Genomic DNA, 72,089 nt, shown 5'->3' on the forward strand with positions numbered 1-72,089 from the left:
TTGATCAATTTATGAGCTGCAAGTCCTCAGATGTAAACTATAATTACTAAGGAAGTGCCCTAATATAAACACTTCTGTTATTATTACTTCTGTTGGCATATATAAGGGACTCAACATCTATCCAATTTATATGGTACGTACTGTGTAGTCGTGCAATATCATGTAATCCTAATTCCAGGTTTAGCCCGGCTGAAGGACATGCTTGCCCAAATCTAGGGTTTTCTTGGAACAACACAAATCCAAGGGACCACAGTCCACAGTTTTAGTCGCTTTACCTTCTATGGTTTGTCGTTAATAAAACCCCATCCTGTCTTGGCCGTGCTGACATTTTGTATAGTCAAATGTGCTTGGATCATATTCCCACAGGTTAGGATGTCGAAAAAATTAAGGTCTTTTGGAAGTTTTGTGCAGAGATTCTTGCTATATATGTGGGGCTAAAATTAGCTAGCTAGAGAGAGATGAGCAGAAGCTTAATTGGGAAAAAACAAATGAGGATTTCTAGGGTTTCTGACATATCAGCCAGCTCTACATTATACAACAGTAGTACTCATGTCTTGTTGTTTTCTTCAAAATGATCATAAAAGAGGACAGAATTGATAGGAAGCTTTAACCCAGAACATGATGAAATTGAACAAATTGATCAACTTTATTTCCGTACGTAGTACTTATACATGACTGGGGTTGAACTTTATAGATAAATATGATCTATAATATTCCAATTCCTCTTATATATGATCTGTTACAATGACACTAGGGCTACATATATTGTTGCTTAATTAAATTGCTGATCAGTAGACACATGATGTAAGTAATAGTGATAATTAATAAAAGTTAATGAATAATTAACGTAAACGCACGCACTTGATGCCGGCCATTAGCCAATTACCGGTTTAAAGTGATGAGAGATGAGCACATGTAGCTCATAAGTTCTCCATGTGACATCTAGCAGGTCCATCGGAGCTAGTGACACAAAAGTACACAACCGCATATGATCTTGAGGACACGTGCGTTCTGGATCCAGATTCCAGATCAGTCGAGTTGGTGCATTTTGCACAAAGCCAAGCGAATTACATTTTGGCTGGCACCCTATATATATATATACATAGATCCCAATATTTGCTAATTAAAGAGTACGTTGCATTCCACACAGTAGTTTCATGTTGCATATGTATACCAGTTAATGGCTTCCAATCACGTAGGTGCATGATCACATGAAACTTATATCTGGTACTGTTATGATGATGTACTACTGTAATGAAGGTTCGGCACCAATATCTGCATCGATCGGCCGGTAATGGCTTCAGGTAATTGCAGGCCGGATGGATGGGTGAGATTTCCTGAACTAGGGTCTCTGGAGTCTGAATGCAACATATTTAGCCCAGTTAGCTAGAGCACTTGTAGTAGTTAACTAGCCAAAGTTAAAATCTAGCTAAACTTTGGCCAGTGAGTTCAAAATACATCAAGTATCAAACTAGCTAAATCAACAATAATTTTATTGCTGGTTATTTGGGCGGGCCAAATATGGCTAGTGAATCCGACAGGCTATTTATTTTTTAATTACCAATTATTTATTACAAATGTTAATTTTTAGCATTGAATTTCTTTTCTCTTTGCTCTCTCTCTCTCTCTCTCTCTCTCTCTCTCTCTCTCTCTCTCTCTCTCTCTCTCTCTCTCTCTCTCTCTCTCTCTCTCTCTCTCTCTCTCTCCTCTATTATTATACATGTATTAAAAGACGACTCAACAAGTTTGGCCCTTTTATTAAAGATCCAAAACAGGGAACCCAAGCTAGGCTGCCATTTTTAGCTTTGGTTTTTTATGTCTATTTTTTTGCTTTAGTGACCGAAAACATTTAATTGGAGAGCAAACTCTACTTCATTTACGCGAATTGTTTGGACCAGCTTGTACTCCACGATCTCATCCCAAATCAAAATCTAAACTGTTGTCTTTTTTTTTTTTTTTTTTTTCACTTGATTGACAAAATCTATAATGTCCATCTGATAAAACTTTTTTTTTTTTGCACTTGTAAGTTGTTGTGTGTATGTTAATTTGTGCAATTTTTTTAAAAAGAATAAATATCCCAATTACTATAAGAATAAAAATAATAAAAATAAAGAACAAAAATAATTTTTAATGAAAGAGAGATCAATTAATTAGAGATTAGTTTATTATTTGGTATTTATGAAAAATGGCTAGCTATAATGAGAAGTGCATTCTTGTAATGGACCCCTTTTGCAGACTCATTCAAGAGTCACTCTCCAAGAAATAGAAGATGAAAGAGAGAAAGATGAGAAACAGAGAGACGAGAAAGTAAATTGTATAAATTTTCTTATGCCTTCCTCTGCATTTCAGTTCATTTTTATAGTTGAAAACCATTATACAAATGGTAGCGTTTCACTCCCTAATATTCTTGAGACTCATACGACATCGTCCCACTTAAGTCACTTCCTCACAAAATAAAACAACCCCGTGCTATTAAATCCCCTCTAAACTACAACTCGTATTACATGCTTATTAAAAAAACCTTCTGTCATTTAGCCCTACAAAACATACACAGTGCATCAACTACACCAGAGCCCCTTCAACACCTTAACAATAGTATCTTACATACTCCTCCCCTTCAAAGCACCTTGCCCACAAGGTGAGGAAATTTTTCCCTGAGCTTCTAGTATGATTCCCAAGTAGCTTCTTCTGGTGCAGCACCCAACCATTGAACCAACACCTCCACAATAGCTTTGTTTCTTAACCTTTCTAATCCTGCACTGTAAAATCTACTGTGGTTAAGGCTCAAGTTCCCCTTGTACATCAACTGGTGGCAAGGTAGACAAATGAGAGATACGTTGCCTCAATTTCTTCTTTAAGGACACATGAAAAATAGGATTCAAACGAGATTGAGGTAGCAAATCCAATCTGTATGCAACCTAACCAATTCTGCTTGCAACTTGGAATGGACCAAAAAACTTTGGTAACAACTTCATATTCCTTTGAAGGGCTAAAGAACTCTGTCTATGAGGCAGGAGCCTTAAATAGACCTAGTCACCCACCATGAACTCCCTTCCAGTATGCCTTTTGTCAAAGAATAGTTTCATTCTTTCCTGAGCCAACATCAAGTTATTCTTCACTACTGCTAGCACCTCCTCTCTTGTTCATCCACATCCTAGTTCTGAGAAAAACCAAGAATGTAATGCTGCAACTTCACAGGAGGGACACCATATATTGCTTCATATGGTGTCATTTTAGTTGAGGCATGACAGGTGGTATTGTACGTACCACCATTCAGCAAATGGTAACCAACCAATCAAACCAACCCTGTGGTTTGTCACTTGAGAAAGATCTCAAGTGTTCCAAGCATTTGTTTACTGTCTCAGTCTGACCATCAATTTGAGGATGGTAAGCTAAGGAGTAAGACAAATTTACTCCTTGTAACTTGAAGAATTCCTTCCAAAAGGAATTTGTAAAAATGGCCCCTCGATCAAAAACTGCTGGGCATCCCATGCAATTTACAGATATTGTTCAAGAATAATGTAGCAATTGTGGCTGCTGTAAAGGGATGCTTCAAGGCTAAGAAGTGTGCATACTTCGATAGCCTATCAACTACTATCATGACTACAGAAAATCCCTTGATAGAGGCATCCCTCAACAAAATCTATAGACACATCAGTCCATATTTGTTGAGAAATGGGTAAAGGTTGTAATAAACCTGGTGGCATTATATTCTCCCCTTTATTTTTTAACAAACCTCTTCACCTCAAGCTTAAGACCAGGCTAATAAAAATCAGTTCTGACCCTATGTAAAGATTTATAAAATCCTGAATGTCCAACTAATAGACTAGCATGAACATAGTATAAAATTTTCAACTTCAAATATGAACAATTAGAAATATAAATTCTTCCCTTCTTAAAAAGGATGCCTTGCCTCAAAACTAAATTTGAAGAGGATTGACCCTGCTGCATTTTTACTATCTTCTACTTCACAACAAGATCTTTGTCATAAGCTTTTCGAATATCTTCTAGCCATGTAGGATTAGGGACTGTAATTGCATTCAGGGACATAGGATCATCAATCTCATCCCTTCTTGATAAAGTATCAGCTACTTTATTATCCATTCTCTTTTTGTATTCAATTGTAAACTCATATCCCAAAAGCTTAAAGAGCCACCTTTGTTGAGCAGTCGTGCCAACCTTTTGCTCAAGTAGATATTTCAAACAATGGTTGTCTGTTCTTACCACAAAAGTGCCACCAAGAGTATAAGTCCTCTATTTTTTAACTACAAGTACTAAGGCTAAAAACTCCTTCTTGTATGTAGACAACCATAGATTTTTCCCTTTCAATGCTTGACTCAAGAAAACCAAGGGTCTTTGGTCTTGCATCAATATAGCTTCAACTCCATTTGCACAAGCATCACACTCAATTATGAAAGCCATTGTGAAGTCTGGTAATGCCAAAACAGGTGGGCTTATGATAGCTGCTTTCAATTCTTCAAATGCTTTCGTAGCTTTTGAATTTCATAGAAAGGAATCTTTCTTCAATAATGTTGTCAATGGTGCTGCTATAAGACCATAGGCTTTAATGACTTCCTTTAATAACCAGTCAGCCCCTCAAAACCTTCACATTCTTTGGTATAGGCCAACTGATCATGAGACCTTCAACATTTCAAGGTCTCATGAATGATGTATTTAGGCCTTTTGTAAGGAAATTTATAATTGTTTTCTTTGATGATATCCTTGTATATAGTAAGGGTATAGAATCTCATTGTGTACATTTAGCCACTGTGTTAGCAACATTAGAACATAAAAGGCTTTATGCAAAAAGATCCAAAGGTCGCTTTGCTTGTGAGACCAAAGGGCATTACAAGAAATTCATAATACCCTTCATGTGTTCTAAATGTAGTTTTAGGAATGTCATCCTCCCTCATTCTAATTTGTTGATAGCCAAATTGAAGATCAAGCTTAGAAATTGTTACACCAAACAATTCATCAATTAATTCATCTATAACAGGGATAGGGTACTTATCTTTAATTGTGTCTTCATTTAAAACCCTATAGTCAATGTACATCCTCCAAGAACCATCCCCTTTCTTCACTAAAAACACTAGAGATGAAAAAGGAGACTGACTTGGTCTTATTACACCAGATTGCAGTAGCTCCTTAACAATCTTTTCGATCTCAGTCTTCTAGTAATAAGGGTATTTGTATGGGCTAACACTCACAGGCACAGCTCCTTGCTTGAAATTAATTTGATGATCATGAGATCTTTGAAGAGGTAAGCAAGTTGGCTCCTCAAAAACACTGCTAAACCTGCTTAATAGTTTTATTATTCTCTCAGGTTCTTTAACAACACCTTCTTGAGGTTGTACAGAAATCATGTGTAAGAACATACTTCGATGTTCTAATCCAACTAAATTGGAAATTTCACCATCTTTAATCAAGGGACTACAAGGAGAGGATAACCCTTGTAAAGACACAACTTTCCCTTGAATATTAAACTGCATTTGTAGCTTTTGAAAGTCCTAAAGAATGGATCCTAGGGACATTAACCACTGCTCCCTTAAAATAACATCACATTCTCCTAGCTCCAAAGTACAAGAATATGATACAAATGTAGTTCCCTGAATTTGAATTCCTACTACAGTACATAGTCCTTCACTGCTAACCATATCTTCATTAGCAATTTTGACTTGCATAGGATTGGACCTTTGTAAACACAACCCAGAATTAATTGCTACCATGGTATCTACAAAATTATGAATCCTCCTACTATCAATAAGTATCACAACTTTTTTCTTCCCCAACTGTCCAATAACCCTCATGGTTTGAGAACTTGATGTACCCAACATTACTTGAATGGAAATTGAGGCCACCTAAGCAACAAGTTGCTTTTCTTGAGGTTGCCTTTCTTCTTGTAACTTCTCAGTTTCTTCTACTAATTCACACGGCTCCATTTGTGATAAATCCATTCCCTCAAGCACATAAAATCTTGGTTTGACACACTTGTGCCCTTGGTGATATTTTTCCTCACAAAAATAGCAAAGACCCTTCTTCATCCTTTCTTGCATTTGACTGTCTGAAATCCTTTGATAAGGTGTTTTAGCAATAACCTGTCCCTTAGGAGGAGTCCCCAAAATAGAAGGAACTTGCATTGATTTTTGTACACCAGCTCCTGAATCATAAGGACTATATTTCCAAGCTTTTCTTGTACTATAAACGTTCTGTTCTTGAATCTTGGCCAACCCAAATGCATCATTCAAATTCTTGGGATTAAACATCTTTACAGCAAACCTCACTTCATCTTTCAAGCCACTAATAAAGCAACTCAACTTGTTTTGTTCAAAAATTCCCTTGAGCCTATTATAATTCAAATCAAATTCTGTTTTGTAAGTCACCAAAGTACCCAATTGCTTTAACCTTTTGAATGATTCCATTGAATCATCATAAATAGACAATCCAAACTCCACTTGTAATGCTTGAGTAAAGTCATCCCAAGAATAGAAAAGACCTGCTTTTGTGGAATTTTGGAACCAAACTAAAGCTTCTTCTTCCATATAAAAAGACACCAAAAAAAAAAATCTGTCCCGGTGGCACTTGATGATACAAGAAATATTGGTTTACCTTAAACACCCAAGAGATAGGATTCCCTCCAGAAAATCTTGGAAACTCTATCTTAATGTTCTTAAAGATCCCCCTATCCACTAGTTCACGATAATGCCCTCCATCACTAGCTTCATTTTCTTCAAGATTCTGAGTTTCTTGATGATGTCTAGTTCCATGATTATTGCCCACAGAAGTATTCAACGAAATCCTTGAAATTTGCTACACCATCTCAGTAAACTTCCTTTCTTGATTCTCCCTATCCACATGAGCACTTTCTTGTTGCTGAATCAAAACGGATATAGTGTCTTCTAACTATTTTTGCTACCTTTGTTGCTGCTATCGTAACTGATTCACTGAATCAAGAACTTGCACATATGAACTCGTACCCTCTGCCATGTTACAAGCTCTGAATACCAAATGTAGTGGACCCCTTCTGAAGACTCATTCGACAGAGTCACTCTCCAAGAAATAGTAAATTGTATAAACTTTTTGATGCCTTCCTCTTCATTTCAGTTCATTTTTATAGTCGAAAACTATTACAAATGGTAGCGTTTCACCCTCTAATATTCTTCAAACTCATACGACATCGTCCCACTTAAGTCACTTCCTCACAATATAAAACGACGTCATGCTATTAAATCCTCTCTAAACTACAACTCGTATTACATTCTTATTTAAAAAACCTTCATTTAGCCCTACAATACATACGCATTGCATCAACTACACCAAAGCCCCTTCAACACCTTCACAACATCTTACAATTCTCTAACTAAATTTTGGGCAAAATATAGCCACTTCACTGCTAATGCTCTTAATTTGACAAATATTTGTGATCTGGAGAATCTTGTGACCAAGCTAAAATAGCAATACCGGTAGCCCTTATTATATATCAGCTAGAAATTGTCCCAAATATTATTCACCATGTCATTCATCCTGCAACGTAAAAAACTGAGGCTATCCTCCTTAAATGGTCAATGATCGGTAGATAATTAAGCTACGATAAATCAGAAGAGGTGATCAAGCTCAATATGATCTTGGCTTTCAGGCATACTTGAACTCATCCTTTATACTTGGTTCATCTTTATATGCACAATTAATTTTCACTCAAAGGAAGCAGTACCTGGCATGGCTTGGTGTGAGAGAGATTGTTGAATTATGGAAAAATTGAGTCCAAGAAGTCATTGCTTGAGTTGGTATGATCTATAGTAATTGCCTCCAATATTACGGACACCCTAACACATAAGCATTTCTCATAATTAACCTTGTGGCCTGACTGATCAATTAGTTAATATAGGAATATATTGATTGGACTATATATATATATATGAAGAAACTATGCGGTTGATATAGAATCGAAAGAGATTTTCGCATAAATTAACCAGCTCATGAGCACTGGTTCATATAGGAATGGCGATGGTTCATAAATGTTAGACACGAAAATCAAATAAGCTCCAATATCATTTGTCTCATCTTAACTTACTTGATTCATATTTGAATTGTAATATTGTATTTGAATTATCAATCTCTCGGTGATGTTTGAATTCTTTTACTTATCATCAACCATACTCAAGTGTAGTTACTCTATATATATATATGAGAAAATCACTCACAGGCATGATATGCTTTTGACTGCTTTCATTCTTTGATTTTCTAAATATTTTATGGTATTAAAGCCATTAAGCTCCCTGCTTATTTTCTTTATTTTCTTATAATTTATTGCCATGTCTGTCATCTCTGTTTCTACTCTCCATATGCCCAATATCTCCCTCATTTCCATTAAGCTTGATGGAAATAACTAATTATATATGGTTGTCTTAGTTTCTTCCTATTTTGAGGAGTCATGATCTTCTTGGTAGTATTGTTGATGGGTTTGAGGCATGTCCTCCTCAAATTATTAGTGATTATGTAGGCAAAGGTTCTTTGAATCCCACCTTTGTTGCTTGGCATTGTAAAGATCATTATCTCCTCAGTTGGCTTAATGCCACACTGACTCGAGGTGTCCTCTTAGCTGTTCATGGTTCGAACACCTCTCAGCAAGTTTGGGATTTCTTGGCTACCAGATTTGTTTCATGTTCTCATTCTTGAATTACTCAGCTTAAGAGACAACTTCAAAACCTACACCAGGAAATGATGTCCTGTGGTATCTATCTTCAACAAGCCAAGTCTTTGGCTGATCCATTAGCTGTTGTGGGGAAACCAGTTGACGAGGAAGATCTTATTTCCTTTATTCTTAGTGGTCTTGCTCCTGCCTATAACTCTTTTGTCACCTCATTCACATTAACCTCGTGAGTCTCATTTCACTTTTGTTGACCTTCAAGCTAAAATTCTCAACTTCAAAATTTTACTCGAGAACCAAAGTCAGTCCTCTAGTGTTCATTCAAACATCCCTTATGCTCCAACAAGCTTTCCTTCAACTTCAAATCTAAAAATAAGCATAACCAACAAGGTACCTCTGAATGGGAAAATTCTTCCTTTGCTTAGATATTGAATACTAGCTCCAACTCTCAATATTGATCTGGACCTTTCTCAAGGAAATTATTCTCCTTTCCACACCACTCTAGTTTCTTGTTAGATTTGTGTTAAGAGTACTCACCAAGCTCTTGATTGATTTCATTGCATAGACTACTCCTACTAAGGAAGACACCCTCTTGCTTAGTTAGTTGCAATGGTTGCTCACCTAATGAACTCTTACTCGTCTTAGGAAAACCAACCCTGGTGGTGGTGGTGTTGTCAGCACATCACTACCAAATTAGAGAACATGCAGATTCAACAACCTTACCAAGGAAACGATGGTGGTGTTGTTGGCAATGGATCTGATCGTACCATTTCCAATACTTTTTTTCATATAAGTAAAAGAGATTTTATTGAGCTATGTAATCAGGCAAAGCTCGAGTACATAGGGAATATACAAGAAAGAGCCTAATTACAAATTACATGCTATGGAAAGTAACATAAAAGTCATTACAACTCATTCCATTCAATACAATAGAAGAAGCCCAAAGCAACAATGTATGAAGAAAAATGCCCTAAAGACATCCAAAGAGCATTCCCTATTGTCAAAACAATGATCATTTCTTTCGTTCCATGTGCACCACGTTAAGCATAGAGGCACCATCTTCCAAATAGCTGCAATGTGATGATTACCCTATATCCCTATCCAACATGAAAATCAGTCTATCACCCTCCTAGGCATTACCCATGCAAGAGAGAGCCTAGTGAAGATTTCATAATATAAAGTCTTGACTACTTCGCAATGAAAAAATAGGTGATATGCTGATTCACTATCATGTTTGCACATGGAGCACCAATCTGTTATATAGAGGCCATGCTTTCTCAGTTTGTCGATAGTCAGAATTTTCACACGGGATGCCTACCAATCGAAAAATGCAGCCTTGAGGGGAACATTGCCCCTCCAAGTGCTCTTCTAAGGGAAGGCATTGAAAGAGTAAGTCGTTAACGCCTTTTAATTTATTGCTCCCTACAAGTGTCCAAAGTAATATGTCCTCCCCTCATGCCTGTTTTTTCGTAAAGCACACTATAAAAATCAGCAATGTCTCCCACCTCACAATCCTATACAGCTTTAATGAATCTCACAGACCAATGCAAGGAATAAGTGAAAATGCTTATATTATCAGCCATCACAACATCCTTATCTAACGCAATTCTATAAAGAGAAGAGAAAACATTTTTCAAATGAAAGTCACCACACCAAATATCGTGCCAAAATTTGATGCACATGCCCCTTCCCACCTCAAGTCTAAAATTACCGAGTAGCCCCATTTAGTTGCAAGACTCAGCTGAAATCAACTCAATTCAATCCAGTTTTAAGCTGAGTCTAACATCTAAGTACCCAACTCTCAAATTCTTAAACTCATCTCAACTCAAAACTTCTTTACACGTGAGACTCACAATTTTTTTTCAATTCAACACATCTTTATATGTGGGACCCACAACCTTTTTCAATTTTCCATAAATAATACTAAATTTATCTTAACATCCAAACACATTTAAACTCATTTTAGATGGGCCCGACATAACTCACTTTACCTACTCAACTCATTACTATTCATAAAGAACTCAGCTCAACTCAACATTCGAACGCATCCTAAGTCTTCCCATCCATTTCAAATTAATTTCCAAACTCCTATGCCATAGGCTTCTATTACTTCATTAGAGCACCAGCCACCCCACAAACTCTCATATTTAACATCTATAATGTTCCTCCAAAGAGCATCAATTTCCTAATGATACCGCCATAACCATTTTCCAAGGAAAGTTTTATTGAAAATTCTCAATTTTCTTACCCCCAACCTACCACAAAATAAGGGGGTGCATACTTTATCTCATTTAATAAAATGAAATTTTTTGTCATCCTTTAATTACCCTCCCCACAAGAAGTCATGAAAAATCTTCTCCAGTTTATTCGCCATCCCTGCTGGCAAAGGAAATAAAGATAGAAAGTACATTGCGAGGTTAGATAACATACTCTTGATACGTATGATTCTTCCACCTTTAGACAAATAAATTGTATTCCAACCCCCTAGTTTTCTTTCGATTTTCACAACAATCCCACCCCACATTTCCTTAGATTTATGAGAAGCCCCCAATGAAAGTCTCAGATACTTCATAGGCAAGCACCTTGCAGCCCAAAATAGCTGCCACTTCACTTAAATTATTGATCAAGCCAACTGGAACTATTTCAGAATTTGATAAATTCACCTTAAAACTAGAGACAGATTCAAAGAAAACTAGAACGGCTCTCAATGAGTGAAATTGATTGCGGTTTGGGTCGCAAAAGATCAGTATATCATTGACGAAAAGAAGACGAGATATTGTCAAGCTACCATCTGAGGAACTACCCACTAAGAAGCCCAAGATAAAGCCCCTGTCCACCATCCCCTCCAACATCCTACTCAACACATTCATCACTAAAATGAATAAAAGTGGGGATAAAGGGTTCCCTTGTCTCAAGCCCTGAGAATTGTTGAGAAACCTTCTGGAGTGCCATTGACCAAAATAAAAAATTTGATGGTTGTGATACAATGCTTCATCCACTAACAATATCTTTCCCCAAACCCATACTAACCAGTTCACATGATTGAAAGCCTTCTCCAAATCAAGTTTACATAAAATACCTAGGATGCCGGCTCGGACTCAATTTTCCAAGCATTCATTTGCAATGAGGACTGAGTCTAGAATTTGTCTTCCTTTAATAAAGACATTTTGTGATTCAAGATAATCTTCCCCATAACTTTGTTCAACTACTTAGGTAGGACTTTTGAGATGATCTTGTAGACCCCACTCACCAAATTTATGGGATGGAAGTCTTGCACCTCCACCAACCTCGCCCATTTTGGAATAAGGGCGATGAAAGAGGCATTAATGCTTTTCTCAAATTTCATGAAGGAGTGAAATTCAAGAAATACCTTCATGAGATCCTCCTTGACAATGTCCTAACTAGCTTGAAAGAAAGCTATTGTGAAGCTATTCGAGCCCGATGCATTGTCTTTGTCCAACCCTTTTAGTATGCTAAGCACCTCAACCACTTCAAATGGCCTCTCCAACCAAGCCACACTTGATTTCTCAATTGAATCAAAAACTAATTCATCTACCTTGGGCCTCCATTGGTATTGCTCTATTAAGAGCTTGTCATAATAGTGAACAATACTTTGTGCTTTGTCCCCTTCCTTCAACCAAAGGATCTGAAATTTTTGTCTATATGAAATCTACTCCATAAGGGTGATTTTTTCCAACTCAACTACAATTATCATTTTCCTTGCCTTATCTTCGACCGAAAGAGTCCAATCAACCTCTTTTTCATCTAACTGTTGTAGCTCCTAAAACAATTTGTTCCGCTGGTTATTAATGTTCCCAAAGACTTCTATATTCCATTTTCTTATGTCATTTTTTAGAGTTTTAAGTTTCCCAGCTAAAACAAAGCTAGGAGTGCCCGTGAGTTTATATGAGGCCCACCACGAACTAACTTTCTCCATGAACCATCCACCTTCAGCCACATGTTCTCAAATTTAAAGTATCTCTCTCCCTCACGAAGACCCCCACAATATAATAAAAGGGGAAAGTGATCAGAGCAAAGTCTAGGGAGCTTTTTTGGCAAAGGTTGGGAAAGTGGGCCTCCTAAGAATGAGAAACAATGAACTTGTCCAACGTAGACCAGGCCCTCCCATTTGATAAAGTGAAGTCTCCCCTAGCTAAAGGTAGATCCACCAAATCCAGCTCAAAAATTAAAACTGAAAAATCAGCCAAGGCTATGCCCATGCTAGAATCCCTCAGCCTTTCACTCAGAAACCAATGATGTTGAAATCTCCACCAATACACCACGGCACATCTCACCAACTGCACAGGCCAGTGATCTCATCCCATAGAAGTTTCCTACTCTTATCAACATTAGGCCCATAAACTCCTACAAACCCCCAACTGAACCCATCTTCCACATTCGAGAAAGAACAAACTACTAAGAATTCACCGACGTATTCCTCCACCAAATTGACTACTCACTTGTCCCACATCACTAAAATTCCCCCTGATGCACCCTCGGAATCAAGGGTGGTCCATCCCGCATCAAAGCAATTCCACAAACTTCTTATTATGTTCCTATCAATAAACTTCATTTTAGTCTCCTGCAAACAAATCACATCTGCCTTCCATTCCCTTATTAAGTTCTTCACTCTAAGGCACTCGCTCGGGTCATTCAAACCCTGAACATTCCATGAAAGAATCTTAGGCTTCATGGAACACCAAGATTTGCCCTATCATTATGTATTCCCCTGCTCGCACTTCCTTCTCTAGCATCATAATTTATGGAGCAAGCAAGCCACTTACCCTCCCTATCTTTTTTAGCGGATGATCTGGCAAAGGGAAGTTGTCCTGATTCTATAGTGGTGAGTAGAGCTTTGAACTGTTCCTTATAACCTTCGAAAGAGATCCCGACCCAATGACGCATATCGTTTACCTTTTGCAAGACCCAATCTAATTGTAAGCCAGCTTATAAAGTTGCTAGTGGTAATGAACAGAGAGGAATAGGCATGTATCTAGAATCCCCCAATTTAGTTAATGGAGCATCAACTCCAAACTCCTTGTAAACTAGTTGTAAGTCAGACTCAGTTGCAAACTCGTCATTTGAGAGCACCCCATCCGAGGATGACTTATCATCCTCTTCTTCCATTGTGCACAGAACCCTAGAGGGAGTCCCTAAAGGGCGAAAAATGAGCTTTGTGCCATCGGAGACTTCAAAACGAGGTAGCCCAATTGAGGACGATGCCTATTCACGGTTGTTCCTCCCATCCGAGGCTAGGAGCTGCTCCAAGCTAAGGAACAAGGGGTCAAAGGAGGTGGGCCACCCTTTCTGTGTCTACGAAGAGATCCCAGAGGCCTAGGGATAGACAGGGACTACCTTCTCACCCCTTCCAACCAATTCCAACACCTTTGTGTGTTTCCTAGAGTTCCCTAAACCCTACAGTTGTTCCCTGCTCATGGTTGTAAGGTCACCGATGGTATGTTCTAAGTCAACGGCAACACAGTCGGATTGACCGCCTTGTCAACAAAAACAGTTAGGCCAGTAATATTGGTCTTAGAGGAGACTTTTGCCCGTCATTCCCAATACTGGTTCTGCTATTCTACATTCCCACTCCTCATCATTTCATTTAAATTCAATTTTATATCCTCCTCAAGCTATTGCTAACATAAATTCTATACATAAATTTTGATACGAAAATAATTTCTTCTTTGTGTTCACATCTACCACAAAAACATCTACCTCTTTTTGTGTAAAGGGCAACTTGACAGGCTAGATTCTTTTACAAGGGTGTAGTAAGAATGTGTTATATCTAATGTACTTGATGGACTAGCTATTTTTACAAGGGTGCAATAAGAATGTGTTATATCCATGTACTTGAAGCATCTCTCATCAAATAAGCATCTCCAAAGTCATTCACTCTACCTTTGTTGGATTCAAGTCCCCTTTTGATGCTTGAAAAATCTCATAATAGGCCAGAATGAGAGAAATAGTCATTCCCAGCCCACCATGATGATTCGGGCCACAATCGGTGTAGTATGGTGCCCCCAACAGTGGTGGTGCTGTTGTACGGTGTCAGTATGCACATCCATGGTAGTGAAAGGAATATAAGTGCAAAGAAAGTAAAAGAGATGAACACACAGATTTACATGGTTCGGCATAATGCCTACGTCAACAGGCGTTTGAGGAGGAGAAATCCATTATAATATACTTATTACAGTCTCTCATAGCCTCTCATTTCTCACTATACAATGGAGATCTTGAATATATTTGTTGGAGAATATCCCTTCACTGGAACTCACTTTTGAGAGGTTGAAGAAGAAGTTGAAGTCATAGTTGAAGCAGAACCTGTTTGAAGTCATCTAGATGCCCTCTTTTATCCAATACCTCTTTTTGCGTACCCATGTAGTGGTAAGGCATGGTCCGCTTTGTGCATCTAACCACCTCTCACTTTCCCCCTTTCTCCCAACAATGCCCCGTTGCTTCCTAACACACTTTTCTCCCTTAACTCCGTGCTTTTCCTCTTGTCTCCTAGTGGTGGCCTAGTGGGCTAGGTTTGGTCTTGGGCTTGGGTATTTTACCTTCTCACAGATGCTAGTAGTTCTTAAGGGCAATTTTCTCCAAAAACAAGATTTTGAGAATTTTTAAAGGTAAAATATGCAATCAAACTTATCCACCCCAATTCGTAGATAAATAAACTCCAAGGTTTGGTCCTTCTTCATTCATTCCCGTTGCATTAAGTAGTAAAGATTTTTTAGCGCGATATTAGGCGAAAAATGGGCTTGACCACATGAAGTGTGTGCAAGGGGCTCGTCTTGGCAAAGCAAGTAGGAGATAGGCTTGACAACATGAAGTGTGAGCATAGGGCTCATCTTGGCAAGAAAAGCAGGAAATAGTCTTGACCATGTAGCTCGGCTATTGTAGGAGATGAACTCGACTGAGCCCATCACTCAACTTAGTGAGATGAGTGGAAGATGGAGTGGACCACGTAGAGCGCAAATGCATTGCCCAGCTATTGGTGAGAGATGAGCTCAATTGTGTAGAGTGTGAGTGCGAAGCTCGGATGTGGCGGGAGATGTTCTCAACCACGTAAGATGTAAGCATGGAGCTCGAATGTGGTGGGAGATGTACTTGACTGCGTAAAGCGTGAGCGTGTTGCTTAGCTATGGCGAGAGATGAACTTGACCATGTGGGTGCCAGTGCGGAGCTCAGATGTGGCAGTAAACGAACTCGACCATGTGAATCATGAGTGCATAGCTCGACTATGGTAGGAAATGAACTCAACCCATGGGGTGCAAGCACAGAGCTCACATGTGGCGGGAGATGAACTTAACTGCATGGGGTGCAAGTGTGGAGCTTTGATATGGTGGGCGATGTAATCAACTGCGTAATGTGCATAGTTCAGTGATGCATTTGTATGAATGCCCGCCATTTTTGGAAAGTGTCTGTTCACTCAATGTTTCTGTTTTCAATTTTGTTGGTGTTGGAATTTGTATGAAGAAACCCATGCAAAGCGGTTAGAGGACTTGTCAACCCCTTGGGTTTGCCTTAGGTAGTTGCAGAGCTTGTCGGTTCATTCTCGAAGATAACCTGCGCAAAGCTGTTGTGGAGCTTGAAGGCTCATTAAGTCCAAAGGCTTGTTCCCGGAGGTTACCCACTGACAATGGTTCTAGCTCGAGTATGATGCTTGGCGCGAGTCTAGGGACTCGTATCAGTGAGAAGGTCAGCAAGTCTAGGGACTTGTGTCCAAATGGCCATTTAGAAAAGTCCTGCCCAGCCTAAACTTCACAGTGATTCTAAGGCCTCGGCTTGGTGGCATGAAGGTGACCAAGTCTAGAGACTTGTGTCCGACTAGTCATCTACGGCTCTAGCCCAACCAATGCATCATGACTAGTCTAAGGACTTGACTTGGTGACATGAAGGTAGACAAGTCTAGGGACTTGACTTGATGACATGAAGGTAGACAAGTCTAGGGACTTAACTTGGTGACATGAAGGTCGGCAAGTCTAGGGACTTGTGTCAGACTATCTGTGTGGGCGAGCCTTAGGGCTCTAGTCTAACCAATGCATCATGGCAAGTCTAGGGACTCAACTTTGCTAGCATGAGGGTCAACAAATCTAGGGACTTGTGTTCAATTTTTGAATCACATTAAGTCTAGGGACTCGACTTCACTAGCAATGTCTAAGGACTTATGTTCGACCATTGCATCATGGCAAGTCTAGGGACTCGACTTTGCTGGCACGAGGGTTGATAAGTCTAGGGACTTATGTTCAATCGTTGTATCTCAACGAGTATAACGACTCGACTTTGCTAGAGTGAGAGTCTACAAGTCTAAAGACTTGTGTTTGACCGTTGAATCTTGGCGAGTCTAGGTGATTCTAGACGCGTTTCTTCCGAAGGATGACAATCCTCCCAATTGCCCATTCGAGGGTGACGCTAGTGCTGATTCTAGGGGAGGTAGATTTAAAGGGGTTGAGGTTGACCTAGTCGAGCCTAAGTCAGAGCCAGGTCCCCTCGAGGCGGGCCCTTCTGACCCCGAAAGGAACTCAGGGGCTCCCCGTGACTAATCCCACTTGGTGTTGTTGCCTTGTTTCTTCCTCCTTCTTTCATTTCTTTCTTTTTCTTTTTTTTTTTTTTTTTTTTTTTTTGTAATGTAGCTTTTTTAACATTTGCTCTCTGTCTGTAGAGACCGTGGATATTATGCATCCCTTCATTTCTATATATACATCTCGTATGATAATAAATCTTCTTTGTGTCACAATTGTTCATCTGCATCTCTGGTTTCTTCTTTACACGGTCCATTTGTCTGCCTGAGTGGAGGTTTCCTTTTGCAAGGGGAACGCTTCCTATTCCATCTCTTTGGTTTCCTTCGGTACACTGGCTTTCAGCTTCCCAATGAGATTGGTTTAGTAATCGATGTTCTGTTCTTGAATCTGCATGGATCTGGTGTAGTTGGCTATTAATGTATATCCGTTAGTCTCCCTGTATTGATGGCATTGGATAATGCTCACCACGTGCATAACGAGATTCATGCTGGGCCTTTTGCGAGATTCATGTTGGATTTGGCGAAGCTCTGGGACACATATGCTTCCTAAATCTTGAGAAATGAATCATTGCTCCTTGCTTATATATAGTCCCTCCTTGCCTTTGCCATTTTCCATTAGACCTCTCTTCCTGCTTCTCAAGCATTTCAAGGCTTCCCTTCCTGCTTCTTAAGCATTTCAAAGCTCCCCTTCCTTCTATGCTGAGCCATAGTTGGCTGCTCCTTACTCCAATGGGTCTTTGGACCTTAGGCCAGTCTTTTTGCACTGCATCCTGTTGTAGGCTTTTTTTGAGACTGGCATATGGTAGTTTCTTGAGGCTTTTGGAGGATGTCTTTCCAAAAGCAATGTCACCCCTCGTTGCTATGAAGTGCGTTGTGAAGGTGGTGCACCCCAAACCTTACGGTTGTGCCGTTCAATGGTTTTTCCTATCTCAGAACTCCTCGTGCAATTCATGTTCCATCATTAAATCCTAGTTCATTCCCATAACCAGGATATAACAGGGCTTCTCACTCAAGCCTAGCTGGCAAAGGGAAATTTTGAAGGCCAAGACCTGCCCCAGTTTCGACACTTCCTCACCAGCCAGGGGAGGAGAAAGAGGGGGCCCTTGTCCCGACCCGAGGGGGGGGGGGAGGGGGGATTTCTTTCAACTCAAGCTCTTCATTGCCCTGTAGTCTTTGGTTTGGGTGGTGCCACAAGGTCCAGCCTATGCAAGAATGGTTTTGACTGAGGCTGGTTTCCCCCTTTGGTTGTCCTCAACAGTTGTGGGCTTCAATTGCTTGGGTTGGTCTAGCACTCCTGTCTTAACCTCCTTCAATAGTTTGGGAGCGTCCTCCTCGGGCAACCCTGCCGGTGTCATCTTTTTCTACCGACAGTACTGTAGGGCACCCTACTGAGTTTGACTCTATTTGCAGATTACTTTGACTCTTTCTCTTTGCATGGTTTCTTACAAAGATGTTGTATTCTTCCATTTTGTAGGCATTCTAATAGTTGATGAATAAAGAGTTCTTTTGTTTATGCCTTTAACATTATCGCTCCTTTCTAGTTTACTCATTTGCTTTTTGCACGAGCCCCTTGTGGGCGACAGCATATTAATTACTCTTTGAGGCTTAGCTCCCTTCTTTTATTTTTCCAAACAACCAACCTCCTATACTACGAGAGCGATTCCAAACATTGGGTGATACCCCGCCAAGTATAACAGCCTTTTCACCCGCTTACCTTCGTGAGGGTCGAGTACTTAGGCTGAACGAAGCTAGCCATAACATCTGGTGATGTTTTTGCGTCGAGCCAGCCTTGGCTAGAAATCGCTTAGCAACTTAAGCCACACTGGCCCTCATTCCTCAATGGACACAGCCCAGCATGTAGGGCGGGGTTTGTTTATAACTCCTGATGAAGGTCATGCTGTGTGCATGTGTGATGACTGAATGTTTCTTGTCCTCTTGCTTGGTCTTGAACGATTGTTGGCAATGAAGGTTCCCTAGGTTAATGAAGGTATGGTGTTTAGTGGTGCAATTGATGATGATGATGAGTTCGGGTGATCTAAGTGATGAATTTGTGTGTTAGATGCAATGTAGCACGGCTTGATGATGGTCCTTGGTGTTGGCGCCACTTTGGTGATGATTAGGGTTAGTATGGTGAATTGAGGCTAGGGTTTAGATTGTGGCTAAGGGGAATTACAAATTTGGAAGGTATGGATTAGGAATCTAGGGTTTTGGCTAGGCCAAAGATGGAAAGGATCTTAGGGTTTAAATGAGTCTAGGATTATTCCTATGATTTAGAGATTTGGAGATGGAAGATAAGTTTTGGATGATTAATAAGGTGCCTAGGGTTTGATCCTAAATGATAAGATGGATGGGAGTTGTTAGAATTTGAAGTTTGACTAAGGCAATGGATGTATTTCGAATTTTGAGGGATTGGAAGATGGAAGATGGAATCCTAACTTGTAAGAGATATTGTAGGGGTATGGGTATTTCAGCTAAGGCAAGAAAGAGATTTGTTTTAGGGTTTGAGTGATTTTAGGGTGGTTCCTAGAATATAGGGATTTGATATGACAAGTAAGACTTGTAGGGATGTGGATATGGAGAATGCTAGGGTTTTCTAAAATGTAGGGAATCCTTATGTAAGCTAGGGTTTTCGGCTAGGGCTTAATGGAGGAAGGAGGCTAGGGTTTTATGCATCAGAAGAATAAGAGATCTATGGACTTGGCATGAAGGAGGCGTGATATGTGTTTGTGAGATAGGAAAGTGCAAGATATGTGTATGGAATGATGGAGGCAGTGGGTAATTTTGGCTAGAGTTAATTGAATTGATGGAGGCTAAGTCTTATGTGAATGATGAATAAGTAAAGTATGGACTTGGAAGTGGTAGGCGTGATATGTGTTTGAGAGGTGAGAAATGCAAGAAGATATAAGATTGATGGGAAAATATATGAACAAGTAAGAAAATATATCAACAAATGATAAGATCAATGGGAAAATATATGAACAAGTAAGAAAATATATCAACAAATGATAAATGAACTCAACAAGGTAAGATGGAGACTTTCTTTTTGCTATATATGGATATTTTGAGAAATAAAAATAGTAAAAACAAGAATTAGGATATGATTGATACGCAAGAAAATAAAGATGAGCAAACTAGGAAATATATAAGAACAAAGATATATGGAAGAACAAAGATAGATAAATAAATAATTCACCACCTATTCAAGAATTGCAAGGTGATGAATTGAGATAAATGGATTCAACACCTATTCAGAAATTGCAAGGTGAAGAATGGAATTACCACCTATTCAAGAATTACAAGGTGATAATCTTCTCCCCGAGATTCACGAATTACACCCAAGAAGCCTAAGTGCAAAAGCACCGACAATGATATTAAGAACACAACTCAAACTGTCCACAACGAATATATGCCAAAAGATGTACATGAAATGCCTAAAGGTCCTATTTCTAACCGTTACATAGGTGGAAACTCTAAAAAGTCCCTTGGTAAAATAATTAAAATAAATAAATAAAATAAGTAAAATAAGTCTTGCATGGGCCTATGATGGCCCCATGGTGGATTGGCCCTTGGTTGGCCTAGGTTGGCCCAACAGCCCATTAGCATGCCCAACAGCAGCACCTACAGCCCATCAGCATGCCCAGAAGCACTAGTAGACAGCCGCAGCACCCAGGCCCCTTGTTTGGGCCATGTCAGCCATGCACCATGGGTAGCACCAGCAAGCAGCCCAACACTCAAACCCATGCCTAGGCTATGCCAGCCACCTACATAGCATGCCCATGGCATGGGCCATGCCATAGGCTAGCCTAGGCCAACAGAGGGCTAATGCATGCCATGGGCCATCATGGCCCATGCAAGACTTATTTTACTTCTCTATTTATTTATTTTAATTATTTTACCAATATACCTTTTAGGGTTTCCACCTATGTAATTGCTATAAATAGGACCCCTAGACATTTCATTTACATCTTTTGACAATTCCCTTTGTGGGCGGCATATTGTTCTTGAAATCACTTTCAGTGTCTTTGCACTTGGTCTTCTTGGGTGCAATTCGTGAATTCAGGGGAGAGAATTGACTGACTCAAAAATGAGTAGCACTAAAGCTATCCCAAGTGCAGGAGGATGTCGTGTAATAATTAGGAATAAATTCCTAGATCGTCTCCTCAGGGAAAGTTACTTAAAAATCAAACTCGTTGAAAAAGGTGAAACAAAGAGAAAATAAAATGATGGTATGTGCAATGGATGGAAAAGGGCACTAGTCATGGACTAGATTCATGTTTTTAGATTTTGATTGTCGGATTGGAATATAAAGGACTAATAGATTAAACTCAGAAATTAATAAAACTAAATTAAGAATTAAACTAAATTAGGAAGTAATTGATAAAACAAGCACTGAAAATTGAAAAGCCCCAAATTCAATGTTCTAAGGTTCATCATTATATTCAAATCACAAATTCTCAAATTAAACCACCGTAATTGTAATCAATACTAAAATAAACGCTTAACGAAATGATAAAAATAAATAACACGAACTAAATGAATAACAAATAAATTACTCAAACATCTAAATCAAAATTCTCTAAAATAATTCAGAAACTCAAAACTGAAATGAAATAGCAAGTAGGGAATTGAAAAGATCAAGCCAGTTGAATGGAGATGAAGATTCGAAGCGGTGGAGGAGGCTGAGCTGCAGTGGCAATTGGACCCCTCAAGGAGTTCTTCAATCTGCTGCAGTGTGAGTGAATGATCAATTGTATGAATCATCTTCTCCGAATCTGAATGAAAATCAATGGAAAAAATGAATTCTAAGTGTTTTTCTACTCAAAACCGAGTTTTCCAGCCCAAGAGTCGTCCTAAGATGTAAAGAAAACATATATATACTCTGACGGCGGAATAAATCCTGATCTGTAAAAATGCGATATTCGCTCGAGCGGAGTGCTCGAGCGGCCTGTCGAGCGAACATCGAGCGTTCGACTCTACCTGAATTCGCTCGAGCGGCCTGTCGAGCGAACATCGAGCGTTCGACTCTGCCTGAATTCGCTCGAGCGGAGGCATTTGGCCACTCGAGCGATCTCTTTTCCCGCAACTCGCTCGAGCCCACTGTCGAGCGGAAGTCGAGCGTTTGAATCTGCCTGACTTCGCTCGAGCGGCCAGAAGCCGCCGCTCGAGCGAAATGTACCATAATCCATATTAATTGGCAGTTAATAAAATTATAGCAGAAATTCATGCTTTTAATCAATTAAAATCACAACTTTGATTTATTCATTTTTTCATATAAAACCAATGATAAAGTAATGAAAAAATTAATATATATTAGTTCCAAAAGCATTAAAAATGCAATAATTCAACTCAATCACACCCCCCAACTAGCATTTTGCTAATCCTTGAGCAAAATAGTGAAAATTAATTGAGATGAATATTACATAAAGATCGAAATTCAAACAAAAACAATCAAACACAATTCTGAATTCTCACAAAAGTGACACGTTACTACTCAACCCCCAAGGGTTATACCCACCAAGACTATCTCAACAATCTTTCACATAGAATTAAGGCAAATGTCTCAGAACTCAAATGTGTGTGTGGAGCTAGATCAGTTGTGTGTTCCTCATTACTAGCCATGATTTGCCATAGGATTTTTCAACCTTAAGATTAATCATTGCTGATTCTAACTACCTCAAAGCCCAAGGGTCTAGCAGTTTTCACGCCAGCTCTATTTTTAAAGGTTGGACACTCAACCCCCAAAGTCTTGGGTAACTATTTCTAGCCCTTTTTACTCAGGAAAGTTCACTATGTTGCCTTTATTCCTTTTCTCTCTGTTTTTTTTTTCTTTTCTTTTTGTTTTTTTTTTCTTTTATTTTTTTTTTTTTTTTTTTTTTTTTTTGGGCATGGCTCGGTAGTCCTGCAGTTTACTTCTCCAGTGTTAAATCAATGAACGGTAAATAAGGAACACTACAAGCGCAAGCATGTGCAAAATGTCCTTCAAAATTTGTCTTTCGTTCTACAAAAATTTTATCAAGTTTCATCTCAATAAGCATAACATCTCGGTGTTTCAAGCCACATATCAACAAAATATGATGCATCAAAAAATCATGCTCTATGTTTAAGCTTGAAAATAAATCTTCACAAATGATCTCGCTCAACTACTCCACCAAGATGCTCAAATTTCACAAATCTTATTTATTTATTTATTTATTTTAAAAAAAACTGTGCACACATGCTACCCCCCAACTAGTGAGAGACATAGTCCTCAATGAGTCGAACGAAAGAAAAGAAAGTACACAGAACTAAGCAAGCAAAACAAACAATCAACATGAAATATAAACTCAAAGCAAAAGAACAAATAAAAACAAAGCAAGTAAAGAAAACTGTAAAGAATGAGAAGCAAATCAAAACACTTCCCTGGGGTCTTGCCCAAGCAAGATCTCTTCATGTGGATCAAAGGCCTTCAAAAATGACTTTAGACGTTGTCCGTTGACAATGAAACTATTACCATTCTTTGGATTGACAATGTCTACCACACCATGAGGATGAACGGTCTTTACAATGTACGGCCCACTCCATCGGGATTTCAACTTTCCAGGAAAAATGTGCAAGCGAGAGTTGTAAAGAAGAACTTCCTGGCCAAGTGTAAAATGCTTTGGATGAATTTTCTGATCATGCAGAATTTTCATGCGTTCCTTTGCAATCTGAGCGTTGTCATAAGCATTCCGACGAGCTTCATCCAATTCATTGATCTGCAATTTTCTCAACCCTGAAGCTTCATCAAGTGACATGTTAACATGTTTTATGGCCCACAAAGCTCGATGCTGAATATCAACAGGTAAATGACAAGTTTTACCATAAACTAATCGATAGGAAGACATCCCTAGATTTGTTTTAAAAGCTGTCCTATAAGCCCACAAAGCATCAAGAAGTTTAACCGACCAATCTTTCCTATTAGGCTTGATGGTTTTCTCTATAATAATTTTTATCTCTCTGTTTGCCAATTCAGCTTGCCCATTTGTTTGAGGGTGATAAGGGGTAGAAACTCTGTGTGTAATACCATATTTCTTCACAAGTGTAGAAAATTGTTTGTTGCAAAAATGAGAACCTCCATCACTTATTATAACTTTTGGCATGCCAAAACGAACAAACAGAGATTGCAAAAATTTCAGGACAACATGATGGTCATTTGTTTTGCAAGCAATGGCCTCCACCCATTTTGAAACATAATCCACAGCTAAAAGAATATATGTGTTTCCAAAAGAAACCGGAAAAGGTCCCATGAAATCTATTCCCCAACAATCAAAAATTTCTAAAGTCAGAATAGGGGAAAGAGGCATCATGTCTCTTTTACTAATGGATCCCAATTTTTGACAAGGCTCACAAGCCTTGCAAAAATTATAAGCATCCTTAAACATGGAAGGCCAGTAAAAACCGCTTTGCAAAATTTTTGAAACTGTTTTCTTTGCTGAAAAATGACCACCACATGCACCCATATGACAAAATCTCAAAACCGAAGAAAACTCATCATCAGGAATGCATTTTCGAATCAATTGGTCCGAACAATACTTAAAAAGATATGGATCATCAAAATAAAAGTATCGTACCTCAGAGAGAAACCGACGCTTATCTTGGGTGGACCATTTAGAAGGCATTCGCTCAGTCACCAGATAATTGACTATGTCAGCATACCAGGGAGCTCTATCAACCACAAACAGCTGCTCATCCGGGAAACTATCATCAAGAGGAAGGCTGACATTTGAAGAAGGAGATGATAACAATCTAGAGAGGTGGTCAGCTACCACGTTTTCAACTCCTTTCTTGTCCTTAATGTTGATGTTGAACTCTTGAAATAATAGAATCCAACGAATCAAGCGTGGCTTTGCATCTTTCTTAGCCAACAAATACTTAAGAGCAGAGTGGTCAGTGAAAATAGTAACAGGAGAACCAAGAATATAAGTCCAAAATTTATCAAGTGCAAAAACCACTGCAAGCAATTCTTTTTCAGTAGTGGTATAATTTTTCTGGGCATCATTCAAGGTTCTACTAGTATAATAAATCACAAATGGCCTATTATCCACCCGCTGCCCCAAAACAGCTCCTAAGGCATAGTCACTAGCATCTGTCATAATCTCAAAGGGAAGGTCCCACTGCAGAGGTTGCACAATAGGTGCAGTGGTAAGCGATTTCTTAAGGGTATCAAAAGATTTTTGGCACTCATCAGTCCAAACAAATTCAATACCATTTTGTAAAAGAGTGCACAAAGGTTTTGCAATAGAACTAAACTCTTGAATAAACCGCCTATAAAAGCCAGCATGACCAAGAAAAGAACGAATATCCCTAACCGTCCTAGGAATAGGAAATTTAGATATTAATTCAATCTTTGCCTTGTCAACCTTTATACCCTCAGAAGAAACAATATGCCCCAATACAATGCCCTGAATGACCATAAATTGGCATTTCTCCCAATTAAGTAAAAGATTTTTTTCCTCACATCTCTGGAGAATACGTGCCAAATTATGCAAACAACTCTCAAAGGATTTTCCAAAAACAGAGAAATCATCCATGAATATTTCACAAATGTCATCAATCATATCAGAAAAAATACTCATCATGCATCTCTGAAAAGTAGCTGAAGCATTACACAAACCAAAAGGCATTCTAGTAAAAGCAAAAGTGCCAAAAGGACAGGTGAAAGTGGTTTTCTCCTGATCTTCAGGCGCTACAGCAATTTTATAATAACCAGAATAGCAATCTAAGAAACAATAATATGCATTACCAGCTACTCTTTCCAAAATTTGATCCAATAATGGTAAAGGAAAATGATCCTTCCTACTGGCTGAGTTAAGTTTTCTATAGTCAATGCACATTCTCCAGCCAGTAACCATTCTAGTTGGAATCAACTCATTTTTATCATTTTTTATGACAGTCAAATCAGATTTTTTTGGTACCACTTGAGTTGGACTTACCCACTTACTGTCCGAGATAGGGTAAATGATACCTACTGCGAGTAGCTTAAGCACTTCCTCTTTCACAACTTCCTTCATGGTAGGATTGAGCCTACGTTGAGCATCACGAACTGGTCTAGCATCGTCTTCAAGATGGATTCTGTGGGTACATACAGCGGCATCAATGCCTTTGATGTCAGCTATTGTCCAACCAATTGCGCCTCGATGCTTCCTTAATACTTCAATCAACTGGACTTCATCCTTCTGATTTAGCTTTGAGGAAATCACCACCGGAAAAGTGCCTTCTTCAGGACCAAGGAACACATACTTTAAATCTTGAGGAAGTGGTTTCAGTTCCAACTGGGGAACTTCTTCCTCTGAAGATTTAAGCATGTCTGGTGGTGGTAGAGTTTCAAACTGGGGTTTCCATCTTGCTCCCGCAAATTGTACTTCAAGTGGTAACGAAGAATCTGCAAAACAATCAAAAAAATCAAAGTTATCTTCATTGATATGATCAACTTTCTCATCAAGTAAAAATTCAGGTGTTTGAAAAATATAATCATCATCAGAGAAGGGAGAAGTTGAGCAAATAAAATCTGTTGGTGTCAAACTCTCCACAGCATTCAAATCACTTGTGTCATCAAAATGTGCTGGCATCTTGCAAGCGTTGAAAACGTTCGACTCAAGTGCCATGTTCCCAAAGGTAAGCTTCAAAACTCCACTTCTGCAATTGATCAATGCATTTGATGTAGCTAGAAATGGTCTTCCTAGGATGACAGGAGCTTGATAAATAGTGGAGACCGGCTGCTACATGTCAAGAACCACAAAATCCACTGGGTAGTAGAATTTGTCCACCTGAACCAACACGTCCTCTACAATACCCCTCGGTACCTTAACTGATCTGTCAGCCAGCTGTAGCATGATGGAGGTCTTTTTCAGCTCACTCAATCCCAACTTCTCATATACTGAGAACGGTAGCAAGTTCACACTACTCCCCAAATCAAGTAAAGCTCTCCCAATGCGTGATTCACCAATCATAATGGAAATGTTGGGAGAGCCAGGATCTCCAAACTTCTGAGGAGTCTCGCTCAATATCAATGCACTAACTTGCTCCGTTAGGAAAGCTTTCTTCTTCACATTCAGCTTCCTCTTCACTGTGCACAAGTCCTTCAAAAATTTTGCATATGAAGGCACTTGTTGTATGGCATCCAAGAGTGGAATATTGATCTTCACTTGCTTGAAAATCTCTTGGATCTCCGTGTGATACTTGTTCTTTTGGCCAGCTACCAATCTCTGAGGATAGGGAACCACAGGTTGGTATCCCTTACTAGCCTCAACATCTGCACTCACAGGCTTCTTCAGCTCTGGTCTTACTACCTCTGGTTCTTTCTCAACTTCATCATTCTCTTTTACATCTTCAGGTGTAGGACCAACTACCTGTGTGTCTATAGGCATCTCTGGTTGGGGAACTTCCTTCCCACTTCTCAAAGTAAGAACTGCCTTCGTTGTCTCAATAACATCCCCTGAGACATTATGCACTTGTTGTTGTTGCTGCCTATACACTTGAGGATTAGGCTGAGGCTGTGCTGGAAATTTTCCTTTCTCTAGGGTGCTCAAGGTTGTGCTCATCTTATTAATAGTGCCTCACAACTCATTTATGGCCTGAGTGTTCTGATTATTTGTGGTGGCCTGAATCTGCATGAATTGCTGAAGTGTATTGGCCATCTGAGCCATACTGTCATCTAGAGTCTTCTTTGCAGATGATGAAGGCTGAGAACTCTGTGTAGCTACATGAAGCTGAAATCCAGGAGGAGCTACATAAGGATAGCTTTGAGGATTCTGATATGGTGGATACTGGTGCTGAGGAGCACCCTGATTAAATGGCTGCTGCTGAGGTGGTGGGGACCGACCAGGCTGATCATTTCTCCATGAGAAATTTGGGTGATTCCTCCACCCTGGATTATATGTGTTGGAGAAAGGCTGATTCTGTGCTCTATTAACCCAGTTAGCTGATTGCATCTGCTCAGACCCACCTTCTTGAAATACTGGCATAATCGGGCAGTCTTGGGCCTTATGGTTTGAATCAGCACATATAGAACATGCCTTTACTACCTTCACGGCCTTCACTTTTTCCATTTCCATGACCTCTAATCTTCTAGTCAATGCAGTTATTCAGGCCTGAACATCGGTGTCTTTTTTAAACTCATATCTACCCCCTCCAGAAATAGCCCTTAGTGGTTGTGCTGCTAATGGAACTCGATCAGTACGAGTGTTCCACTGTTGTGCGCTCTCAGCAAGGTAGTCAAAAAAATGATAGAGCTTCATCAGGTTCCTTGCTGAAGAACTCCCCATTACACATTGTCTGAACAAACTGCTTGCATTCTGGAGTGAGACCAGTGTAAAAGTAGCTCACCAACCTCCAAGATTCAAAACCTTTAAATTTTCACCAAATCTTTAAATTTTTCCCAACTGGCCTGAAAGGTCTCATCAGGTCTCTGATTGAACTGGCTGATTTGCTCTTGCAAAAACTGAGTTCTCTGAAAAGGAAAAAAATTTTGTAAGAATTCACGTGGAACTGAGGTATCACTGACATCATGCCATGCTTAATAGAGAAATTAGATGCATTTTCAAGTAAAACAATGCATGAAGGTATAGTGGTGCGAGTGGGTTGCAAATAATCCTTAAGAGTGCGTGGTGCAGGTGCAGCCATGTTTTCTGGTTCAATTTCAATTTCCTCACCTGACTCACTAATAGAAAAGACAGAAGAGCTATCTATCTCCAAACTGTGTATACTACTCTCAACACTCGATGTGACTCTATGCAATCTATTTGAACTGTCCCTCACCCATGACATGAAACATCAGTTTAAAGAGCATAATAAAAATAACGAGTTTAAATTTAAGTTAATATACTTTCCCCGGCAACGGCGCCAAAAACTTGACTGACTCAAAAATGAGTAGCATTAAAGCTATCCCAAGTGCAGGAGGATGTCGTGTAATAATTAGGAATAAATTCCTAAATCGCCTCCTCAGGGAAAGTTACTTAAAAATCAAACTCGTTGAAAAAGGTGAAACAAAGAGAAAATAAAATGATGGTATGTGCAATGGATGGAAAAGGGTACTAGTCATGGACTAGATTCATATTTTTAGATTTTGATTGTCGGATTGGAATATAAAGGACTAATAGATTAAACTCAGAAATTAATAAAACTAAATTAAGAATTAAACTAAATTAGGAAGTAATTGATAAAACAAGCACTGAAAATTAAAAAGCCCCAAATTCAATGTTCTAGGGTTCATCATTATATTCAAATCACAAATTCTCAAATTAAACACCGTAATTGTAATCAATACTAAAATGAAAGTTTAACGAAATGATAAAAATAAATAACACGAATTAAATGAATAACAAATAAATTACTCAAACGTCTAAATCAAAATTCTCTAAAATAATTCAGAAACTCAAAACTGAAATGAAATAGCAAGTAGGGAATTGAAAAGATCAAGCCAGTTGAATGGAGATGAAGATTCGAAGCGGTGGAGGAGGCTGAGCTGCAGTGGCAATTGGACCCCTCAAGGAGTTCTTCAATCTGCTGCAGTGTGAGTGAATGATCAATTGTATGAATCATCCTCTCTGAATCTGAATGAAAATCAATGGAAAAAATGAATTATAAGTGTTTTTCTACTCAAAACCGAGTTTTCCAGCCCAAGAGTCGTCCTAAGATGTAAAGAAAACATATATATACTCTGACGGTGGAATAAACCCTGATCTGTAAAAATGTGATATTCGCTCGAGCGGAGTGTCGAGCGAACATCGAGCGTTCGACTCTGCCTAAGTTTGCTCGAGCGGCCTGTCGAGCGAACATCGAGCGTTCGACTCTACCTGAATTCGCTCGAGCGGCCAAATGCCTCCGCTCGAGCAATCTCTTTTCCCGCAACTCGCTCAAGCCCACTTTCAAGCGGAAGTCGAGCGTTTGAATCTGCCTGACTTCGCTCGAGCGGCCAGAAGCCGCCGCTCGAGCAAAATGTACCATAATCCATATTAATTGGCAGTTGATAAAATTAGAGCAGAAATTCATGCTTTTAATCAATTAAAATCACAACTTTGATTTATTCATTTTTTCATATAAAACCAATGATAAAGTAATGAAAGAATTAATATATATTGGTTCCAAAAGCATTAAAAATGCAATAATTCAACTCAATCAAGAATCATCACCTTGCAATTCGTGAATATGTGGTGATTCCATTCTTCACCTTGCAATTCATGATGAATAGGTGGTAAATCTATTTATCCATTTTATTTCTTCACCTTATAATTCATGAATAGGTGTTGAATCCATTTATCTATCTTATTTCATCACCGTGTAATTTGTGAATCAGTGGTGAATTATTTATCTATCTTATTAGTATTTTCCTTTTTCCATCCAATTATCTTTTTTTGTTCTTATATATTTTTTCTAGTTTGTTCATCTATATTTTCTTGCATATCCAACATATCCTAAGCCTTATTCTTATTATTCTTTGATTTCTCAAAATATTCATATATATCAAAAAGAAAGTATTCATCTCCCCTTGTTGAGATGACAATCCTTTGTTCATATATTTTCTTACTTGCTCATCTAATTTCGCATTATTTTTATAATTTCTTGCGTTTTCTCACCTCACAAACACATATCACGTCTACCACATTCCAAGTCCATACTTTCCTTCTTCATCATTCACATAAGATCTAGCCCCCATCATCACTATTACCTTAGCCGAAATCACCCATTGCCTTAGACATTCCATGCACATCTTGTACTTTCTTACTTACCAAACACTTAATAAACCTCAATAGATCCAATTACATAATATACTTATTCTTCAAAGCCATAAAACCCTACATCCTTCCTCCAATAAGCCCTAGCCAAAATTCTTAGGGTTCCATTAGGGTTTTCTAAACTTTAGGAACCCTAATCTTTCCTTCCATATTCTCATCTCTTAATTTTAGGAATCATAATCTTTCCTTCTCTTTCCTTCCATGTTCTCATCCCTTAACTTTAGAAATCCTAATCTTTCCTTCCATATTCTCAACCCTTAATTTTAGGAAACCTAGTCTTACTTCCATATGACATCCCTAAATTCTAGGCGTTCTAGTCTTACTTGCCATATCAAATCCCAACATTCTAGGAATTACCCTAGAATCACTCAAACCCTAAATCCATCACTTCTTCCCTTACCTTGGCCAAAATACCCAATCCCTAAATTGTATCCTACAATTTAGGATCTCATCTTTCATCTTCAAATCCCTTAAAATTCGAAATACATCCATTGCCTTAGTCAAACTCCAAATCCCAACAACTCCCATCCATCTTATTATTTAGGATCAAAACCTAGCCACCTTTTCCATCATCCAAGACCTATATTCCATCTCCAGATCCCTAAATTATAGGAATAATCCTAGACTCGTTCAAACCCTAAGATCCTTTACATCTTTGACCTAGCCAGAACCCTAGACTCCTAATCCACACCTTCAAAATTTGTAATTCCCCTTAGCCACCATCAGCCTCAATTCACCATACCAATCATAATCATCATCCCAGTGGTGCCAATACCAAGGGTTATCATCAAGCCGTCTTACATTGCATCTAACATAAAAATTCATCACTTAGATCACCCAAACTCATCATCATCATTAATTCCACCACTAAACACTATACCTCTATTAACCTGGAGGCCCTTCATTGCATTACTTGTTCAAGGCCAAGTAAGACGAAAAGAAATCGGTCATCACAAGGCAAAGTGAGACCAGAAGATCATAGTGTTTAAGGGACTTGACCGAGGTTCCTAACAGTATGACCAGAAGCCCCTCGTTGGGGCGAAAAAGGGTCTAGCGGTATGTATAATAGGCCTCGCCCAGAAATCCTTTGTGGAAGTCACACAGTATGTATGATCAAGCGTGCCTCGTTGACCACCTCACGCTTGGCGAGAGGGGTTATTTTTTATGTGTGCTACAGAATTGAACCAATACATAGACTTTCATTGAAGATTACTAACTTGTCTTGCCGAGTTGTCATGGGGAAGTTTGAAGTCTTTGTTCACCTAGAGGAATTAGTCTCTTTTGAAGTTGTGTTGGGTAGTCTTGGGACTATTGCACACTCTGCCAAGGGGGGTAGGGGCATCTCAAGCCACACCCTCCCCTTCAGACCCCCAAGGCAGGTAATCATCCATTTGCTGTGATGGAACGGGGTAATTTTTGGGCAACATCAAGGCTGGTCCCACTCTTCTCTGTAGGGAAGGTGGGGTTAACACTGGATTAGTTCCACCTGTTAACCCTTACGTAGAGGTAGTCTGTTTGGGTAGTATGTTTAAATGAACCTGCTCCCATCCGTTGACGTCACAGGAAAGAGGAGTAAGGGTCAGTCTAGTGCTACTCCCACTCTTCGTTGTGGCAGAATAGGGTAATGTTCGGGCAACCTCAAGGCTAGACCCGCTCTCCCGACGGGAGGGTCGAGATGGCCTCTAGCTCATCTCACCTTTTGGTACCCTGAAGGGAGGTAAAACTATTCAGGCAGTATGTCTAACTGAACCCGCTCCTGTTGGTCGACACCCACGAGAAAAGTAAGGTGTGTCAAGCTGTTGAGGACAAGCCCTCACTCTGCTGAGGGAGGGGTAGAGGCACCTCAAACCACTCTCCCCCTATTCATTCCCTCAGGGGAGATAATTAGTCAACGGCCTGAAAATTGGATTACTCTTCACCACAATGGAATGAGGTAATGTTCGGGCAGCCTCAAGGCTGGTCCCGCTCTCCTTCACATGAGAGGTAGGGCTAACTCGGGGTTAGTCCCACCTGTTGACCCTTATGTGAAGGTAGTCTGTTTGAACAGTGTGTCTAACTAAACCCACTACCATCCATTGGTACCATAGGGAAGGTAGATAAGGGTCGGGCTGGTTTCGTGCCCACTCTTCATCGTGGTGAAATAGGGTAATGTTTAGGCAACCTTAGGGCTGGACTTGTTCTCCCCATGGGAGGGTAGGGATGGCCTCTAGCACATCTTGCCCTTTAGTACCCGATGGGAGGTAATCTGCTGGACAATATGTCTAACTGAACCTACTCTCATTGGTCGATGCCCACAAGGAAGGTAAGGTGTGTTGGGTTGTTTGAGAACAGGCCTGCACTCTACCACGGGAGGGATAAAGCAGTTTTTGGCATTACACCCATCCTTTTGTTACCCCATAGGGAGGTAATTGGTCAGTGAAAATTTGATATTTGAATAAGGTAATTGTTACTGAAGATTTGTTCACTGAATCCCTAAAAAAGACTAGCATTTTTCATTAAACAGAGTTCATATAGCAGGGAATTAAATTTACAAAATTACAGAAGGACCTAGGTCACTTTTCATTTTCCTAATATGTGCCCCTCTCTCCCTTCATCCAAAACAATTCACGTCCTGATAAGAGCTTGTCGCGACTTTATGAGAGGCGCATATTCTCATTATGTGTTGTTCCATCAGTTGTTGTCTTCAACTCCTGCATATAACATTCTCGTACCAAGACTTGTTCTCCTTGGATTCCACCTATCCCTTAAGCTGTCGAGAATTTTACCTTTAGGTGGTAAGTGGAGGTGATTGCCTTCAACTTATTGAGGGTCAACCAACCGATGATGGCGTTATGTGAGAAAGCATTTCTTACCACCAAGAAGTCGACCATGATAAGGGCAATACGAGGAGCACTGCCTACTAAGACCAAAGGTAATCATCCTCCTGGTTGGATTGTCTCCCATGAGAAGATTTTGAGCAACATTGGGGCCAGTAGGAGCCAGGCTGCATCTATTTCCATACGAGTGAATGCTTCCCAGAACAAAATGTTAGTCAAGCTGCCGTTATCGAAGAGAATCCTCCTGGTGGGGAAGTTGGCGATCTACATGGTTACCACCAATCTATCATTGTGTGGATAGAGGACTCCCTCCTTGTTAGCTTTTATGAAGGAAATTATGGGGCGAGTTTGCCTCTCTGGTAATTAGTGGGGCGGTAGAAGGCCAAGTAGACTTCTCGATATTGGGCTTCTCTTACATGGGCTTTCCTCTTGGATGAAGTTGCCCTTCCACTAGTGATCCCCCTACAATAATGCGGATTTCTCCCCTTGGAGGTACCTCTTGGTGTGGTTGTTGTGGAGAGGCGCATGGTGGCTCTCGTTCAGCTTCCCTTTTTCTCGGCCTCTCCACTATCCTCTGCCAATAACCCCCACCTGGGTTCCTCACTTGGGAGCATCCTTATTGGGGTGGAGGGTGCTTAGTTGTTACTTGGTCCCCCTAGAGCGAACGACATTACTCGGTGTTGTGGGTGGTAGATTGATGATAGGTGCAGTAGCAACACTCCTCCTGGGTCAATCGTCTCTCCTCCCTTTGGACAGTGAATGTTGACCGGTCATGCCAATATAATGCATTTCTTGAGATAGGCTTTTCCCTCATTGCCTCCCGCTATTTTCGCTCAACTGTCTCTTGAATATGGCCTTTTGTGGGGGCTTTCCCCTTCCCGTCTGCTCGCTCTAGCTCCTGTAGCCTCGGTTCAGCCAAGACGCAAAGGGTGTAACTCGACATTGATGAAATTGTCAGCCTTGTCAATGAACTCTCAGGGGGTCATAGGAGTCATGGGAGTCTTACTGGCCAATTCTGCCATGAAAAAGGAGCGAGGCTATACTCCCCCTAAAAGTGCCACTAGGGTGATCTTTTCATCCTAGTCCTTCACAGTCATTCGCTCTTTATTGAATCGGGCCACGTAGACCTTCAAACTCTCATCTTCCCTTTACTTGATAGTTAAGAGGAATGCCACAGGGTGCCTCCTTCTTCTACTGGCCACGAAGTGGACAAGGAACAAGCAGGCCAACTCCTCGAAGTTTTCTATGGAGCCCAGCATTAGGGAGCCTAACCACGTCCTCATTGGTCCTCTCAAAGTCAACGGGAAAGCCCTACAAACCACCTCCCTGGGGAACCCATGTAGCGTCATGTGGGCCTTGAAAGTTTCAAAGTGCTTCACCGAGTCCCAGGTCCCATCATATACTTCCATAGGCGGAATTGAAATTTTGGTTGTAATGGAACTGTGATTGAGCCATAATATTGTGATTATTTTACACTTAAATTTAAGTCAATTACACTTTTCTTACTAATAATTAATGAGTTGGGCCTTGATAAATCAACTCTAACTCAATTGATAACAACCTAGTTTTATGATCTTTAATCTCTAATTTATTACATAAAATTGAGGAAGTCTATTTGTTCTGCATATATGTAGGTGAGCCATGAGTGGGCCATGCAAACCCTTGCACCAAGCCAATAGATATGCCTAGACTTCACACTTCATAGAAAAAGCTCACTTCAACTCATGGCTCACTCATGCGAGCCCAACATCTTCACCTCATGGAGCCCAACATCTTCACCTCATGGAGCTTCCTTTCATTCACGCCCTTGCACCAATTTCACTTCACGGAAACCACACATGCGAGATACTCACGCTTGAACACACACTGCAGCAATTAAATGGAGACACACAACTGCATGGATCTTTGTCAATTTAACAACATGACACATGCAGGAAGCTTCTCTCATTTTGGATCTCTTTGGGTTTTAAAAAAAAAATGAAAAGAAAAGGAACAAGGAGTTAACCCTCTTCGACAGCATAGAGGAAGACTGACTTTCTAGCAGCAAGAGGTGAGGAACGTAAGAGGCAAAAAGTATTTTCTAGCTTTTGAAAGGCGCGGACCCAAGGGGTCTTTTTCATGATTAGTTTTTGCATGCAAAGAAAAAAGAGCAGGCTTCATTTTTGGACATGAGATGCTGGACTTTAGCTTGGAACTGTGCTATATAGGACGCATGTGTGATAGGGACATAACATGGAGAAATGGCTTCCTGACTTGGGAGACAGCAGCAGATGGATTGAGATGGACAGCTTGAATGAAGAGGGCTGCCTTACTTTTGAAGGGACACAGAGGTTCTTTCTAGAGAGTTGTAGATTATTTTTCAGCCAACTCCCAAGTATCATTGTTCCTCATTTTCAATCACAACACTTTTCTTCCCAAATTTCAACCTTGCTCTTGGATTCATGTTTCTTTCTCATTGCATTTATATTAAGTTGTTCTTCATTTCAGATTGATTTTTATTTTAGTTATGTAACTACAGTAGCTGTTGGGTTGGATCTGATTTCCATAAACAACAGTTCCCTTTCCATGGCTTCCCATTTGGGCTATATTCGCTTGAGCTTTCATTAGGAGTGGAGCAGCGGGGTGCGAGCGTCCAGCCCCCGCATAGGCTGGGCGAGGTATCTGCACCGCAAAGGTAGGGGAAGGGGGCCCCCTCTCGTTTTTGAAGCGGTTGTGCCCCCGCTCCATTTTTCCCTCACCCCGCTCTGTATATTTTATATATATTTATATATATATATATATTATATAATATAATATATACATTTTATAGATAAAACGGCACTGTTTTGTACATGGCAAAACGGCGTCATTTCAATAAGGCATGGCTGAATTAAGTCACTTAATGAAACAGCATCATTTTGTCCATTACAAAACGGCACCATTTCATTAAGTGACTAAATTCCCTAACCACCCCCCCCCCCCCGCGTCGGCCCTTCTCCTTCAGGCTTCTCGAATACTCTTCTCACTCTCAAACTCCTCTCTGTCTCTCTCTCAGTCACACTCTCGTTCTCTTCTCTCTCTCACTCTCGTTCTCTCCTCTCTCTCGCACAACGCCAGACACACAGTACTCAAACTTCTGTAGTTCCACTCTCGCCGTCATAGAGGTAAGCCACTCTGCAACTGTATTTACATTTTCTCCATTATTTTTTTTTTTTTTTTTTTTTTGTGTTTCGATCAGAGATTGGAGGAAGGATGGGTTGAATTAGAGATGGAGGATGGGAATTTGTGACTTGTGTGCTATGGATTCGTGGATTCTGCATGTGTATTCATTGGATTGTAGCAGTGATTGTGATTAATTCTATGAATTTTTTTTTTTTTGTAATTTTTATTATTTCAGAAACCCTAAATTGATTTAGGGATTTCATTGATTGAAACCCCTAAATCAAATCTGAAACCGGATTTGATTTAGGGGTTTCAATCAATAAAACCTCCTAAAAAAAATCATGGTTTCGGATCGGAACCCTAAATTAATTTAGGGTTCCGATCCGAAACCATGATTTTTTTTAGGATTGGAAACCGTAAATTGCATTTAGGGGTTTCACCATTGTGTTACATGTTCATAGATGAAAATAGTTTCATTAAAAAAAATGTTGAAAAATTAATTTAGGGTTCCAATCCAAAACCCTAATTTCTTTTAGGATTGGAAACCCTAAATTGCATTTAGGGGTTTCACCATGGTGTTACATGTTCATAGATGAAAATAGTTTCATTAAAAAAAATGTTGAAAAATCATGTTAACACCATTAAAACAGGATAATTGATGTGCAAAAAATTTGATGAAACCTGATCTGTTCCCATTTCTTTATAATGCCCCATACATTTTTTGCCATGCTCAACTTTACAAAATTTATCACATACGATCTTCTCAGTTTGTGTTATTGAGAATTTGAGAGCCACTTTTTCTTTACAAATAATTATGATTTTAAGGCATTTCCTTAGATGTACTGTAGTGCTCTTTGAAGTTGCCAAGTAAATGAGGTTGGAATTGAAATTGACACAACATGTTAAAAGTATGAATTAAAGGATTAAATTTACAATTTTATGTGGAATTTGTTTTAAATAAGAAGTGATTTGATATCATTATTTGCAAGTTGAGTTTTCCCATCAACTAATCCTTTTCAGACAAACAGTGATTCAACACCCTATTTGAATCCTACTACTTTAAGCTATATATGTGTTGTGATTTAGTTGAATAATACCATGACTAGCTTACAAGTATAAATCAATCACAACTAGCCAGGATTTGGGTCAAATTTCTTTCTTAATCGAGTTGCTTGCCCAAACCTTAATTGCACGATTTAAATAAACAAATATTTATGCATTTTCAGTTTTACCCTTTTAATTCATAATACTTACAGTTACAATTATTTTTTCAGTTTTTTTTTTAATTATTATTTAGTGATTAAGAAAATGTTGCTTAATAATATTGTGAACTTTTTAAAATTGGTTTCAATCATTGCACTTTGCCTTGTTTATTTTTTGGTGTATTATTACATTTTTTTTTTATGTCTTGTGTTTGATTGCACTATGCCTTTTTTCTTTTTCTTTTTCTTTTTTTTTTTGTGTCGGACTGCACTTTGAAAATTTTTTATTATGTTGGAGAATCAGGAATGTCTTCTCAAATGGATCCGAATTTCAATGATAGCTCTCCTGCCTCAGCCAATACCCCTACCCCAGAATCTAACCATACTCTTACCCCTACAGGAGTACACCTTGCCCTGCCCCAAGCCCACACAGGGCAAGAAACCTGTGTCCATAATTTGGTCTCACTTTACCAAACTAGAGGGTGGTGACCCCAACAAGCCATAAGCTAAATGTAATCACTGTGGAAAAATATATGAATGTCACTATAGAAAACATGGTACATCCCAGCTGAAGGTCCATTTAGAGGAACAATGCAAGAAGGGTCCAATATTAAAATCCTTAGTAGAGAAGGGTCAATCTAAACTAGATATTAAAATGGCGAATGAGAGTAGTGGGGCCAGGGGTCCAACATTGAAGGAGTATACAAAGTATAATCCCGATGAGTGTAGAAGGAAGTTTGCTAGTATGATTGTCATGGAAGAGCTGCCTTTTAAGTTTGTGGAGGGTAAAGGATTCCAAGAATCTGTCCAAGAGTTGAAACCGAGATTTAGGTTTCCTTCTTGCCATACTGTGGCAAAGGATATTAAGATATTAAAAAGATGTACAGAAAAGATAAAGATGTTTTGAGGGGCCAATTGGCGGGTTTCGTAGTTTACCTCACTACCGATACTTGGACTTCTATCCAAAATATGAATTACATGTCGTTAACTATGCATTTTGTTGATTCTGATTGGGTTCTTCACAAAAAGATTATTAAATTTTGTCAAATAACTGATCATAAGGGTAACACAATTGGGAAGGCCTTGGAGGCAGCAATAAAGGAGTGGGGGTTGGAAAAGATTTTGACTGTTTCGGTTAATAGTGCGTCCTCTAATGATGTTGCCTTAGGATATCTAAAGAATTATCTTAAGGAGGCAAATAAGACATGTTAGATGTGCTGCACATATTTTGAATTTAATTATGACTGAGGGGGTGAAAGATGTTGATAACTCGGTTGCACGAGTTAGAATGGCTGTAAAATTTGTGAGGTCTTCTCCTTCTAGATTAGATAAATTCAAAATTGTTGCAAAGGCTGCGGGCATAACATCGAATAAGGGTCTTTGTACTGATGCTCCTACCAAATGGAACTCAACCTTCTTAATGTTGGAGGCAGCCCAAGAATATAAGGTAGCCTTTCAATTATTAAGTGATGAAGACATCCAATATGTCAAATACTTTGATGAGCACGAGGGATTAGGAAAGCCTAATGATGATGATTGGGTGGTAGTTTCTACTTTTGTTGATTTTCTCAAACTTTTTTACGATGTCACATTGAATATATCTGGTTCTTTGTACCCTACATCCCATGAGTTTTTGTCAACAAATATATAGGGTAAAAGAAGAATTAGAAGATATGCATAGGGTTCCAATGAAAGAATGAGGGAGATGGCAGTGAACATGATGCTAAAATATGACAAGTATTGGGAAAATTTGAGTAGAATGAATATTTTGTTATATGTGACTGTTATTATTGATCCCCGTCTGAAAGTTTCACGCTTGTTATATGGTTTGGGACTTGCTCACGATCAAGCAAGGACTGATCTTATTGGTGAATTGGCCCAAGATACCCTGGCTAAATTGTATGATGAGTTTAATGCAATTAAGGGTGGTATTACATCTAAAACACATACACCTACCCCAATGCCTTCTACAGACACCGTGACCGGCCCTCCTACAAAGAAGCGTAGAATGTCATGGAGACCCTCGCACAGAATCTCACACTAATCCATCAATCTACAGAGGTGGTTTCGAAGTTAAACAACTATTTGTCAGCAGATATGGTCCAAGATGATGATGATAATTTCAATATATTAGGATGGTAGAAGAATACAGCAAATAAATATCACATCCTTTATAAGATTGCCCGCTGTATTTTGGCCATCCCTATTAGCACCGTTACCTCAGAGTCAGACTTTAGTACTGGAGGTCGCATATTGGATCCTTTCTGTAGTTCATTGTCTCATATAACTGTAGAGGCATTGATATGCACACAGAGTTGGACGATAGGAAATGATATTCATGTTCTGGATATTTTAGATTTTAAGGAGACCGATTAGGAGAAGGGTGGTGATCAGTCTGGATTTGGACCACCTGGTAATTGTTTTTATTTTATTATTTTGATTTATTTATATTCATTTCGATTTCATCGTTATTAATTTTAGTATTAATTCTTGTAGTAACACATGAGACGACGTCTAACTCCACTGCAATATAAATATATGCGCAAGCCCGAGTTACCCCAAGTGTCACAATCAAAGATAAGCCACAGCTGACAACTCTCTCTTTAGAATATTCAAAATTTGAATTATTTGTTCATATTTTGTATTCAATGATTTATAATGTTGATACAATGTCCTTTGGACACTTTTATGTTTGTAATTTTGTAATTGCTTAACCTTTCGATTTTGTAATAGCTTAGTTATTATTATTAGTTTATTAGGTATTAGACTAGTAACTTTTATTTGCGTAGCTTTTTTCTTTTAGTAGACTAGATTGACTAGTAATTATTAGCCATAAAATCAATTACTATAACGCAAACTTTTTTTTTAATCTAGTTTTTAAATTTCTTTCTCTCTTTTTACTTATAATTTTATAGGCTGAAAATGGCTTAGAAGCTTTTTTGGGCCCAAAAGAAAAGCTTGTGGGCCATTTTAGGCCATTTCAGCTGTTTCTGGGCCCAAGGCCTAGTAGGGGTGCGGGGGGGCTGACGGATTGCCTCCCAATCTGCACCCTGTCATGCGGGACGGGGTACCCCGCCCCTGCACATCGAGGGTGGGGGACGGGGAAGAAATTCTCCATCAGCCCCATGAGGGGGCAAGGAGCGGGGAGGGGTCTACCCCGCACCGTATGGTGTGGGTAGCACCCCTAGCTTTCATTTATGTTCATTTTCCATATTTATGTTGGATTGCTTAGAGTTGTATTTGGGTTCCATCTCATAAGTGTTGATTGATTCCAGGTAATGTAATTTTCTGGTTCAAATATAACTTTTGGAAATGTGAAATAGTGGGTTTCAAATTTGCACATATGGTGTTTGATAAAATGTCCCTTAGAACGTAAGTTTCGCAATCTTCCTTTTATTTCTTGGGAACATTGTATTAGATGATGTTGATGAATGTAGTTTAGCTTTGTAAGTGAGGATAACCTGTAACGCATTGATCCCGAAAGTCCAGAGAGTTAGCTTTTATTACTTAATATCAAATCCTATATCACAACTAATAAAATCTAGTAAAACTCCATAAAATATTAATGCATTTTCAACAATGTCCAAAAAGAATCGATTTTCATTGTGAATACCATTGTAGATAACCTTAGGTAGTAACTCTCTTTCATTTTTTATAACAGATGAATTTGTAATCTAGACGAACCGTTCCTTGAGGAAATGACTTAGGGACTTCCCTATTACTACTTGACAACTCTTACACTTGGAAGTATTTCTTAAAACATTTTTAAAGCGAGTCAAACTACCATCACCCATACACTGTATGGTAAGCCCATGCTAATGAGAAGTTTCTCTACTATCGATGAGCTTCCCACCCTCCTCATCATTTCTTCATACTTCCCTCTGAGGTTGCAGAGCTCATCTTGTATGTGCTCCCTTTCTCTTGGTCGTTGTCAGCTCCTTCTTCCCACTAGGACTCCTAGTGCTCGCTGATAGTTGGATCTCCTTGATGTGCCAAACCTCTTAGGGCTTGGTTTTCCTCGTAAAGAATATTCATCTCGTTAGTGAGTTTTTCAAACGAGTTGTTCCATAGACGCCATCCTAGTTTCCATGTTGCCTGAGGCCACTTCTTCCTGGTCATGCACCAACTGAGAATAGGTCCTTGTAGGCATACAAAGGACACATTTTTAGCATTTTTTGAATCTCACAGAAGGTGCCACTGTTAATGGCATGTTTCATACACCTAAGGGTCGGGTTCTCAACAGTCCAGGTCCTCGATTTCTTGGGCCTGCAATAACAAAGAAAGAGTTGAAAAGGGTGGCCCTAGGAAGCCTCCGACACCTAAGTCAGCAATAATCTTTTAGTGTTTTGTGAAGTAGGAAATACACCAAGCAAAATTTTCAATTGGAACGATTCCATCCCTTTACCTAAAGGCCAGGGGTCCTTATATACCCAGCCCCAAGGGCTAGAAGGCCATACCCTACGACCCAGGGGGAAAGGATGTCCTCTTGAAGCTCCCTCCGCCATACTACCTTTAATGTGGCGTGGCCCTCTAGGTTAAGTCATTAATGCAGTGTGATTGTCTGGTGAACTCATTTAATGCAGCGTGATCTCCTGGTACTACTTTGGACTCCTGTCTCTTCTCTCTAACATGTTTCCCTTCCTTTCCACTGGTTTGGCTTCCCACGCTCCCTGTGTAACGTCTCATCCTAACCCGGACAAGCATGCTCGACTTACATGGGTCGAGGGTCCCATGCGGATCATAGAGAGACTCTGTGGGCCTAGGCCTGGTTTCTCGAGCCATCTAGGGTGCGAGGGACCCTTCTTATGTCTATTCTGGACCAGTCCTCATAGACCTGAGACCTTGGGGGAAAAATCCCCACAATAGTGTCTATGAGGATTGTCAAACTGAGGAAGCATTTTTTTCAAATAAATGGGTCGAGCTCTGTTTCCAGGTAAGTAGCTCTTTCTCTTTTTCTTGATTTGGATTTCTATTATTGGTTCTTTTAAAAAAGGCATTTTGTATGAGGGATTTGGGCTGTTATTGCTTTTCCTTAAGTTTTCATTGGGTGTGATGAGTTGAGTTTGGGGATGGGTTGGGCTATTGGGCTGTTGGAATGGCTTGATGGCTAGGCAGGCTTTTCCAGATGAGCTAACCAGGAGTGAGATTCCATGACTAAGGATCTAGTTGTCTATTGGGTTTAACTAGGTGTGATGGGTTGCTCTTGGGCCAGGAGTGTGTTGGAATTGGGCTATTATTTGTTTATAGACAGATGGTTCTATGTTGAGAAGAGGGGGTTCTCTTGTCAGTTTGGTTTTGGCATAGGATGTTGATAGACAGGATTAAATGCATTGTTTCCTCTCGGGAAGCTATAGTGGAACAATGTTTATTATTGATACGTTGTCGTCTGGTGAGGCCACGTGTGTGATGGGGGTTAATTTGTTTATTGGGAAGGGCTGGTTGATTGGATCATGAGAGATCACTGACCTTTGACTAGAGGATACTAGCTAAAGGGTTGCTATCTCCATTTTTTAGCTTTCATTTAATTCTATTGTGTTGGCTATCTAGAGCCTTGGACACTCGCCATGTGTGAGTCTTGATCTACATGCGATTTCCTTAGCGTTGCATGGTTGTGTTTCTAGAAGAAGATGAACAGGGAAGTATCTCATAATTGCACTGCTACTCCCTTCCTTGTTTGCATGTTTTGAGGACTTATGAGAATAACTATCATCTTTTAGAGCAGATTCAACGATCCTTTTTCCTTTTCTTGATTTCCCATTGCAATGTTTGGTTTGAAAGGGTGGCCTTGGGGTGTTGGTTCTCTTATTCTAATGGGTGAAAGGGGAGGTGGTCTTTCAAAGATTTGGGGTACAAGTAATGGTGGTTCCATCACCGGTTCCTTGGCTCTTGTATTTCTTCTTTGCTCTTGTCCTTCAGCTTGCAACCATTGTCCGTACTGGAACTCCTTTGCATTGTCATGGTTAAGTGGACAAGTTTGGTGAACACGACCCAAAGATCTGCATACATAGCAAAATTCAAAAAGTCTTGCGTATTTAAATGAAATTTTTGCTGGGTTTCTGTTGAGTCAAGAAAAAAAGAAACCATCAAGGAGTGGCTTTGTGGTGTCGATTTCAACTCTGATCCTTAAGAACCTCTTGATAGAAATGCTGGAGGTTAGAGCATTGGCATTGGCTCCATCAAAAGCCAAGCCAAATGCATAAAATGATGAATCTGTGTAAATTAGAGCTGCATTGGTCTCGGCAAACCAAACAATTGGGAGTTTTGAGCTACAAGGTTTTTAAGTTTTCCTTCAAATTTGAAGGGCTACTATACACTCATCAAAGATTATTTTACTACATTTTAATGACCAACTGCTATCCTTTTATTTTCCCCCTCTCATCAGCTGCTGCTGATTCTTCTACTACAGGCATCGATGCCTTCTAAATTTAATGACCATGTTTATTCTCCTTTTTCGTCAGAGTCATAAACGTTAAAGGAGATGTTCTTTTCTTTTTCTTTTTTCAGTTTTTTTCATACCTTCTATGAAATTTGTGTGAATGTTACTGGGCATAATGATGACTTTTTTTTATTTTTACATATATGTTTTTTAATTTATTGGGCATAATAATGAAATTAGTTATAAATCAATAATTTAAATATCAAATTAAATTATTAATGTACATATAGTTAGTTTAATTGCAAAATATGAAAATATATATATTATTGTTAAAAAAATAATATTTATTATTATTTTGATGAATCTAATGGCTAATTCAATATGGGATTATAGATAGGAAGATTTTAGATTTATGGAAAACTTGTACTTTTCATCAAATTTTGAAGATGGCTTTGATGAAACCAATGTGGATGCTCTTAGGACGTGATCAACTTCCAACATATGGCCCATCACTCTTCCTATTTTCTTTGCATTTCTCATAGTCATCATTTCCAAAGTTAAACCATGGATATGGACCCAGAATGCCGAATGTTTGAGGTCTATTTCATCAAGGCTTTTCCCTAGATTCCATTCTTTGAGGATCATATGAAAGCCTTTAAAATCCAAGGTCGTTGGTTGAAAACCTTTTCCTGGGAGGTGGGGAAATTGAATAAGAAAGTGTTTATACCTAGATCCTCGATACTAAGTCCCAGCATAAAACTCCATTCTGCCTTAATGGTGGTGTGGAAGGTATGTTTGTGTAAGATTTTGATGAGATCAGTTTTCCAATAAGGGCATGGTTTGTGATTATTTCTACTGCTTTGGTGGCTGGTTTGAAGATAATATCATTCCATGTGAGGGCTTTTGTTTGTGATATGAGGAGGTCAATGTTAGGTAGAGGGGAAGTTTAGGACAGTGAAAGGGGAAGAGCGTAGGAGAAGTCTATAGAGAGAGAAGAGTTACTCATTTGGAGAGAGCAGTTTTGATTGTCGAACACACTTTATTAGTGTATTGGGTATCTTCTATTTATGTTATTAATATAGAATATTATCTCTCTTCTTCAAGATTTAATGCATTAATATATATATACATTGTTCATGTAAATATAAACGATTAAATTTACTTATTTCTATAAACTACTTAGGCAATTTAATTACAAGATCTACAACATAACCCAGGGCTATTCTCTTTAGCTAAGGCAAAGTGGGGGCATCTAGCCAACATTAATATAGAATATTATCTAAGATTTTATTCTCCTGTAAAATTCTAAAGGGAAGGTGAAGGAGGGTGACCTTTCTCGTTGGTATGATAAATTTTTGGAGAGAGGTCCTCTTCATGGCCTGGTTGATGAAGTTGTTGGTTCGAATGTTTGAATAAGAGATTTAGTTATTAGAGATATCTGGGATGTTGACCGGTTGCAAGACATGCTAGGTGACCAGTTGGCAACAAATGTAATGGAAACATTGGGGTCTTTGAAGGATAATAAGATGTGTTGAAATGGCTGCAGAATAGAAATGGAGTCTTCTCAACTAAATTAGCTTGGGACCTACTACATATCAGAATGCCGAGCTTTGAGTGGTCTTCTTGGGTATGGAATAAGATGCTTCCAAAGAATATATCTTTATGCATGTGGAAGGCGATTTTTGGTTGCTTAAGTGTTGATGATCAGGTTCAAAAACTTGGCATTCCATTAGTTTCTTGCTGTAATTTTTGTGACAAGGGCATGGTTAAAGATTTAGAGCATGTGCTATGTAGTGGTCAGTTTGCAAGAGATTTGTCGTGGAAAGTCTTGGCTAAAATGTCCATCCCGTTTCTGGCCCAGCAGCGTTGGCCTGAAAGATTTCAGGCCTAGTTCAATAGAGCATCTCGGCAGTCATAGGTTAGTATTCTTTTTGGCATTATTCTTATTATTGTGGTTTGGAGGTTGTGGAGGAGGCGGTGTGTAGCCCAGATGGAAGGTAAATATGAGAGCTTGGGTGTGGTTTGGAGATCAATTAAATATTAGGTTCGTGTAGTGGCTGAGAAGGTTACTAAGTTTAATCGTTTGTCTAATTCTAATATTGCTATATTGAATCGTTTAGACATTCGGGTTGTGGAAAAACATTGAGTTAATACTCAAGTTATTCGTTAGTCTAAGCCTAGCCCTGGTAGATTTAAATTAAACTTAGATGGCAGTAGTTTGAGAAACCCGAGTAATGATGGTGCGTGAGGTGTTTAAAGAGATAGTACTGGCAACCTGTTGTTTGCTTTTTCTAAATCTTTTGGTTTTTGTTCCAATAATAAAGTTGAATTGAGGGTGGTGTTAGAAGAGTTAATATTGTGCAAGCAGATGGGTTGTTTAACGGTTGACATTGAATGTGATTATTTGGTGGTTGTAAATTGGATTTTGGTTAAAAGGTGTACAGTTTGGTATCTTTGGAATTATTGGGATAAAGTGTCATTCTTTTAGATGAGTTAGATTTCAATATTTATCATTGTTTTAGAAAAGCTAATAAAGTGGTAGATTCTTTGACACAAAGTGGTGCAAAGAGGGAGAATAATGTATTCCGAATGGATGGGCAGCTTTCAAGAGACTTAAGAGGTTTGTATAGATTGGATAAATTGGTAATGACTTCTCTCCGGGATAAATAAGTATTTTCTATAAGTTGGCAGTTTTGTTTGTACTTGGTTAGTGTTTGCTGGTATTGTATAGGTGTTGTTTTTATTTGTTGGTGTTGATGCTTGGGATGGTTTGCCTGTCTAATGTAAATCTATTATATTTTAATTGTTACCACGGTTTTCTTTTACCATAAGTGAGTGTTTTTAATAAAAGTAGAAGTGAGTCCCTCTTGGATATATGACATCTCTCTTCTCCAAAAAAATATATATTATTAAGATAAATATAAACAATTAAATCTACTATTTTATATAAGCGATACGTTATACTTGTGCAATTTACAAGACCTGCACAATAACCCAGGCTCTTCTCTCTAGCCAAGGCAAGTGGGGCATCCGGCCAACATTAATCCAGCCCCCATCTGAATCCAATATGTACTGATTCCAATAGATATACAAGTTCTAAACTAAAGCTCATAAGTCATGCCCACTTTCAGCATCCGCTTGCGAGGAATATCATAAACATTTTCAGTCTGTCTCAGATTTTTCTTCAAGAAATTGTATCCATAATTAATCAGAAATCTCTTCGCTAGACCCGCTCCTTTCCCCGCAACCACTTCATTTTCACCAATCAAATGAACAACCCCTGCACGCCTTGCGTTCTCCACTCCCTCGATCTCTCTCTCCACCTCCTCTTGCAGCCTCTCTTCTTCATCGTGCTTTGTATCCTCATGGTTTTCTCTCTCTCCGTCCTCCACCAAAACACCATCCAACTCACTCTCACCATCATTTTCGACTGCATTAATATTGCTTGATGCATTTTGGGAGAACCAAAAATCATCTATGATGAACTCCTTCAATCTTTCCACCAACATCTTCTCGAAGGACTCTTCCTCGTTGCGCATGTCTGTGTATCCGTATCTCACAACACATCGAAACACGTTCTGGTCATTCGGCTTCACTCGACGAAAGAGGAAACGCTCTTCGATTGGAACCTTGCCGATGGGCAGCGACTTGATGGAGACGAAAACGAGGACAGAGTGCAGTGCAGGCACGTTCGCAACATAGTGTTTGAAAATAGGTGGAATGCCTTGAACAAGCTCCGAGTAGAACAAGGCCAACCCTGGCATTCGACAAAACTTTGCATCTGCAACAATCTCCTCGAACTTCTGTGAAGAAACTTTGTGTTCAAGCTCGTAAAAGTACTTTCTTCTGTACACGTCGTTCCAAATATACATAATGCTCATCAGGACTAAGGCAAAGGCTAGGGGAAGATATCCTCCTTGGTCAAACTTGTAGAGGACTGAGCTTAAATACAGAAGCTCCACAGAGCCAATAACAACAACATAGGATAATATAAGGAGTAAGTGGGATTTCCATATCATGAGCATGATTAGTACCACGAATGCTGATGTGAGGGTCATCACAAATACCACTGCAATACCTGTATGCAAAAATTTAAAGAAATAAATAAACATTGCTAAAAAAATAGACAGATAATTGAAGACTCCATGAAATGCTATCTATGCAAGTGAGGGTAGTGTTTTAGTACCGTAGGCGTGGCCAATCTTTTCGGTGCTCCGGAAACCCAAAGTGACACCAACACAAGCCAACATGAGAATGTAATTGACTTCTGGTATGTAAACTTGTCCTTCATATTTAGCCGATGTATGCACGACTTTCACCCGAGGGAAACACCCAAGTGAGAGGGATTGCTGGACAATGGAGAAAGTCCCTGAAATCATAGCTTGGCTAGCTACTATTGATGCCAATATGGCCACCACAAACATTGGCCAATACAATGGATCTGCATCCCAAATAGCCAAGGACCCCAATCAGCTAATATATCATAGCTAGAGCATGTTAAAGAAAAATATGTTTATATATGTAGATGGAGAAACAACAAGGCATGGAGAACAACTGATCTTTCTTCCTAACCTGGTATGGACTTGTAGAAGGCATTCTTAACAAGATCGTTGTGCTTGCGAAGGAAGGCAGCCTGTCCAGAGTAAGCCAAAATGAGAGCTGGGTAGGTCACTGAGCACATACTTATTTGTATGGACCGAACTGTGAAGTGGCCAACATCGGCAAATAGTGCTTCCGTTCCTGCATTTTTTAGATTATATAGACTTTCAGTATCAGCTTTTCATTGTAATTCAGATAATTATCGAGAGGATGAAATGGGCAGCAAATCCTGACCTGTTATGGCAAGAACAGCTCCACCAAGAGAAACCCAAGCTTCCTTTTTGTTCCTTCGGAAATATTGTACAATGTAATATGGGTTTATGGCTTTGATAACAGTTGGATCAAATTTGATGAAGTTGAAAAGGCCAATACCCCCAATGAATGCGAACCAAATACAGATTATTGGCGCAAAACTATACCCCACTTTGTCTGTTCCGAATCTTTGAATCATGAACAGGAAGATCAAGATAGCTACTGATATCCAAACAATCATATCTGTTTTGGGAGAAAAAAAACTTGTTACTCGTGAAAGTGGTACGACTTATAACTTGTCAATTGAAGACAAGAAGTTATTTATTCAATTTGTGCACCTAGCTAGCTAGTTATCCATTAGTAAATGAACAGATTACAAAAGAATGATCTGCCGGTAATTTAAAGGTGGAAGAAATTGCGATTTGGTAATTAAATATGGGATACCTTCTGTCATTTCAGATGTGGCTTCCTTGATTCCTCCCACAGCCGATAGAACTGTCAATTGGAATTTGTAAGTCAAAATTCAGACAATTAAAATTATGAGCGAATAAGAGACGGAACACTTCTATGTTCTTGTGTCGTTCCAAAGAAATCGGAAATGCCAACAGCAGATCTACGTTGTCTTATGTTCGCTTTTTCACATAACTTTTTTGTGTAATAGAAGAAATCAACAAACCTGAGATGCAAGGAGTGAGAACACCATCACCAATCACCATGGCAGTACCAAGCATTGTTGCAAAGAGAAGGAAGAACTTGGCAAAATGGCTGCCCTCCAGGTTAGCCTTGACCCTTGATGCTATCTTCTGGCGACCACTTGGTAAATCAAGCCGGAAATTGGAAACCTCCTGATCCTCAGCTTGCTGACTTGGAATCAAACCCACCTTAGCATAGCGGCATATGAGAGAGTACAGGGCAAAAGTACCTCCTAATTAAACAAATTTAATCACATATTAATTATGAGCAGAACTGAAACGGCCTGCAGTACTTGACATTTCAACTTATTTTTTAAATCTTTCACAGGTTGAAGGAAAAAACGACTCAATTCTGCCAAATATCTCTGTTTCTGGAACCTCATCAAGCATGCAGATAAAGTTTCCTTTTAATTCTCCTTTTCTTTCAAAGGAGAATTAGAAGGCTAATTAAAGGAGTCGCAAAATCTTATGTACCTTCGCCATTGTCATTGGCCTGCAGGACGATGAAAACGTACTTAACGACGGGGATTAAGGTGATAGTATAGAAGATCAAAGAAAGAACACCCAATATGTCGTCGTTGTGCTTGATCCCATTTGTGAAAGTGCTCGCATACACATACAGCGGTGAGGTTCCTATGTCTCCGTACACAATTCCGATGCTCTGGAATGCCAGATGTAAGATCACTGACCACCCCACAGCCTAATATTTTCAAGAATAAAGAAATAAGTGATCACTGTCTGAATGATACAATTAGAACTAACACGAGGGAAAAAGTCTAAAATAGTCGCTTAGATGACGGTGAAGACGATAGTAATTATTAGAAGAAAATATGATATTAATTGAACATGCACCCGGAACTATATATGCACTGGAAATTTCTGCAAATTTACCTTGGAGCCATGGCCGTGACGACCTGGGACTTTGGAGGATTCAAGGTCCAGGGAATCATATCTTCGTAAAGTTTTCTTCCTAGTGAGTTCTTTGGGAAATTCCTCCATACTTGTTTCGGGATTCCCTGGTGCTACTACTTCACCAGACATTTCTGTAAACCCAGAAACCCTGTTAAAGAAACACGTACAGAAGAACCAAGTACTTAATTAGTACGTAGTGCTACTTCCAGATAGAAGAGGAACCGAGGATGGAGGTCAGGTTTATATAGTAAAAGACACAGCCGGCAGGTTTGAATGATCAGAGGGGCTACAATCTGCAAACGCCCATTTTTGTCAAATGCGTGTGAATCGTTATCACCCCCACGGGATGTCCCTGGAGTTGATCAAGTTGTATTTTTACTGGTTTACTTTAATGGGGATGGTCATGGTATTCAGGAACCCCTCCACAAATTAAACATCTTTTTAATGCTAGTAATAAATAGCTTACAGTTGTTTTAAAAAAAATAAAATTTATTATTAATAAATTAATTTTTTTTATATATGAACCTTATATTATATAAGTAATGTTATATACATATAATATGTCGCATTTATTATAATTTAATAATAAAAAAATATATAATAAATAATTATTTAATAATAATAAATATATCACATCTTAATAAGATACAAATAATATGATTTTACAGTATATAGAATTTTGTTTACAAATATGAATATGTACTGTTCACTTATTTATAAATATCATTCCTAAGTAGCTAACAGCGTACGTACTGCTCACTCGCATTTACAAATATCATTTCTAAGTTGCTAACTGGATACGTACTGCTCTACGTCAAGAGCGAGTTAGGCGCAGCATTCCTGGAAGGCTCGTCCTGCTTTTCTGTGCACAGGAAGATGGCTGGTGGCTGCTCTTAACAAATTTTAAAAAATAAAAAATAAGTCTCGTACATTATTTTTTTTTTAAATAAATATAATTTATTATTTAAAAATTAATTTTATTTTTATAAATTTTATTTATATTAATTTTCTTAAATAAAGTGTACAAGACTCTTTAAAATTACAAATTTCATTTTAAATTTCAATACGAATAACCTCTGAATATAATTTATTTAAGGGGAAGAAAATTTGCCCTAAAGATCTTTACTTTTTTTTAAAAAAAGTGATAGTCAAAGATATTTTATAAAAATAAATTTAAAATTTGACAGGATTTTATTTGTTCTTTTATATTTATTTTACAATAAAATTAATTTTACAATCTGATATACTACATTATTTTATAAGTTTTTTCTTTTTAGCAACAATGAGAGGTAAGGGTGACCAGCATATCAACGTAGCATCCCTCCTTGGACGTGACCACAGGAGTCTCTCTCTGCTACGGAATATCCGATTTGAGTCATAGCTACTGTCTCAAAAATGAGCCTATCACCACAGTATCCCAAAAATATCAAATTAGTCCAAAACTCATTTCAAGGCCCAAAGGGCCGACCTTACTACCATAAGCGGTTTCAATTTATACGCTAATTCAAACTCCTAATTTCGAAACCATGAAATTCGAGGTGCTACCCGCACCATACGGTGCGGGGTAGCCCCCTCCCCGCACCCAACCCCGCATGGTGTGGGGGTGGGGTTTTCCCATCCGTCCCCCGCCCCTGCATCTCGGGGGCGGGGTGCGGAGCATATACCCGCACCGCTCCGCTTTATTTTCACTTTAATTATAAACTACATTTAATTATATTTAAAAATTATTTCTAGATCTAAAAGTGATAAAAAAATATATATTTTTAGATCTAAATTGTAAATTTAAATTTTGTAAATTTGACTATAATTTAAAAATTATGTAGTTTTTAAATTTGCTAATACATATTTTATGTAAGTTGTAGTGTAGTAGTTTTAAACTATATAGTTTTTAAATTTACTAATACATAATTTGTAAACAAGTCTAGCAAATTGTAATATATATTTATATATATACAATTTGTAAAATATAAAGATATATTTATATTTTTATATATAAACATATATTTATATATATTTATGTTTTATATAATATATATATATGTAGGGGGTGGGGCAGGGCGGGGTTGGGCCCTTCCGCCCCCCACCCCCGCTAGGGGGACTAGATGCAGAGCAGGGGGCCCCCGCCCATGTGAAGCGGGGTAGCGGGGTGCGGGGTCTCGCTGCCCCACCCCTACATGAAATACCAGCTCGTACTAACTAGACTACCAGCTTGATAATATATTATTTTATAAGTTTACTTGTATAAAATATATTTGAGGCTAAAAGACTCATTTTGTTTCTTTTATTCATCATTACCTAACTTGATAGCAAAAAATTGTTTTCATCACTTTTAGTTTTCCCCATTTTGTTGGTTCCTCGTTTTTGTTTTTGTTGTCTTTAATTATCTGCAAACTTCTTCCTTCGTTTGTAAATTGTAATAGCTTTTCATGATTTAAAAACAAATTCCTTGGCATTATCTATTACGGCCGTAAAATCCTTTTTAGTTCGATTTGGTGCCTAAATCAAAAGGAGAAAAATTCTCTGTGTGATGGTGCGATTAAAAATTAAAAAAAAAAAAATCTTAATATATTTTCATTTAATTTTTATTCTGCTGTATTGACGTAGTGTGATAGACAATACCAGTACGCTAACATAGGAGTGAGATCAAATTATAATAGGAAAATGATAAAGCCATTGAGGAAGTGTACCGAGATTTTCTACCGACTTTTACTTTTTATTTATTTTTTTTATTTAATGATTAATGAAGTATTTTATAATAAATTTGTGAATTTTTTTTTTAAATAATGTTTAACAGAATTTAAAAAATACTTGAAAAAAGAAAAAAAAAAACAAATACAAAATGCGCTATCGGTAGAATGTCTCGGTAAAATAAGTCGTTGGACGAAAGCATTCAATATAATATATAGAAAATGTTAAATGTACTTAAAAAAAATTTACAAAAAAATTACTTCTTGACGTATTAGTTATTGAAAAATTTTAAAAGAATATTAACGAAAGAAATCTTATAAATAAAAATATAAGTACATATAACACTACTCTAATATATAACATAACTCATTTGAACAATTCACAATTGCAATTTGAAACTAACTGATATTGGGAAAAGAAAATTGCATTGGAATTAATTTCAATAGATCAAACTATGAAGCTTTAAAAATAAGAAGTGCAAGGAGGCATGCACGCAAGCATGATGAGTTACAAGATCTTTCGTAACCACTACACTAAGATTTTTTATTTTTTATTTTTCCTTTTTCCTTATTAATTAACTTCAGCATCATGATATGATGCATATATGCATGAGGAAATTAATTAACCCGGAATAAGCTGAATGTACCAGAAGAGAATATTCAAAATGGATATTTCTTCATGTGCAACTTGGAAATTAAGAAACTAGCTTCCAGCTTCTTCCACCATGATCTGATCTTCACGTGCGTACAAGCTAGGCGCCAAAATATATATAAATAAAATATCTATTTCCTTGCCAGATTTCTTGGTTTTAACTTACGTATCATGTACATACACAGCTCCCACATTTTGACCAGCGTGCACCATCGACACTCATTTTTCTCGGCCAGAAAAGGACATCAATCTTCAAATTCTTCATATCCTTCAAAGTCAAATGTGTCGAGATAGGATTGCGTTTCTCAAATTTCTTGCATGTGATTAGAAAAAACGTGCATGTTTTCGTCTTTGATTTTGGCATTCCTACCTCCGTTCACATCAATAGCTGTATTTTAAATGAATATTTATTTAAATGAGATTCAAGTGCCAAATATATAAAATTACTTTAAATATGATTGAAGATAAAAAAGATATAATTAAATATAATTTCTTAATATTGAGTTATGAGAAAAATAAGTGCTTAAATATGTGTGCGTTTAAATATCAGTACAAAAATAATAAATCACATATTGATTATATTGAGATGTGTAGTACTGAAGATTTCTTTATAACATTTCTCAATTTTTATTTTTTTGATATCCTTGAGTATCCGAGCCAGTTTGCGCCCACTTTAACTAATTCCACAGGGTCCTGAAATTAACGGCTAGGTAAATTTAATGATATCTGGTATCCCAGCTAGACCTCGTAAAGATCAATCATGTTGAATATCATACATATATATGTGTGAATATAATAAACATGACTATTTTTAGTTATTTTTAATTATTCAAATTACTAATACGGAAACATATATCGATATTGATCATTGGATTCGGACCATATAATATCTCTATTGAATGAATATTATTTAAAAGATTTTGAAATTCTCTCTTATTATCGGTTCAAGTTAGCTAGATAGTCAAGTTAATATGAAGAGAAAAATACATGCATGATCCTATAAGGCTATATACATACGGATTTTCGATTGATATTCATATCGAATGGAATAGTTTCTGTAAATTAGAGTTCTTCTATTTAACAGTTTTTACATTATAAATATATTAAAAAAAGATAAAATATAAGAACAAAAATGTAGTGTAGATTTGCTTAATAGAATTTTTTTTTTTAATTAGAATTAACTAGGGTTCCAAGTACATGACATGATCTTCATCACATGGCATGTTCAATATATATATATATATATATATATGTATATGTATATATACAGCCCCACGATTTGACCAGCTGCATTAATAATAATGCAAATTTTCCGGGCTAGCAAACAAATTCCAACATGCTATGAATGTGTTGTGATATTTAGATGCGGCCAATTTCCTAAATGTCCTGACATGTAAAATTGTCCTTTCTTTTGCCTGGTGACAGGGGGACCGTGGGGCGTGGAGGGGGTTGATTTTATATTCCCTATCTCTTTCCCGGAAAATGGGATACAAAAGGGAAAATATCCTTCCATCCATATGGGAAGTAGAGCCCTCCATGATATCATATAAATCTAAATATCATTGTTTGGGCCATCACAGTAACCATAAATAGGCAGACTGTTTTTAAAAAAAGTTATAATAATTACACAATAATTAAATAAATAAATTAAAAAATATTTTTTCTTTAAGTGATGTTTAAAAAAAAAATATTTAAGAATATCTTAAAATACTTTAGAATAGTTGTATTCCTAAACAAGTTATAAATTATAGCGTGTCATAAAATCGAAGAATGAAATGTATGAAAACAAAAGTTCAAAGAATTTTTAGTAACACACTGAAAATACAAGATTGATCATGTCCAAACTTTCTAAGTTATTATGTCAAAAAGCCAAACAAGAAAACGAAAGTTTGAGCAAATTCTAACCACTAGTCAGCATTGCACACGTGGATAAGTACTGACGCCTAACCTTATGATTCTATGAAGGTGGCCACTTCTTTGATGTTCGGTAGAATACATTGGTCCAAAAGTTAATATAAGTTCAATTCTATTATACTTTTATACGAAATATAAATTTAGTTGTTAAAAATAATTTAAAAAGTAAATACAGTTTTGAATTAGTTTTCAAATTGATCTGAAATAATTGGAATTGATTTGAATCAACCTAAATTCACAGATTGAAGTGGTTCAATAATAATTTAAATAGTTTACTAAAATCGGTTTGGTTTCTAATCAATGCAGTTATAATAAGCTGAATTGGCTTGAATCAAGCCGATTATTTTTAGCCTTAATAGGAAGTATGCATAGGCTAGAATCAACCCTTTTCTAGATCAATTGTTATAAGAATCATATTAATTGAATATGGACCATATTGATCGACTTATTTAGCAGGATTAACACGTTTAGGGGTTATTTGCAACAGTTTTGGAATAAGTTTGAACAAAAACCGACTTAAGTCCAATTTTAGTGAAACTCACATCATTATGTGCATCCCTTGTCTCGTAATTAAAGATATAAAACATATGACATCCATCCAGCCGTCCAACGGAATTAATTAGACTCAAGTTGGATTCCAATTAGAGGGTAATTAAAGAAGGTCCGGTTTGGATACAAGTAGTGTTTTATCTCATCTCATCTCATCATTATAATTTTTTTAAAATTTTTACACAAAATATAATAAATAACTCAACTTTTTCAAATCTCAAAATAATAATAATATTAAAAATTAATATTCAAACAATATTTTATTCAACTTTTATCTCAACTTATCTCATCTCAGCTCACTATCAAAACAGCACCTAGTCCCGTTTGGATAATAAAAATGTTTCATCTCATCTCATCATTACAACTTTTTCAAATTCTCATACAAAATATAATAAACAATTCCAACTTTTCCAAATCTCAAAATAATAATAATATTAAAAATAATATTTTAACAATATTTTATTCAACTTTTATATAAAACCATCACATCTCATCTTACTATCCAAACCGTACCTAAAGAAGTCGAATTTGTGTCAGTAGTGGTTGGTTAAATTATGTTTATAATTACTTCTAATTCAGGCATAAGTAGAGCTCAAGTTTATCATCTAATTACATTTTGTAATTACAAATAGCTCATTTGTTATTCTAATAACTAATAAGTTTAAATTTATTCACAAAGGTTTTTTTTTTTTTAAAGAGACTTCTAGTTGATGGAATAGATCAATTACAGAGTTCGTCTAATAAGACATTACTTGAAATAATCTCATAACCCTCATCGATCATAATAATCTCACTCTCATAACAAATGCTCAACTTAGCTAACTAATGTGCCACACAACTTCCAGTTCTAGGTACCCACATCACCTTCCAATCTGTCCTCCTATGAAGTATTTCTTTTATGTAATCCACAATTTATTAGTTAAGTTCATTTATTCACAAGTTACGTATTACTTAAGTTCGACAAAATCAGATCACAAGTTATTCTAAAACCTGATAAGTTTAAATTAAATGTATTACATGTTATAACTTTTCTACAATTTTTGACCAAAAATATTGGATTTTTATAATTATATATATATAGTTCATTTTTATAAATAAAATCATGTAATCATATATAGATAAAGATTTAAATGAGTGAAAATATTATTCTATAAATAAAATTAATTTCAAGTGACATGAAAGAAGATAATATTCTCACGACAGATAAGTTCTTTGTATTTTATGTAAACTTAAAACTTTTCTTAATTAAGGTTACGAGAAATATTTGAATCAAAAGATTTTATAGAAGAATTTTATTCATTGATCGGTGTGTAAAATATACTATATACTGTTGATGGAGCAAATTTTAATTTGTAAAAATAATTATAAATTTTAATTTTAAAAATCAAATCGTATCACATCAATAATATGAATAATATATCTTAGCTAGCTACTGACTTGTGAGTATGATGATTCAATTATAAAACATTATCATTTGGCTGAAATTAAAGGAAAATACGATGATTCAAATTTGTGGAACAACTTTAATGGAAAACGTGGAGTAATTCAAGTCAAATAAAGTAATTGAGAAACAGTGAGGTTGGAAAGAGATTGAGTGATGTGAGATGCAAGAATAGGGGCAATAGAAGTCAAGCAAGTCCAAATCTGTCCAATGCTGGAAGTTGAAGGAGGATTCGCAGATTATGGAGTTGGAATTCAAAATGGAAAGGCTTTTCTGCAACGTTTATTGCATTTATTTTGGGAGCAGACTTTTTTGCCTAGGTTTCTTTGTTTTATAGCGTCAATGGAGTAGCTGAATTGATACGAGTTAGTATTTTATTAATTTGAGGATATAAATTAAAATTATTTATAATAATAAAATCTGATCTTTAGGTTTAGACAGACTAAATATTTTAGAGATGCCATAATAACGGGCAGTTCAAACCGGAGTAGAATATTCTAATCACATAAAAAATAAAAAAATTAAAAAAAAAAAAAAAAAAAAAAAAAAAAAAAAAAAAAAAACCTCTTCTAATGACGCTTAGAGCTGCTACACTGGACTCCCCGCCTATGAAGAAAAAATAAAAAGGTTTCTTTGTTTTATTAGATGAGGAATCTTTTCACTAGTAGCACGGTAGCATGTTTTAGACTTACAGACTAGCACGCGTATTGCATTCAATTTGAGGGCAGACTTGCTTGCCTATTTTCCTCATTAGATTATGATTTATGAATAAAGTTTGTTTATTATTATTCCAGATTTCTTTAAAGAAATCTCATAATACATGTTTAATCTTTGAGAAAAGCTATATTTTCACATCCACCACGTATGCCACATCGGATTCGATTGGCATGTTGTGTATACTAACTCTGTGGCCATGTACACCAAAAATAGTGAAAATAATATGTTCTATGATTTAATCTATTCTGTCTGTATAATACTAATTCTGGAACATCTTAAATGCTGTCAAATATCTAATGAAACGCGAGGAAGAACCAATCGATATACTGCAAACACTGAAAGCGTAGGAAGTTTTAGGTTCGCACTACATACCTTAAATCCATAACACATCATTGCTCAAGATTGCCACCAACCTACTATACAAAATCTGCACCTTGAGGGGCAAAATTGGTGCATAATCACCTTAAATATGAAGGAAAAATATTCTCAGAATTGGCCATTCCAAGTTACTCCATAATATTTTCCCTGCACCAGCTGATTATTAGTGGCTGCATATACAAAACATTCCAGTCCTCACCAAAATACTCGTATCATGGTTGCACTTGTTAGGTTGCATTTCTGAGCACCTTGTTAAATATTGTATTTTGTACCAACTCTTTAGCAGACGGCCGCCGCACTGGATCTGGGTCTACCATTGCCTGAAAGAATTGGCAAAAACAACAGAAAATCAACCATGTTGTTGCAAATTCCTTGTAACTACAAACCAGCTTCGAAATATATCTTAAAAATGAATGGCAATTTTCTTCTAGAACGGGCATTTGTCTGTCAGATGATAAAGAAAGTATGCGAAACCAAATTAAGCATACTAATATTACAGTCAAAACTATGACCTGTAGTTGCTCATATATCATCTATAGCAGAACAGAGATGCAGATCAACGATATTCAACCTATTAATCTTCTAATTACAATTTTACTTGCACTTGTTATCCTAAGTTGCTTTCCACAAGCTCCCAAGATGAGCGAGAACAATATTTCCTTGGTTATAAAGAACTCGAGCAGAACTAGGGACAAAAGAACAATTTGCACCTTGAGTAAGTTCTGAAATTGCAATGAATGACCAGGAAGGAGTGGCAATTTTCCCTCTTTAAGATTCAGAAACTGAGATCGTGATTCTGGCAAAGGTGACCCTCTAATAAGCTCATAAATAGCAGCTCCCAAGGAGAAGATGTCAACCTTGTCAAGATAATCATATTTTTCGTTCAATATTTCTTGAGGCATATAGCGCGCATCACCCTCTTCAATTGGCAGGCTCTTATCGGTGAGAGTTGCACATCCAAAATCACCAAGCTTATAAACACCATTCTTTACATAAATATTATCAGGTTTGACATCTAGGTGAACAATTCCTCTTTCATGAATAAACTGCAATGCCTTTGCAACCTGTGAAAATAAGGCATAAAAAATGACATAATAATGGTACAGGAAAATTCATATTTAAGATGTTCAGATCGATTAAAGTGTATAGAGCACCAAGTTCAGACAAATTAAAATAAAAGATTGCATTTCATCTTTGCTTTTAGCATTGTATAATGTATTCATATGAAGAACAAATCTGAACACCAAATTACAAACAGGATAACCCTCAAAATATAGAATTCTTCACAAAGTTCTATGATAAAGCTTATTTCCATGCTAACCATGGGTGCCTTCCAATATTTCACTTAACATTACAATATTTCAAATCTGTCTATCGGTGATTGAAATGCACTGCACACAAGAACAAAGGAGCTTATAGGTAAAATATCACCATCCAAAACAGATGGATATTTTAAAGAAAGGTATAAAGAGTTGACTTAGGAGCATTCAATCATATCTACTGCTATATCTTTTTTAGAGGAAACGATATAGCCGTAGACGTATCTTCGCAGTCCTATTCTTCAAAAAGCATTCGAGATTAGTGGTCTTATTCATGTTCCTTTTGCAAAAGAAAATAAAATTAATCAACACTGTTATATGTGGTCACTCTAGTTATGATTTTAGGTACTGCATGTGCAACATGTTATATAGCTATAATATTTTTTTAAAATGTGAGGTTGGCGTACAAAATGGTACTGTAAGAAGATAACCTGATGCAAGGCTAGCAACACTTCTTGCTCAGTTAATAATTGAGAAGATTTAGTCATAGATAAGCTGTGATCACAGAGCTCCATCTGAATGTAGAGTTGCTCATTTTCAAACCAAGAAGAAAAGTATCCAACTATATTTTCATGAGACCCTACAAAGGCAAGAAGGTGAAACTAATTAGTAACATATTAAGAAATCCAAAAAAGTGATGCAAAATATATACATACCTACAGCAGCCAAAGCTTGAACTTCCATTAAAGCTTTCCTCCTGCAACGTGCAACATTATTGCGTAAGCACATCAGTCAACCAAAAGATAGAAGCATGTAAATGCATATAGTAGCCACCTTTCTGTGTCTTGATGCAACTGGCGTGTGCTATGTTTCACAGCATACAAGCAGCCGTCGATTCTCCTCAGGACTTTGAAAACCCGACTAAAGTTCCCTGCACCAATTTGCTGGATATGGGAAGCAAATAAAGAAATAAATAACAAGTTACATAATGACCATAAGCTTGACAATTAATAATTATAATATTTTGCAGAGTTATAATTCTAGCAACATGTGAAGGTACCTCAATCTCATGAAAATCAGTGTGATACCGTGAAAGTCCATCTCCACCAGTAAGTGCAGGGAAGAAACCTGCAATTTCAACGTTATGCGATTAAAACTTCAAGATAAAAAATCTTTGCTAGCCTTTTACCAGCTCGATGCCCACATCCAAAAAAGGGGGAAATTGATGGAAAAGCTTTCAAATACATCTTAGAATAAGCTTCTAAAACAAGCACTGTACCTGCACATTTTGATCTTTGATTGCCAAAAGGATCCAAATCCATTTCCAAGGCACCCATCAAATATGGATTTTTAATGCAAGGAGGGGGCATAACCCGACAGCGTAATGCAATCGCAGATTGAGAAACATAACTATGAATCTTCTTTGCTCCAGACACTGATGTTTTATCTAACTTTACTTCATCTGTTTCCATATCAAAAGTATCATTTGCAAGTTCTACCACTTGTTGACGGCCAGACAAGCTGGGACTCAGAGGATTTAACAAGACACAATCTGCCAAAAGCACAGATGTCCAGTTACAAAGATGCACCATACTTGTCCAAAAAAGAGGAAATTTAAGAAGAAAAGGGAGGTACTACTTTGTAGCCACTAAAAAGTTTCCATCAGCAAAATAATGGAAATTCAAGAAGTGGTAATCATTTCTTGTAAACATATTCATTACCCGTTAGGAAGTACCAAAATGCCTTGATGTTCATTTTCCTCAAACCAGTATTTAACTGACGTTAAGACCGTCGTCTGGATGGCTTAATTGAACTTGTTAAACATGTTCATCGAAATGCGTTCCAATAATAATATTCATTCAATACATCAGGGGGTATGCTTACATCCATTTCAGATAAGTTTCTATCCAATTTCATGGTCTCTATAAAAAATCTAAATTCTTGAAAGTTTGATAATTTAAGTTGAAGTCAAGTTCATATTTCCAATTCACACTACCATTTGCCACAATAAACCGTCAACCTACCTGATATTCTGCTCATTGAACATCTTATACAACTTGCCTCACACTACTCATACTAAATAACTCGGGCAAACATTCCAATTTGTGGACAATTTCAGTTCAAAATGCCTCAAAAATCCCTGCATGAACATCTTAAGTCGTGGATGCAGCCATCTCAAGCTCCATAACCATAGCAAACAAATCACATGCTTGTAGCAAACACCCATGTTTAGTCTAACAACACCATTCAGTGGATGTAACTCAAAAAATTCCCGTGATTCTATAAGTATATGCAAGTCAATTTTAGCTTAATATATCATCTAAGAACAATAAACCAGCAAAAAGGAATCACCAAATGCTGCAAAAACTGATCTCACCTGGCCGACGCCTCTTACTTTTCACTGTATTCAGTTTGTCCGGCGACATTGGGCAAGGAACGTTTTCCTGTGGATAAAAAAGTGAAAAGCATTCAATTTAGAGTTTCGACACCTATTCTTTAGCAGAAACTAAGGAATAAATCCATTATTTACGTCACCTTGTTGCAATCGAAAACGTTCAGTACATTTTGATCATCCGGGGTGATATAGTCCGGAGTGCTGCATTCCGGGATAACCCAAACCATAAATAACAAAAGAAAACTGTTTGTAACATTTAAATATGCAATAAAAAAAAATCATCAGATAACCAACAAAGAACAAAAATACCTAAAATCACATAGTTCAATCCGATTCGCTTCACTCCAACACAAGATAATTAAAAAACAAGCAACAGTTTTTTTCTCTCGCTCTCCCTCGATAGCACGAAACGACCTCCAAAGTGCAAATTAAAGCCATAAAAAATATAAAAGTTTTGATTCGCTAGTTAGAAAAATTGATATACCAGAAGAAATCTTGGCTGAGAATGAAATCTCGGTCGTCTGCATCGGCATCGGCATTGGCACCGGCACCTGACAAGGACGGAAGATTCACATCGGCGGCATCTTGTCCTAGAATATTGTGGAAGAAAGAGGGGTTGGATAAAGAGGATGAGGCGGAAGAAGAGGATTGGTGGTGGAGCTGAAAGGGAACCAGAGAGGCCTGGCCTAGCTGAACCTGCTGCAACTGCCTCGCCAGAGTGCCCTTCATTTCTCTCCTCCTCTTTAGGGCTTTCGTCTTCATCAACCTCTCTCTCTCTCTCTCTCTCTCTCTCTCTCTCTCTGGTCTGCTCTAAATACTTAAGAATTGAAGCGTGTCGCTTCGACTTTCGGAAAGACTTTTTTGGGAAAATATGGAGGGGGCCTGGGGGAGCATATAATTCAAATTGCGCGGGAAGGAATCTGGATTCCGTGCAACCGGGACTACATGGAAACAGACTTGACCTTTGGATTTGTTTTTCTGCACCGCTGGATGAAATACTTCGAATTAATCAAACGGTTATTTTTGGTCCTGCAATTTTTTACAAGAAGTAATGTCTGGAGTTGCGACTCTGTGCTGTGGAAGGCTGGAAGCTTTTCTCGATTCGGTGGGAATAAAAAGTTAGTGCGCTTTAAAAATAAATTATAGGACGGATCGATGGGCTTATTTGTCTTTTTATTTTTTCTTCCTTTATTATTGGTAATGGTGAGCAGCTTGTGTGTGGTGGAAACCATTTTTACGCCTTGTTTGGATTCGAATGTTTCACCCATCCTTTGAATTTTTTATTTTATTTTATATAAAAATTTTAAAACGTTATAATAATGAGATATGTTGTAAAACAAACGAGGCCTTAAAATAACTGTAATAGGAACTAATGGGTTTATTAATAGTATTGAAATATTTGAGTTAACATATTTGTTAAATTTTGAGAAATGAAAGAAAAAAATTTTGAATAAAAATATTATAAAATTAAAGAAAAATAATATTTTGTAATTCTAGAATGTGCAATGTTCCACACATTCCATTTGAGAAAAGTTGATAAATTAAGAATCATATTAATAGTAAATTTTATTTTTTTAAAAAATAAATGCACAAAGCACTCACTCTCTAGAATTATATATAACATTACTTTCAAAGATATAGATGCCCTCCGGTTAATCTCTTCTCAAATCAAATGTGTGAAAATTAAATTTTCTTAAAAAGCAGGTAATTTCAATAATAACTCATAATCATATTTATGTAATTAAATATTTACAACTTGAATTATTTTAAAACAAACTTTATACGTGCCCATTCGAAACAATTTTCTTGATTTTATGCCCTTTTACATTGATTGGAAGAATCTAAGGCCCCCGTGTGAATATTTAGAAATTTCATTATATCTGTTAATAATAATCAAACGGTTCGAATTAAAATATTATATTGAATTTTAAAAAATGAGAGATAAAAAATTAAATAAAAATACTATAAAATTAAAAAGTTTTTTGAATATTATATTTATTTTAAAATTTGAAAATTTAGTATTATTTTTTATATTTTATTTGAGAGATTAAGAAAATTGAAATGATTAGATAATTATTAGATGAAAAAATTAAAAATTAAAAAGTATTTGGCTTTGAATGATATTTGGAAATTAGATGAGATAGGTTAAGATGGGTTCTAAAACAAGGCCTGAGGCTCGTAGTGTGTTTTTGAAAATTTGTAAATATGTATAGAGCTTTATTACTCTTTATCCTTATACATCATATGCCAAACTTTTTGTTTATTTTTTTATTCTTCTTTTATTATTTTTAAACTAATTGAATTATTCTACTTATCATCCATATGCCACACATTTGGTAAGAAAAAAAAATTAAAACAAGTATGGTATGTGATGAGTGAGATTATGAATAAAATTTTTTCATATGTACATATATAGCTTGTGGGCCTATGCTCAAATCTTTGAATTGTACGTTGAACATGATTTTTTGTGAGAATTTTCAATGGAAGATATGTTTAACTTCAATCTTGTTTCTTACGAATCGTAGAGGAAGTATGAGATAAATATTTTTCGAATAATGCTAGATACAGTTATGGGCCACACAAGCGTAACACACTCTTTTTGAAAAAGAGTAATTTTCACTATTAAAAATTATTATTTTTCATATGAGTTTCATATTTATTTACTTTTTTCAAAATGAGTGCGTGATACTTATGTACTCTATAAATACAAATATCATTCTCATATTTCCCTTAGTAGGTTTTGTTGAGAATTTCATGCTTCTTCAAATTCATCCATAATAAAGTACTGTTTTTTTTTTTTTATTAGTCTTTTGAAGATAGCTAGAATTAGGAAGGAGTGGGAGGAGGGGCACTGTCCCCCACCACCCCAACCCTATATGGGCAGCACAAGCAACCCCACTGGTAAGGAAAATACTCTGTGGGGGTTGGTCTGGGCCTAAGCCCACATTGGGTTGAGCTTGAGCCTAACCCAAATATATATTACCAAAGTGATGTCAATTTTTTTTAGGGGGGAGGGGTCTGGACCTTAACCCCCTGTCTCTCTTTATCTTCCTCCTCTTTTGCACCCTCTTTCCTCAAATTTCTCTCTCGGTCTTCTCAGAGCCTCTTCTTCTTCTTCTTCTTCTTCTTCTTCTTCTTCTCTCTCTCTCTCTCTCTCTCTCTCTCTCTCTCTCTCTCTCTCTCCAATTTGTTGTTAATTACTTTACTAAGGTCTTTTGTACTAGTTAAAGATTTTTTTATTGTAGATTTGTTTTATATTTTACTATTTTGTTATGGATCTATATTTTTTTGTAGAATTCTTTTAGGATATGTGATTTTTTTTTTTTTAATGGTTGTGACAATCGTAGTGGGTGATGGAAGGAGGGGCAAATAGACCAAGAGTTTGCCCCAGCACTAGGACTGGGGACGTTAGGGATCTCGGTCTAGTCCCTAAATATTAAGATCTTCTAGCTCTGCTTCTCCTTGAGATGACCGAAGTGCCTCATCTTTTTGCTTGTCGTTACTTGAGTATGGATCTTGAGCAATAGTGTTTGATGAATAATGATGGTTTGGATGGTGATTGTGGATTGAGAAATCAATAAAATGAATATGAGCAATGGTGCAATGTGAACTGTTTGGATGACCTCTCTTGATGTTGGCACCACTTAGGGAAATTTAGAGTTGGATGATTAGGGTTGGCGCCACTTAGGGTATTTGAGGGCTTGTGGAAGTGAGGTTAGGGTATGTGATGGGTAAATGAGATCCAAAAGTGTAGGATCACTTTAGGGTTTATGGGGGGTTACGGCTAGGGTAGGAAAGCTAGGGTTTTGGTGGGTTTTAGGGCAACTCCTAATAATTAGGAATTAGTGGAGGCTAGGTTAGGGTTTCCTAAAATGTAGGAAATTCTTATAGGATTTGGAGTATTTGGCCAAGGCAAAGGAGGAAATAGATCTAAGATTTTATGGCCTTATGGAATGAGTGGTTGATGGAATAAGGATGGATGTAGGCTAAAATAGTGTCTGGTGGGTAGGAAAATATATGGAAAGTGAATGATATGGGCAACACGGCTAGATCTTCTTGGGATAGTAGATCTAGTATGCTATATGAAAGAATAAATCAATAAATGAAGAATGGAATAAGGTTGCTGGGACTGTTGATGGAATTGCAAGGTGGAAGGAAATCAAAGAAAAAGTAACAATGAAAGTAAGATCAACAATGGAAATGAGAAAATAAACTTGTCATGAGATTGATAAATGAATCATCACCCCTTGACGAATTGCAAAGTGAAGATCCTCTACTTGGGATTTATGAATTGCACCCAAATAACCCAAGTGCCAAGTATCGAAAAGAGATCTCAAGACAGTAGTCTATCCATGAAGGAAATATGCCAAAAGATGTAAAATGAAATACTAAAGGTCTTACAAAGTGGAAACCCTAGTAGGTCCCATAAATAATAAAAGACTTAAATAAATAAAATAATAATAAAATAAACTAGATCTGGCTATGGGACCCATAATGGCATGGTTTGCCTTGGTACTTGCCTTGAACTAGGATGGCCCATGGCATGGACCATGAGCATTGTTGTCGTGGGGCTTGGCCTAGTGCATGGCTGCCGTGCAGGTGCTGTTATGCGCATGGCCTGACCTTATGCATGGCTAGTGCTGTTATGTGCTTGCATGGTTGGTGGGCAATGCGCATGGCCTAGCTTGGCCTGAGCGCTGGGCAAGCTGGTGGCCTGTGTTTGCTCGCTGAGCTACGCTTCTTGCAGGCTGCACACTGGCCTGGTCACTAACCTCACTAATGTGTTGGCAGGCTACGGCAAGGGCATGTCATGGCATGGGCCTGTGGCTTGTTAGTGGTGTTGTTGAGGCATGACCCGTGGCCACTTTCTTAGGGGTTTTGACACCCCGCCCTCGGTGTGCGAGGGCAGATTTAGGAGGAGCAACCCTACCCTCCGCCCATGTGGGCAGCGGGGTGCTGGAGGTGGCCATCTTGCAGCACCTATAGAATTAGAGATGTGCATTTATTTCGTAACTCCGATTCCGCCCGACTACCCTCTCTAATTCTAACTTTTGACTCTGTCAAAGTTAGAAAGTCAACATTTGGAGTCGAAATTTTTATTAAAAAACTAGTCTGAGTCGAAGCCAATATTGTCTCTAAACTCCGACCAATTTTTTTTTTAAAAAATTGCTTTGATAAGTCAAAACTAGGTTTTTCCTTTCTTTCTTCCCAATGTCTACTAGGCCATTTCTCAAAACAATCCAAATTATCTTCCCAATGCCACTTTCAAATATTTTTGAAATTATTTTCTTAATGTTTCCTTGGGGCTTGGCACTGATTGTGGAGAAAAACTGAGAAGTCAAAATTACATGAATCAAGAAGGCGAGATACACCTCCATTTGGGAGAAAAAGAGCAATGCAACAAATCCTTACCAATGGTTTACGTGGCTATTCGATAAGCAAGGTGTGGCATGGCGCAGCGAGGGTAATGTGGCCATGATTGCTCTCCCTCTTGGAATGTCAGCTGCAACTCTTATTACTCTGGTTTGAGACTTACACTTTTTATTATTGTATTTTTGGTTGGGAAATCTTGGGTTAGTGGTAAAGTTTTTTATTTTGATGCGAGGACCTCCAACCCCTTGTGGTGGTCGATGGTGGCAAAAGAAGAGTATTGATGAATCACAAAGGAGAGAGAAAGTGATGGATAAGGGATTTGAGTCTTACCGTCGACATCCTCTAGGTGTCACAATGGTGGTTTCGACGAGATAAGTCTTGATTTGGTTGGATGCAACTTTGGTTTGGTGTATGCTGAGGGTTGAGAGTGAATATTGTGTAAAATATTTGAGAGGGAATGGCTAAGATTTTTGGGATGAAAGTGGAAGGTTTGGAAAGTGGTTGACAACAACTTTAAGGAAGCCCAACTCCAACTTCGAGGCTCTAATCGGAGTCAGAATCAAAGTTCAACTTGACATTCGATTTTGGGTCGGAGTCAAAGGTCAGAGTTGGGCTTTCCGACTCTATCAGAGTCGGAGTCTAGCCCTAACTAGAATTATCAAATTCCAAGAAACATTTACTAGTTTTACAATTGGTGAGAATTTATTGAGACTTTATGAAGGGGCATATATCTCCTAACTCGAATTGGACCTAATTCACCTTACAGAGGCCCACGAACGTAAGACCAAGAGCCCAACAAATGAGAATTAAGGAGATATATCATACAATCATGTGGAGATATTACCAATAAATCCAAACCCTATTAATTGCGAGTTAATGATGTATCTGTCAAGAGTATCTTGGACCTTCCTAAAAAGGATAGCTATCGGTGATACTCATCCAAAGGGATATTTCCTTCCAAGATTATCGCCTATCCAAGGCCTAATATTTAGCATACTGAAATCATCGGAGATGATCATGTAATTATACAATCTATATCTATATCAGTTAAGTAAGAGCCAATATAAATAGTAATGACAAATGATTTGAGGTTACTTTCATGACTCTAGAGAATTTATATCTTTCCATCCTAAATACTAACTTGGTATCGAAGGTATTCTTAACACACCAAGTCCCTATCCTTCTTTTGATATAGGCTAGTTGAGAATGTTGGTGATGATGTGAAACACATCTTTAACACTTTAATTTGTGATGTGCAACTAAATGCATGTGCAATTTTTGTCAATATCAATATGATGCAGAGAAAGGAGGAAAGATGGCAGAACTAGAATATCACAAATTTTTGAAGATAGCAAAAGCCTCATGATATTTGGTACACAAACCTATTCTAGGTACATAAATAATATGGTACCTTATATTTTTTGTCCCTTCGTTTGGGATACAACAAATGTATAAGTGTTAATGATGGTATTGATTCGAAAGTTAAGAAAACAACATGTCTCTCTACCTTGCTAGTAAAGAGTTGTGGTCTTGTCTTGTAATTTGGGATGATTCACTCATCAAATCCGATTATCAAGAATCTCAACCTATAGTTATAATACTAATCTTAGATAATTAAAATTGACAAAATCTGCTTAAGTTTTAAGATCATTGTCAGGGATGTGTTTCGTACCTGGTCGTACTCTATTAGTCACTTGAGGTAGGGAAGCTTGATGGGCCTGGATTGCCAAGAAGCGACTCCAATACCTAAGTTAGTTTGAGTTTCAAGATAAAAAATGGGGGTCAAGCTCTCGAGGAGAAGGAAAAAAATGATCATTTGAATTGTACCTGCAATTGGCTTTCATACCTATCTCAGTGGAATCCTGCATTCCTGATGTCCAGCGTGTCCCCCCTAGTGTTGGACTGGTGCTGTCGTATTTAATACGGTGGCTCCTATCAGGGCGTCTGGCCCCTTCGTCGAGGCTCCACTTGGGAGTAGCATTCAATTGCATTTAATGCAGTGTTCCCTATCGAAATGGCTCTCGACCCACCGAGAACCTTGTGTCTAGGGGTTGCGTCATATCACATGTTAGGACTGTTCATATGGACTAGATTTTACTTGGTCCAGACTGGAACCTGGATAACCGGGTTCCCGGTTATAGTTTTCAGCCCGGATTTGATCCGAGCTGGAACTCGGATTTCTAAACCCGGGTGAACCCATTCCAAGTTTAAAACCCGGTACCCGTGTTTCTTCCTAATTTCTAAAGACGTTACGCCTACGGCGTAACCTAATTTCTAAAGACGCCACAACCTACAGACTTGTTCTCCCTCTCGCTGTCTCGCACGCTCTCACCCACGTCGAATGTCCGAAACTGTAGCCTCCTCTGCCGATCGAAGTTCCACTCCATCGTCTTCAGCCTTGTGCACCAATCGGAGTCAGTTTTTCTCTTGCTCTTTCTCTTGGGTCTTGCTTTTCATTCTGTCTATTGATATATCCACTACTAGTAGCTGGGTCGATACTTCATATTGATATTTGATGGATGTTTGGGTTATTACATGAACTTGGTTTGGGTTTAATTTACCTGTTGGATACTTCATACTTCATTTTGTCTTTAGGAATCTAGGATACGCGATTCTCCAAAAATCTCTCCATGGTCTTTTATTTTTTCTCTATTCAAAAGGAAGTTAACTGTTGCTTGCCTTTTGGAGAATTTTAAATGTAGATTCTGCTTGTTTAAGGGTTACCGAGTGTTATAAAAGAAATTTTAATGGAAAAGCTATAACTGTTTGTGAAAATTTCTTAATGAAAATAGTATTATGTAGATAGTTATTTTTTAGTTTTTTATTTAACTATAAATTACTTTATTAAGGGATTTTTCTTCTTATATATTGCCTTTTTTTTTTCCTCTGTTTGGGTTTTCTAGAAATAGAGGTGAGTTCAATGATACCAAGAACTATAATTTTTCACAATTGTTGTTTAAGAACAAAAAATGAAAGGGACAATGACCTGTTTAAGTAAGTGTAAGTCTACTGGTTTTGATTTTTTTTTTTATTTTAAAAAAGGGGTTTAGTTGTTATGGTGGTTGGTTTTAGAATCAATATTATAATGCTCCAAGAGTTCTCTTTGGATGAGTTAAATTATCTCCTACGGTCACTCAATTTATGTATTAGTTGAGATAGTAGCATTCTTTATTGATTATACTCACCATAACAGACTTGGGTAATGTTTTTTTTTTTTCCTTTTTAGTTTGTTTTCTTAAATTTTTAGGGCCTTAATTGTGAATATTGGGGACATGATGGAGAGCTGGACTAATTGTTTATTCGGGTAGTTTATCGTTCTATTAACTTGTTATTCTTGAATGGTTTGATATTGATGATTATTATATGTTGATGTCTGTATGCTTTTTTTCCTTTTGTTAAGGGATGATTATTATATCTTGCTGATCATAGTAATATATATCACCCAATAATCTTGTATGTTTTAAAGGATAGCTTGAGATCTTCTTTAGTGTTTTGTTTACTGCATGGCAATCTCTTTATACCCTCAGATTTGTAGTAGCAGTTGTGTTCCTCGTGATTGTGCACATTCATAGAATTTGCATTAGGATTGTGATGAACATATATATATATAGGATTTGTAGCAGCAGTTAATTTCTAATTGTCAATGTTCTTGATACTAATTCAATTGCATTACACATACTAGTTGCTTCGAGGGCTCAAATATTATACATCAAATTTGTCTTAGCTATATATAAATATTAGGAATATTATACATCAAATATTAGGAATTTGCCAATGGTATCTTAGCTATCTATAAATCAAATTTGTTTTGTTGATTA

At 37.6% G+C, this 72,089-nt stretch overlaps 2 protein-coding genes across 2 annotated transcripts; both read right to left on the reverse strand.

Moving 5' to 3' along the window:
• Positions 1 to 47,372: 47,372 nt before the first annotated feature.
• On the reverse strand, positions 47,373 to 51,204 carry LOC122314808 (potassium transporter 5-like). The gene is made up of 8 exons (XM_043130416.1): positions 50,886 to 51,204; positions 50,469 to 50,694; positions 49,979 to 50,227; positions 49,747 to 49,797; positions 49,285 to 49,545; positions 49,024 to 49,191; positions 48,638 to 48,892; positions 47,373 to 48,529 (listed from the first exon to the last, which is right to left on the reverse strand). The coding sequence occupies exons 1-8, from the start codon at positions 51,033 to 51,035 to the stop codon at positions 47,553 to 47,555; spliced, it is 2,337 nt and encodes a 778-aa protein (XP_042986350.1). The 5' UTR covers positions 51,036 to 51,204; the 3' UTR covers positions 47,373 to 47,552.
• An 8,006-nt stretch (positions 51,205 to 59,210) lies between these two features.
• LOC122315055 (wee1-like protein kinase) lies at positions 59,211 to 63,759 on the reverse strand. The gene is made up of 10 exons (XM_043130753.1): positions 63,383 to 63,759; positions 63,039 to 63,099; positions 62,881 to 62,947; positions 61,783 to 62,055; positions 61,564 to 61,631; positions 61,338 to 61,447; positions 61,220 to 61,260; positions 60,995 to 61,143; positions 59,955 to 60,308; positions 59,211 to 59,564 (listed from the first exon to the last, which is right to left on the reverse strand). Exons 1-10 carry the CDS (start codon positions 63,658 to 63,660, stop codon positions 59,472 to 59,474), a joined length of 1,494 nt encoding a protein of 497 aa, XP_042986687.1. The 5' UTR covers positions 63,661 to 63,759; the 3' UTR covers positions 59,211 to 59,471.
• Positions 63,760 to 72,089: the final 8,330 nt, after the last annotated feature.

This window comes from Carya illinoinensis, chromosome 7 (genome assembly GCF_018687715.1).
Source record: "Carya illinoinensis cultivar Pawnee chromosome 7, C.illinoinensisPawnee_v1, whole genome shotgun sequence".
Lineage (NCBI taxonomy): Eukaryota > Viridiplantae > Streptophyta > Magnoliopsida > Fagales > Juglandaceae > Carya > Carya illinoinensis.

What these genes read in the sequence shown, in the direction of transcription:
- LOC122315055 (XM_043130753.1), bottom strand. Translation starts at nt 63,660, where the DNA reads ATGAAGACGAAAGCCCTAAAGAGGAGGAGAGAAATGAAGGGCACTCTG. An exon ending in CTCAGCCAAGATTTCTTCTG is followed by an intron (nt 63,100 to 63,382) that starts GTATATCAATTT and finishes CCCGGAATGCAG; the next exon opens with CACTCCGGACTATATCACCC. An exon ending in AAGTAAGAGGCGTCGGCCAG is followed by an intron (nt 62,056 to 62,880) that starts GTGAGATCAGTT and finishes TGCTTTTGGCAG; the next exon opens with ATTGTGTCTTGTTAAATCCT.
- LOC122314808 (XM_043130416.1), bottom strand. Translation starts at nt 51,035, where the DNA reads ATGTCTGGTGAAGTAGTAGCACCAGGGAATCCCGAAACAAGTATGGAG. An exon ending in GGCCAATGACAATGGCGAAG is followed by an intron (nt 50,228 to 50,468) that starts GTACATAAGATT and finishes TTGTTTAATTAG; the next exon opens with GAGGTACTTTTGCCCTGTAC. An exon ending in AGCTGTTCTTGCCATAACAG is followed by an intron (nt 49,192 to 49,284) that starts GTCAGGATTTGC and finishes TAAAAAATGCAG; the next exon opens with GAACGGAAGCACTATTTGCC.